This window comes from Pinus tabuliformis, chromosome 5_1, assembly GCF_031772625.1.
Source record: "Pinus tabuliformis cultivar Carrire ecotype Pingquan chromosome 5_1, CPIR1, whole genome shotgun sequence".
NCBI classification, from domain to species: domain Eukaryota; kingdom Viridiplantae; phylum Streptophyta; class Pinopsida; order Pinales; family Pinaceae; genus Pinus; species Pinus tabuliformis.
In genome coordinates, this window is record NC_142305.1 from 397,111,798 (window position 1) to 397,183,886 (window position 72,089).

Genomic DNA, 72,089 nt, shown 5'->3' on the forward strand with positions numbered 1-72,089 from the left:
ATGATACATCTACATTGCTCCAAATCGGCCTTCACAAGTGATAAACTTTTGAATGATTAACAGTAAGCTGGCCCACTCTTCTTTTAATGCATGAACATGAATTCCTTTTGTGAATATAGTAACATCCATACCTGGGTTACATAATATAATTCTCCATGCCTGCTCGTCCAAACTTTTGTTTTTAAACCAACGCTCACCTTCCTGGGGCAAGTCTGTGGCAGCTGCTATTGATGCTTCAGTGACCTTGAACGTAAGGTCTCCAATCTCCACCACCTAGCCATTGAAAGACCTTGCAAAGGCTTTTGTTACCTCCTTATTGTGGCCCTTAAATTTTTGAATGAAGCGTAGCCATTTAGCCTTCTTCAGCAAATCTTTTACTTGAGGGTATCCTTAAAAGAACTTAGGCCCTTCCGGTTCTGCCCTCAATAATTGTCCCATCCTTTCCTCTGTTTGAAATTCAACTGAAATTCAACTGCGTGTGAGGGTTTAGCAGAGGTAAGATGGCTAGGTTGCAGGGTTTATGGAAAAACAGTGGCTGAAAATGGAAGATGGATAACAGGTAATGGGAGTGTTCAGGAACTGTAAGCGGAAACAGGGGATGAGCAGCCGAAGTGAGTTCATGAAATGGAGTGGAGACGTATATGAACGAGGTGTGGCTTTAACAAAATGGTAGGGTAGTGAGGTGGAGTCAGAATTTTTAAACTGAACGGCTGCGTAAGAGATGTTACACGTTGATGGAATGGCTGCGAAAAGTACGGTGGAGAGGAGCCATAATTAAATGGGTCACATCTCATGAGTACAAGTGGAGTATGAAAGTGCAGTCAACTACGAGTTAGACCTGAAAATTAATCATGACACCGTTTAGGGAATAAATGCATCGTTCATGGAGGGATGTCGTGGAATGGTAATGGAGCTATCGTGGTAATCATTGCATATAGTGGAGCTTTAAGGTTTAATAACTATGTAAAATTGTGCCTTTGATTGCTATTTGAAAGAAATTTTTACTCATACCTTGGAATCCTTGTCATTTGTTGTCCATTAGCCCTTAATCAACTGCTCCTTATTGATGTCTGTAGATGCTCCATGTCTTCATAACATATGCTCAGTCATACCTGCATTTTCATGATTATTGCACTAACATTTTGACTGTAAATTTGAAAAACAGAGTGGTGACTGCGGAAACTGCTTCTGGCTGCAGAAACTGATTCCAGCTGTGAAAACTGACACAGAAACCACTTGGCTGAATAAAGATAGTTAGATAATAACTATCTGATTGGAAATGGTCATGAAAAAGACTTTTATTGATGAAATGGAGTGAGATGAAGTGGAGTGGAGTGAAATGAAAATGAAATGGAGATGGAGTGGGATGGAAATGAAGTGAAGTGAAAATGGGAAAGAAAGAGAGATTTTTTTTTGAAAATATAGAGTGTCAGGTGTCCCTGATTTTCACTCTACATTTTCTGTATAAGACTGCCAATCAGTGATTGGTTTTCAGGCTTATACAATTTTTTTTATTTTTTTTATTTTATTTTTAACAGAAATGAACAAAGGCTAGGTTGGTGGGGAAGAAGGATTCTTCTTCACTAGCCTTATTGTAGAATTCTCTTGAACCATTTTGACAAATTCCTCTTTTGAGAGTGGCTTATGATAAATCTTTAATCTGTGGCCATTCACAATAAGAGGAGTTTGAAATTCATCAATGGTCTTGATTCTCACCGCTCTATTGCTAAAGACTTGGTCAATCTCATATGGCCCAAGCCAATGGGTCTGAAATTTACCTTTGAAGTCTTTAAACTTGGAATCAAATAGTAATGCCCAATCTCCCTCTTGAAACTTTTTCTCTTTGATGTATCTGTCATGCCACTTAGCTCTTTGATGTTGAACTAGATCAATTCTTAGGATTGCTTCTTGTCTGATCTCATCTAGCTCATTCAACTGCTCCATTCTGTGCTTTTGGGCTTCTGATAGATCCATCCCCAACTGAACTGCCATCTTGAAAGTTTTGACTTGAAACTCAATGGGGAGCAGGACTTCTCATATGCCAATCTAGTTGTCCTGCCTGTTGCTGACTAAGAAAATGTCTCTCTAACACTCTGGAAAATATTCCTGACCTATGGAACTAAGAACAAGCTCCTTTTCAATTGGATTGAATTTCTCTTCTGAAGCAAATGTGCAGTCCCTGCATTGCTTCCTGGAGAAAATCTCAACTTCCTCTTTCTAACTCTCTAGAACTAGAAAAATTCCTTCGGACTCACTATCTATGCCCCTCCCCACTTCCCTTCTTTGGCTCGAACTCTTCCCGCAATTTCTACAGATCTCTGGAAAATCAAACTGCCCAAGGAAATTGATCTCAAGTGTGTTACTCCATCTACCCATCGACTTGTTCTTATAATCTCACTGTGGGACTCCAACGACCAAGATTAAATCTTATAAATGGCTAAGATTATTTCCTAGTCGATCCGTATGAGTTTCTAGATAATTCTCACCTTTCTCAATTAACATTAATTAATTAACTAGTTTTCCTAAGTTTAGACTTAAGAAAAATTTACAAATTGATTAATAATCTAATTGAGACACTTCTAGGTGGAATTTCCATAAACGATTATGCGTTTTTTATCTCTTTCGTTTTAGCCTCTCCACAAAGTTTCGAGACTAGAACACCTCCGATGCTATAAAAACTAACACTCCTTCTTAGCGAGGAAGGTATTCTAGTGCTGCATTACTACTACAACACCCTGTTTCTACATCACCCTTTGTACACGTTGTTGATGTCTGGATACTGCCCACCAACCACTACGCAACTCTGATGTTACATTTGTGTTGCTGCTGACATTGCTATATTGTTGCCAACTCTACATCTGCACTGCAAATCCCTCTCATCTATTATTGTTGCTACTGCAACTACTACAACTGAGAAGCATTCAAAATACTAAATCATTTGTGTTTTTGTGTTGCATTTGTCTCTTGAGCATCTAATTGTTACTAGCCACTGCACTGTCTACTGAAGAATTTGCATTGTTGTTGACTCTACCTCTGAGCCTCCTGCTCTGTTGTCAACACTTCTCTGCGCTTCTCAACAATTGACTGCAACTAGTCTGCAATTTTCACTATGGAATCTGATTTCATCAACTAACATTGATCCATCCTTCTATTGAATATTGTGGGCCCTCGTAGCAAGGTAATGATCCATGAGGAAGACACTTTAGTGGACCCTACGCATCCTCTACAACTTTGGGACTATAACGCCATATCACCCCACCTCACTCCTGGAGGTATAGCTACAAACATGGTGAAATATTCCTCCATATTAGAGGACAACTTGTCTATCTTTGTGGATGTTGCCACCTGGTTTTGCTTCTCTTGCTTTTCATTCTTCCTGAGAGGACACTAGGTACTGTAGTGGCCAAACTCGCAACAAATGAAGCACTTGACCTTATATAGGTCCTTTTTCTTCTTCTTCTTCTCCCCTTGTCCCTAGCTGGAATCCTTTGATGCAAGGGCCACATTTTCCTCTTTCTTCTCACCCTTCAAACCCTTACCGTTGATTCCACTGAAGGAGCTCTTAACTAAAGCTTGCCTAATCTCCTCTTGCTGTAGGTCTGAACACATCTTGTCCCACTCTAGTAATGTGTCTTGTCCCAAGATACTTTTGACAAAGACTTGCCATTCCTCTTAGACACTATTTAGGGCCAAATGCACAAGCTCTATAGGTTGAGGCACCTCCGCAATGACTGCAAGTTGATCCCGAATTTCTTGAATTCTGCTGAGGAAGGGATCTATGCCTGCACCCTTCTGCATCCTAATGTTTCTCAACTTATCTTGTAGGAACATATTCCACTGCTCAGAAGGATTCTGATGTAGCTGAGTGAGAGCATCCCACATCTTCTTGGCAGTGTTCTTGCTAGATATATGTGAGACTATATGGTCCCGAATGCCATCCAAGATCATCTACTTTGCCTTTGCCATATCTTTCATGTACTCTCAGAGCTTATCTACATATTTTAGTACTGCCACCACGTTCTTTGCATAGGTATTCAATCCAAATTCATCTAGTAGGAAGGAAATCCTAGCCTTTCAAATGACATAGTTGGAGGCTCCCTCCAACCTCTCCTGATCTCAAAGCCTAGTTGCGGCCATCTCTGCTTCTGAATCGAAAAAGTCCCTCTTTCACTTGCCCGACTTTTGAATCTGTTATGCACACTCCCTTCTAGAGTGAGAAAATATGCTTGCAACTACTACTGACTGCAACTGGAAATTTGGATTTCTAGGCTAGAAACCCTCTCACATATTTTCCTCTGTGTGTGCACTTTCTCTTCCACCCGACGTTGCTTCTACTCTAGCAAATGCTACAAAACCCTTCTGTGCCCAAACAAGGAATCTGTCCAGTGAAAATATTGGACTGTTGCTCCCTTTGCCTACTAGAATAACTCAATCTAGTAAGCTGGATTTTTTTGCAACCATGCACTGAAAAATCAGACTGCCCAACAATTCGTACTACTTGGCTTAGGCTTTGCACAACCCCTAGAAATTTGTTTTGTTGCTTCTTCTAAACAACTAATTTCTTCCTCCATTTCTGATCTTCCCCGTCTAATCAAAATCGCTTTCATACCATGTGAAAATTTCACAATTGAAATTCTATTGCAGCAACTGGAATTAATTCTTCTAACTGATAAATTAATTTTCAATTTATTTGCTAGGAAAATATAAAATAAATCACACTGCAATATTCAAAAATAAAAATACATCAGAAGATAAAATGGAAACTAAAAAAACACTGGCACACACACACAAAATATATGAAATCATTTTTTCGGACAAAAGTCCCCGGAAAAACCCAACTTGGGAAAATTGATGTAGCGGTTGAGGGTTTTTATTATTAAGCAACAGTGAGAAATCTATGCCAAAATGGAAAATCTATCCAAGAGAAATACTGGAAAAAATTCTCTAAGGGAAATCCTTTCTCTGAGCAATCCCGGCACTTGACTGCCTTTGAAAAGCTAGTTGTCAAACTAGCTCTATGCGGGCCCTACGTCACCCTAGAGCAGTTCCCCAAACATTCTGCCTAAATCATCTGCCAATCTAGCCATCCTGCCTATTGTTGACTAAGAAACTGTCTCTTCGGCACTCTGGAAAATGTTCTTGGCCTATGGAAATGAGAAGGAGCTCCTCTTCAACTGGATCAAATTGCTCTTTTGAAGCAACTATGCAGTGCCTGCACTGCTTCTTGGAGAAAATATCGACCTCCTCTTTCTAACTCTCTAGAACTAGAAAACTTCCTTCGGACTCACTATCTATGCCCCTCTCCGCTTCCCTTCTATAGCTCGAACTCTTTCGACAACTGTTTCTGCTCTCTGAAAAATCAAACTGCCCAAGGAAATTGATCTCAAGTGTGTTACTCCATCTACCCATCGACTTGTTCTTATAATATCACTATGGGACTCCAAAGACCAAGATTAAAACTTAATCAATGGCTGAGATCATTTCCTTGTCGATACGTGTGAGTTTCTAGAGAATGCTCACCTTTCTCAATTAATATTGATTAATTAACCAATTTTCCTAAGTTTAGACTTAGGAAATATTTAAAAATTGGTTAATAATCAAATTGAGACACTTCTAGGTGGAATTTCCAAAGATGATTTGTGGGTTTTGGAGAACTCCTGTGTTTTAGCCTCTCCACAAAGTTTCGAGACTATAACACCTTTGATGCTACAAAAACTAACATGGAGGAGTCATGTCACTATGTTTTTATTAGGTATTAGGTTGTGTGAGTGGATTTTAGACACCATAGGAGCTTGTTTGTCTTTGTGGACCCATAGCCCTAGCTTAGGGGTGATTTGTTGTTGAGAAAATTGGAGTAGAAAATTCCATGGTTGGGTGGAACATCTGACACTTGCAACCAATTATGTAAATGTCATAAAAATAACCATTTGCTCACTATTAATTTTATAGTTTTAAGGCTATGCTAAAATGCTTGAATATTATGCTTATTTCATTAGATATGTATTTAAATGTTGTTGTGTATGTTTAATTAATTTGCACTCACTTTATTAAGAATTATGCTATTTACACATGCATATATATGTTATGTTGCACATTTGTCTGCTTCTTTGATTGATATTAGAACAAACTGATAGTAACATTGCCCAATAACACAACTGGGTATGCTACATTTCTTTTTTAGGAGATGTATATCAATGTTTCACCCATTCCTTGAGGGCTAGTTTAAAAAATTTGAGTTTTCACCCCCATATGTAGATTGGAGATGCAATTACCCATTTGTTCCATTTTTTTGAGATTATCTCCCAGGCCCCAAGATCTTACAACCATAATAGATTGAACCTCAAAGGAAGAGGCTCAAAGTTTGGGGTTTCAAGGACTTGCAGATCAATTGGTTTATGATTAGAAATGGCCAATGGGATGACCCTTGAAGATATAATATCGTCATGCAACATAATAACACTTTGAATGAGGAACCTGTCCATCCTTGCTATGATGTGGCCTAGTCCAAGCCTCTTATTGATCCAAGTATATTTTCCTTTCAACAATTTGACATCCACTAAGTATCAATCAATCATAAGATTTTTTTTGTTTTTTTCACAATGGGTCTCTAACTATGATTCCCCCTCTTTTTTCTTTACCATTTAAAATCACATTAAAGTCCCCAACTATGATGCTATTATGAGAAAATTCAGTCTTTCAGAAATTGAAGAGAGAGCCAACAATGGTCTTTTTTCTTTGTAAGTTGTAGGCGTATAAACATTTAGAATGTTGTAATTCTTACCTGATTACTGATGGTGATACAAATTAAGACCCAATATTGAGTTTGATGTGAATATTCTAAGCAGATAGATGAGTTTCCCAAGGGTGAAAATGCCTCATAAATATCCTTTGGAACTGACCATTGTTCCTGATTCTCTTCTTTTCCAATTCACTTTACATACTCTCAACATTTTTTATGCCTCTAACTTAGTTTCCTCCATGGAGGATATATGGTTTTTCAAATTTTAATAAATCTCTCATTGCTTCTTCTTTTAACTAGCTACCTAAACTTCTACAATTGAAGGAGACCAAATTCATTGCCTAATAGAGGAGGGTTTGTGGCTTCCACCATGTGATGGAGCATTGATTCTAAGACCCTTTGCACTTTTAGATCCAACCCCTAGATACTTTTCTATAGTCATTTGAATACCCATGTTTTTCTCCTTCGTTCACTACTTCTTCCTTTTTTTCCTTTAGTTTTCTTCTTTCCTTCTTGCCTTCCTTCTCCGAAGGTATCTCCTATATTCATCCTCCTCTTTGTCTTCTTCTTCTTACTGTTATTGTGTTTTTGTTTAAGATAACTCATGGGTATTGTTGTTTGTTTGGAGCATGGTTGATTTCTTTTTTGCTTGTCCAAAGTAGTATCTCCATTAACTGTAGGGGTGTAACTTCCTAGGCTCCAAAGTGAATAGGGAATTTGGAAGGGAATACCAAAATGGGGGCTATGGAAAGTTGTGCTATGAATTTAGTTAACTAAATTGGATCTTCTTGGGAAAGGCCTTCAAAATTGTTGGTTGGTGAGCATGTGCTTCCTCCTTTAATACAACCTGGAGACTAAGCTAAACTTCCACAATTTTGACTTAAAATATTTTTTTTAGGCAATGCTTAATCTTCTTGAGATTGAAGAGCCAATTTCTTTGATCTAGAGGGGTTTGAAGAACTCAAGGTTAATGGGGCTGATTTTAGAATTCTTACAACTAATAGGTATTTGGAGCTCATATTTTTATTGACAACTTGTTATTGCTCTTCATTTTTTGGAGTAGGTTGATATGGAGGGAGGGTTTTCTTGCACTCCTTTGCAAAGAAATTGTATTTGTGCCAAGTATTGCATTTAAAGGGCAATTTCTTATAGTCCAAAGGCTGTACATGCATCCAATTATCGAGAGTTAAGAGGATTTCTTTTGGAAGCCTTTTTTTAGATCTATGTCCAAATAGATCTTGGTGTATGTGAACATGCCATCATTGGGCTCAAATTTATCAATGTAATGCTCTAGAGAATTTTCGATGCTACACAACGAGCCTTCATTCCATTGATGAAAAGGTAGATGTGAAAGATGAACCTAGACTAGGTCCGTCAAAGGAACATCAATCTCATGGTTGAAATCTAGGGTCCATTTGTTTAGATACATTCCTTTGGTGCCAAATAAGTATGGACCATTCCTAATGATGAGGTGCCTATCTTGTTTGGCTTAAAAGAGGAAGGTGTAAAAACCCCTACTACAAAAGCAACGAGTTAGCTTACCTTTAATTAAAACCTACCAATTTCTCTAAACCTAGGTGACCGTTGATTAAAGGGTAGGCCAATTTCCTATAAACTAGACAATAAAACCATGTTAAGCTAAAGCGAGAGCCACATGTTTGGAAATGGAGGCTCAAAGGGGAACCTCAAGAATATTGTCAAGTTTTATTATGAATTGAGAAGGTTGGGATTTCAAAACTTTCCCTGGGGCAAAGATGAGTGCTTCAAAATAAAGAACTTTGTTGTCTCGAGTTGTGGGGTGTGGTGGGGTGGCGCAACAACCCCCTCTAGGATTATATTTCATGGTGTAACAACAAGAACCCTATAGTGGTGGCCCTAGTAGTAGCAACAAACCCTCTTCTCTTCCTCAATCTCCTTATTAACACTATCTACTAGAATTCTCATATCCCTTAATTTTCAAAGGTGATTGATATTGATAATTATTCACTTCCTCATGTTCCTTCTATTGCTAACAACATACAAGTATACTTATCTTGATCTACACATAAATTACTGAGATATTCCCATACCAAGTGTTAAGATAAGATAGATCCACATAACTTTGTTGAGATGAATAACTCCAATAAATTATTATTGAAATCATCAACTTAAAGGAAACATATATTCTCAATCATTAACTTAAATTGTGACTTCAACTATACATTAAATAATTTGGATTAAGCTCTACAACATAAAGCAATTCAAAAGCTTAGTGTCCATAGCTCGGGGGTTGGGTAGATTGTTTGTTTTCCTTTCCACCTAAGTTTAATTATGAGAAGTGACATATTGATTTGTTGTGATAAGGTTAGAAATACCTCGGGATAGAGATAAGTGATAGCAAGTAAATTTAATCCCAAACCTAACTTAGATTACTCCAATAAACCTAAGGAGAAATCCACATGCCTATAATCACGTGTGTGAGGTTGGTACAAGAGTCACCTTAGCTAGTTATTGAAGCATGAAGGTAGGTACACACAATTAAGAGGTGGGTGAAAGTGTTAGCTCACTTAGTTATGATAACATGCATTGAGTAAAATCATCTTTGAGAAGTGTGAGATTCAAACAAGCATGGAGGAAAAGGAGAAGAAATATGATTAGAGAAATGTGTAGTTTTACAAAGAGGAAGAAGGAAATAATTACAGAGTTTTGGTGTGCTACAAGAGGTTGCAACCATATTCTATGTTGAAAAGTAGTTTTTAGAGCTTGAGTTTACGTTGAGGACTAGGCTAGTATGCCTATGAGAAGTCTTCACTGAAAATTATCCAAGATCCTATGTAAACATTGCTGTGAGCACTCCTATAATAACTAGATTTCCTAAAGCCATCATTTTCAAAATTCCTGGGCATTTTTGTGTTGGAGCTTTGGAGGGGATGGAGATTGTCTAAGGAATACTTGTGCAGAGAAGGAAATTTCATCCCTTGGGCTGTGCACACTAATGGGGAATGGAGTTGGGTTTTTGGAATTGTTTCAGGAGTCATGTCACTATGCTTTTATTGGTTATTTGGTTGTGTGAGTGGATTTTAGACACCATAGGAGCTTGCTCATCTTTGTGGAATCACAGCCCTAGCTCATGGGTGATTTGTTGTTGAGAAAATTAGAGCAACATAGTCCATGGTTGGGTGGAACATCCAACACCTGCAACCAATTATGTAAATGTCATAAAACTAACCATTTTCTCACTTTTAATTTTATAGTTTTAATGTTATGATAAAATTCTTGAATATTGTGTAATTCATGAGTTATGTATTTAAATGTTATTGTGCATGTTTAATTAATTTTCATTCACTTTTTAACAATTATGTTATCTACATGCATATATGTGTTACGTCGCACATTTTTCTTCTTTTTTGATTGGTATCAGAACAATTTAATAGTACTATGGTCCAATAAGGCAAATGGGTATGTTGCATTTCTTTATTATGAGAGATATATCGATGTTTCACCCATTCCTCGAGGGCTAGTTTAACAAATTTGAGTTTATGCTCCCTTTCGTAGATTGGAGATGCAATTATCCATTTGTTCCATTAAATCTAAAAGGAAGAGGCCCAAAGTTTGGGGTTTCAAGGACTTGGGGAGAAATTGGTTTATGATTAGAAATGGCCAATGGGCTGACCCTAGAAGATATAACATTTTCATGCAACAAAAGATTACTCTGAATGAGGAATCTCTCCATCCTTGCTATGATGTGGCCTATTCCAAGTGTCTTATTGATCCAAGCATATTTTCCTTTCAATTATTTGACATCCACTGAGTCTCAATCCATCATAAGATCTTTGTTTCTTTTTTTTTCACAATAGGCCTCCAACTATCTTTACCATTTAAAATCACATTGAAGTCCCCAACAATGATGTTATTTTGAAAAAAATTAGTCTTTTAGAACTTGAAGAGAGAGCCAACCGTATTATTTTTTCTTTGTAAGTTGTAGGCATATAAACATTAAAAATGTTGTGATGCTTACCTGATTACTGATGGTGATACAAATTAAGATGCAATATCGAGTTTGATGTGAAAATTCATGAAAAATTCCAAGCATATAAATGAGTATCCCAAAGGGTGCAGATTCCTCCTGAATCCCATTTGGAGCTGGCCATTGTTCTTGATTCTCTTCTTTTCCAATGCACTTTACATACTACCAACATTTTTTATGCCTCTAATTTAGTTTCCTCTAAGGAAAATGGATGGTTTTTCAAATTATAATAAATATCTCATTGCTTCTTCTTTTAATAAGCTACCCAAACCTCTACAATTCAAGGAAACCAAATCCATTGCCTAATAGAGGAGGGTTTGTGACTTCCACTATGTGATGGAGCATAAATTCTAAGACTCTTTGCACTTTGGGATCCAACCCCTAAAGATTTTACTATTGTTGTCTAAATACCCAAATTTTTCTTCTTTGTTTATTGCTTTTTTTTTTTTTTTTTTTTTCTTTTAGTTTGCTTCTTGCCTTCTTGTTTTCCTTCTTCAAAAGTCTTTCCTATATTTTGTCCTTCTCTTTGTCTTTCTCTTCTAACTATTATTCTTTTTTTTTTAAGATACCTTATGGGTACCGTTGTTCGTTTGGAACATGGTTGATTTCCTTTTGCTTGTCCAAAGTAGTACCTCCATTAGTTGTAAGCGGTGTAACTTCCTAAGCTTTTATTGTCACTGCTACAACACCCTCCAAACTTTCACTACATTTGAATTTTGAATCCTACTATCACTGAGTCACTTCGATCAACAAATATTGTTTCATGTTATTCTATGTGTTTCAAGTGTCTTTGAATGGTCTCAAGCGTCGTCACATTGATCAGAACATATTTTGGTGCATTTCATGATCATAACATCTTTGTTGTCATAAAAAAACACTTTTTGGTCACATATTCGTCATTTGTCAAGTGGCGTTTTGACGTATATTCATCCTTTTTCAAGTTCGTCTAAGATTTCTTGACGAGTTGGTATGTTTCGCACATGGTTCTATGTCTCAACTCATCTTGTTCACCCCCCCGCCTCATATTCCCGACTTAGACAAATTTTCGGTTTCAAAGAAAACCCCTTAAGGCCAAGAGTGCATGAGCGCACTCTGAAGCCTTGATAGGGAATCCTTCGTTGTTTGGAAGTTCACCATGCACCCTCTAGGGGCACAAGTCACACTCCTTAACCCTCTTCCCCCTTCCTTACTCTGAACTGCGCCCTCTTAGAGACCAAGTCTTCCTTGAGTGTACTCCTTCGACTCGAAGAAGTGCGCCCTCCTTGAGTGCATGTGTGCACCCTGAAGTCCTGAAACCTACACCCTTCAGCCTTTAGAAGTGCGCCCTATGCCCTCCATCTCTCCCTTGGGCACACAACACACTTGGGAAGCTCGAAGCCTTCCCCTTCGTCCTTCAGACTTGCGCCATGCACCCTGCCTTGATTGTCCCCTTCTTTTGAGCACATGAGCACATGCTGAAGCCCCGAAGCCTTCCCTCTTCATCCCTTCATCCTTTTAAAGTGCGCCCATGCACCCTGAAGCCCCTTTTATCCCTCTTGAGTGCACCGGAAAGGCATGAATAGAAAATATGCATGAAACATGGTATAATAGGAGACTTTAAGCTAAAGGTTGCTCGTCATGAGTGATTTGTAGATACAGGTATTTCAAAAACATCATGGCAAGCACACATGAGGAAGATCAGACAAGGAGAACAAACAAAGGAATCTTAGAAAGAATGAAGAACACGCTTGAATCTTGATGATCAAAGCACCCCAAAGACTCCATTTGATCAAAGACCCTTTGGAGGGTAGAGGACATCAACAATTGAAGCTGCATAAAGAATGAAGATACAGTTGACAACCATGTCACCACTGGAGAAAGTCCATGTCATCAGTCACTATTAGTCCCAGTCACTACATGTCAAGTCTCATCACACGATGATGTGGAAGTCGTGATGTACTATTGTAATCTTTCTAAAGACAAATAAGTGGAAGACCAAGAGTCATGTATGAACTAAAGAGTCATGGAAGTCCAAAAGACATGTATTACCAAAAGTCACATGTAATTCCAAAATTCATTTGGAATTCCAAAGGTTGTGGAGTCCAAAGGTCACTAGAAGTTAGAAAGTCAAAAGTCACGAGGATGTGAAAGGTCATGCCTCAAGTTATAAATACATCCTCATTTCTCATGTAAGGGGCTTTTAACCTTGGCTTCTCCCACAAGGCATTAGAGAGACAAACTTAGTACTTTTGGGGAGCAAGTAGTGACTCTAACGCTCCACTATTGGAGCTTGTGGTGTTCATTGTATTTATGTATATTGGGACTTTTGATTGATATTGAAGCCTTCCATGCCAACACATTTTCACACATGGATTGTGAATGTTTCTAAGACTATTATTTGAATGTTTATGGTTCATGTTTGCTTTCATTAGTATTGGAGTAATTGAACTATTTCGGTGACTTCAGTGCTTCTTGTTGGAAATGTGTTGTTATGTTTATAATGATTGTCGCATCCTTGTGAACTATTTCGCTTGATGTCAGACGAGCCTTTCTCTTTCACGTGTGTCTCCATTAGGGTAGTACTATTACTTCTCTCTTAGAGGCTCACTTCATTTCCCCTCTGCAATAAGAGAACCTTGATACATCTACAATCGAACATTCACAAGGCACACTAGCTTGCTCATTCAAAAGGACATTTGCACTTCTCTCTCATGCTGACAGCTAAAGCCAAGGCATATCTTTAAGTAAATGACAATCGAGCCGTATTTCGGATGAGACTCCTACACCAAATGGTGAGAGGTCTAGTTTGGACCTTATATCGAGGAGATCCTCTGTATGTTGGCGGTATCTAGCACTACCAAAAACTTCAAAGTGAATAGGAAATTTGGAAGGGAATATCGAAGTGGGGGTTGTGATTTATTGTGATGAATTTAGTAAACTAAATTGGATCTTCTTGGGAAAGGCCTTCAAACTTGGTGGTTGGTGAGCTTGTGCTTCCTCCCTTAATAAAACCTGGAGACCAAGCTACATTTCCACAATTTCGACTTAAAATATTTTTTAGGCAAGGCCTGAGCTTCTTGAGATTGAGGAGTCAATTGCTTTGATTCGAAGGAGGTTGAAGGACTTAAGGTTAATGGGGTTGAATTTAAAATTCTTACAATTACTAGGTGTTTGAAGCTCATATTTTTTTAACAACTTGCTATTGCTCTTCCTTTTTTCTAGTAGGTTGGGATGGAGGGAGTATTTTCTTGCAATCCTTTACAAACTGTTTATATTTGTTACAAGTATTGCATTTAAAGGGAAATTGCTTATAGTCCAATGGCTCAACATGCTTCCAATTATCGAGAGTTAAGAGGATTTCTTTTGGAAGTCTTTTATTTTAGATCTAAATCCACGAAGATCTTGGTGTATGTGAACATGCCATCCTTAGGTTCAAATTTATCACTGTAATTCCCTAGAGAATTTTCGATGCTACATAATGAGTCTTCATTTCACTGATGAAAAGGTAGATGTAGAAGATGAACCACGACTAGGATCGTCAAAGGAAGATCAATCTCATGGTTGAAAATATAGGGTCCATTTTTTCATATACATTCCTTTGGTGCCAAAGAAGTATGGACCATTCCTAATGATGAGATCCCTATCTTATTTGGCTTGAAAGAGGAAGGTGTAAAAACCCCTACTACAAAGCAACGAGTTAGCTTACCTTTAATTAAAACCTATCCATTTCTCTAAACTGAGGTGGCTATTGATCAAAGGGCAGGCCAATTTCCTATAAACTAGACAATCAAACCATGTTAAGCAAGAGCAAGAGCCACATATATGTAAATGGAGGCTCAAAGGGGAACCTCAAGAATATTGTCAAGTTTTATTATGAACTGAGAAGGTTGTGATTCCAAAACTTTCCCTAGGGCAAATATGAGTGCTTGAAAATAAAGAACTTCATTGTCCAGAGTTGTGGGGTGTGGTGGGGTGGCGCGACAACCCCTTGTAGGATTAGATTCCACAATGCAACAACAAGAACCCTATAGTGGTAGCCCAAGTAGTAGCAACAAACCCTCCTCTTGCTTAATCTCCTTATTAACACTACCTACTAGCATCTCATATCCCTCAATTTCAAAGGTGATTGCTATTGCTAATTGTTCATCTCCTCACGCTCCTTCTATTACTAACAACATACAAATGTAATGATCTTGATTTACACAAATTATTGAGATATGTCCATACCAAGTGTTAAGATAAGATGGATCCACATAACTTTATTGAGATGAATAACTCCAATAACTTATTATTGAAATCATCAACTTATAGGAAACATATCATCTCAATCATTAATTTAAACTATGACTTCAAATATACATAAATAATTTAGACTAAGCTCTACAACACATAGCAGTTTAGTAGAGCAGTTTAAAAGTTTAGGGAAGATTGTTTGTTTTCCTTTCCACCTGTTTTTAGTAAGTCTTAAAAAATGACATTTTGATTTGTCGTGATAGAGCTCAAAGTCCCTTAGAATATAGATTTTGGTTGCAGATAAATTTAATCCCAAACCTAACTCAGATTTCCCCATTAAATTACCCATTCCCTTACTTTTTCTTAAAGGACCAAAAAGGCAAAACAGCAGCATAAAAAGACTAAGCTTTTTTGAAAGATCCCTCAATCCTGGAAATCACATCACATAAACCACTCAAAATTCAAATACGCCAGTTCTGGTCCAAAACAACCATCAAAACGGCCCAGTTAATCATATCAAGCAACACTCCTCACTCTTGTTCGAGGGACTTCGGGCTCTGCCAAATCCTGCATTGACACGAAAGGTTTGGAAGTTTTAATCCATTTTACAATTTATTAGTTTTTAGTCATCTGCAAAAACGCAGATGCGCCTCATGAGCCATACCTACTTTTTTGAATTATATACAGCATCTCTGAAGTTTTTTGAAACCCAACTTCACGGTCGTGGTGAAAATGGAGGACTACGAACAAAATCGTTTGGAAAAATTCATTGTAGGGTCTTTGCCCACAATTGCGTACATTCCGGATTTCATCACAGAGGCTGAACAAAACCATCTATTGCAGCAGGTTCAATGCTCTTTTTTTTCTCGTTTGTTTCCTAGCATTTCAGAAACTAAAATTTGGTGTTGAATTCGTTGCAACTTGTTTGTTTGTAAAACGGTAAACAACATTTCCTTATCATACAGCTTGATAAACTGAATTGTATCATGAATTATCAGATAAATTCAGCCCCGATGTCAAAGTGGAAATCCTTGAAAAACCGGAGGCTCCAAAACTGGGGTAGGAGTGTTATTACTGTTTTTTATAGTTTTTGTTTTGAGCTTTCTCAGGCATTGTAGCAGATATTTAGGGCATTTAGATGAATGCACGTTAAATTCCACATAGCCTGTCAAAGGAACTGTCTTATCGATGTTTGTTTTGCCTATAAATTGAACTGCGATAGTAGCCTACTTAGTCCTTTTGTATTTATATTGTATGATCAACGATGTATGCCATTAGCTTCCTTAGTTCATTATTTTTCAGTTGTTAATAGATGCTGAAAAGAATCGCTATTGGTGTCCCATGATGGTGTTGGTCTACAGGAGGTGTGGTGCATGAGAAGGGTCTTCTGCCTCAAGCCTGTAAGTATAAACTTTCTGTAATAGAAATTGCTAAAGTTATTAAAAAGACTTTATGTGATAACAATTTATTTGAGGCTAATTCTAAGAGTTGGCTTCGATTACAATGGTGGTCACTGTCACTGGAAATATAAAAACAGAAAAAAACAGGGATGAGTGCAGCGTACTGATTTGTTCTATAAAGGCTACATAATGGTTTATTATTTGTTATAGAGACACAGTCAACTTATCTCCATGTTTTGAGCAGTTAGTTAGCATTATTGAGTGGGTCATTCGGCTATAAATAATAAAGCAAAACAGCCAGACATCATAAGTGTCTTTTGGCCAATCTCCTTATTAGCTTCTTTACTCAACTAATTGTCATTGGTAGACTGTATCATTCGGTATCAGAGTTGGTTTGCTTCTGGCCTCGGGTCTAGCCCTTCTCGAGGGATATTGCCCTTGCTAGATCTCTTACAAGGCTGGCAAGAGAAGGCACTCATGATCTCATACAGGGTAAATGCAAGTCTTCAACCTCTATAACGATATATTTTTCCCTATTTTCCCAATTCTGTCAGTGTTCCATTTGCGACTCTTGCAGCCTCTCCTTCCATGTTCTGGATCAGGGCAATCATCCTCTTTTTTGTGACTGACAACTCCAGACCTCCACAGTTTGCAGTATTGTACTATTGATTGGCCCAGTCCATCCATCCCTGGCACACCAAGGAAAAGCCTGCCATTTCTGAACAGGCTTCCAACAATCCTAGCGTGGATACAACCCTTGCATGTACAATTTCTTCAAATACTTTGCCTACTTTGTCTTGATGCACAACCACCCAACACCTCCTTTGCAATAATCCCATCTTCGCCAAACACTTGTATCATGTTTATGCTTTATGGAGATCTTCTGCAGCGGACATTATTGTTGGAAATAGTACCAAGGAGAGATGTTGGTAACATTAATGACTTTTTTATATTAATTTCATGGGTGGAAAAGGTATTAAAAGTGTTGTACCATGTACTTTTTCTAATATTAAAATCACTTATACTTTATAAAGTGATTTTATGTTTAAAGTACTAAGTGTACTTTTCTAATATTAAAGTGGAGTGAAAAATCACTTTATGAGAAAAATAGAAAAATGTAAATGTACTAGGAGGCTTTTAAGTAATGGGGCCAATGTGTGAGGGGTGTCAATTGGGAGAGTTAATCTCAACCACACATCTTGAGATTTGAAGATTAAATCTCATCCATTGGATCCTAGGTTTAGGGATTCAATCTTTCTAAGAGACAAAAGGAGAAAATGGATGCTTATTCTTCACTTTACACTTGAGAGAGCATGAGGAGAAGAGCAGATGAGAAACTTCAAGGAGAGAAGAAGAAATTGTAGAGGAGAAATTGCAGCCAAGGAGGGAGCACGAATTCCAAGGCATTGATTGTACATGCAACACGAAAATCGAGGAGCAGTGGCACAATTTTCTAGGAGAGGGGCTGCATGAATTTTGAGGAGATTGGCAGTGCAAAAATTGAGGCAGCAGGCTTGAAAATCAAGGAGCAGAACAAAACGCAGTTCAAGGAGGAACAACAACAGTCTGTCCTGAAATTCGAGGCATGAATTTCAGGACTGTCACCTACAGGCAGCACATTTTTCGAGGCAGATTTCAGCAACAGTATGACACAAATTTCGAGGAGGTACAGTCAGCCATTTGCACAAAATTTGATGCACCTTCCAGCACAGAAATTGAGGCTGATTTTGGGCACATTTTCCTAGGAGTTGAGCTGTGAGAAAATGCAGAAATTCTGGGCTTCAAAATTTGCTGAAAAATCTAAATTGTTCAGTGGGCACAAATTTCCAGAAATTGCATTTAATGCTTGCGCTGAAGGGAGATAAGTACTATGTTTAATTTTATGTATTTAGACTAATTTCTCAAGCAATAAAATCCTCCTTTGAAGACCGGTTTTCCTCAAGAGGCTGTGGGGCTTGACAAAAAATATGTGTCTCACATGCTTGAATGATGCTTAAATTTTGTATTAATTTCAGCTGATAGGAAAAGTGAAAAATAGTAGAAGTACTTTTTGAATGTTTATAATTAATGCATTCTGAAATTTATATCAGCGTGACAAAACATGTGGGTCGGGCCAAATAAACACATGCAAACTTGTAAATTGGGGTAAGGGTGCAGATCATTAATTTTCTACATGGTATCAGAGCAAAGTTGAGCTAAGTTAAGGCTCAAATCTCAAATTTCAGTCCGCTGATAAAGAGGGCAGAAATCTATCAAAGCCTTTAAACAGTGAACCGTACCTTTGAAATTTTGCTAGAAACCCAAAGACTTCAACAGTTCAGAGGGAGAGAGGTTCTAGCTTCTAGATTTGCTTCATTTTGTTGGTTGTGGGGTCATGGCTACTGGGTTGAGAGTAGAGGACAGATTGATGGGGGCTGAAAAGTTTGGCCCATGGAAGGGGAGGATCATGCTTTTACTGGAGGAGGTGGAAGTGTGGGATGATGTTGAAGTAGCTGTGCAAGCACCCACTGATTCAGCTTAGTTGGTCGAGTTCAACAAGAAGAATGCGAAGGCGAAGAGGATCCTTCTAGATGCCATCAAGGACCATTTATTTCCTCATGTTTTTGGGATGAAATATGCATATCAAATGTGGGAGTCCTTGGTCTCTTTGCACCAGAGTTCTAATGAAAGCAGGAAGATGGTGTTGAGACAAAAACTACGCAACACCAAGATGACCAAGACTGACAGTGTGTCATCTTTCCTTACCAAAGTCTCACAGGTGAAGGATGAGTTAGCTTCTATTGGAGAGATTGTTCTAGAGGAGCAGTTGGTTTGGATTGCTTTAGAGGGGTTCACCGAGAAGTGGTATAGTTTTATCCACAGCTTGATGGCCAGAGAACACTATCCTGGTTGGACGATGTGGGATGATTTCCTCCAGAAGGAGATCAAGAGGAGTATGAAAGGTGGCAGCAAGAGTGGTGGGGGAGGTGAAGAGGAGAATGTTGCTCTTGTGGCAAAGGGAAAGAAGGGAAAGAAGATCAAGAAGGGGTCTTCTAGTGGAGCAAAGTAGGATAAGGGGAACCAAAAGGCTAAGGAGAAGGACATGAACAAAGTGAAATGCTTTGCTTGTGAGAAGATGGGTCATTATCTTGTTTAGTGTCCCAACATGAAGGGTAAGAAGAAACAAGGAGTTGCAACTTCGACAAATGTGGATGATTTTGCACTATGTTTGATTCAGAGTGTGCTTTGGTGGTGAGTTTAGCCACTCATGTCACTTCTTCCCGTGCATGGTTCATAGATAGTGGAGCATCCTACCATATGACCGGAGTTAGAGAGCACTTCACAAGCCTTTTGGAGGATGACATTGACTTGGAGGTTGTGCTTGGCGACAACTCCAAAGTCAAGGCGACAGGTATGGGGACAGTTTCATTTTAGAGGGAGTCATCACCTCCTCTAAAAGTGACAGATGTTCTTTATGTTCCAAGGTTGAAGAAGAGTTTGATATCAGTTTCCAGCTTGGAGGACAAGGGGTATGAGGTACTGTTCTGGAAGGGACAAGTGTTGATATATCCTAGAGGATCCAGTATCGAGTCTGCTCGTGTGATTGGAGCTCGCAGTGGGAGACTATACAGACTCATGTTTCAACCTCTTCGAGCTATGGTAGCGCAAACCAGTAGCAGTGATTTATGTGAGTTGTGGCACAGGAGGATGGCCCACTTGCACCATGGAGCTTTTAGGATGTTGAGGGAGATGGTTACCGGGTTGCCAGATTTTAGCACTGAGCATCATGATGTGTGCAGGGGGTGTGCTTTGGGAAAGTGCACCGAGTCATCTTTCCAGAGCAGTGACAGTAGAGTTGCAGGTATCCTTGATTTGATTCATTTTGATGTATGTGGTCCTATGTCCCATGTCTCATTGAGTGGATATGAGTACTATGTGACATTCATTGATGACCACTCCAGGAGGACCTGGATTTACTTCTTGAAGACTAAGGATGAGGTCTTCCGGTAATTCCAAGAGTTTAAGGCTCTTGTGGAGAACTAGACAGGGAGGAAGATCAGGGTGTTGAGATCAGACAATGGGGGTGAGTACACTTCAGTAGAGATGAGAGATTTTTGTGGGAGTGTTGGCATCAAGAGGGAGCTCATTGTGCCTTATAACCCTCAACAGAATGGGGTGGCAAAGAGGAAGAACAGGACCATTGTGGGTGCAACTAGAGCGATGCTGCATGATCAAAGTTTACCTTTCTTCTTGTGGGCCGAGGCGTGTAACACTGCTGCTTATTTGCGGAACATGAACCCACACAGAGTCTTGGGGAGCAAGACCCGTGAGGAGATATATATGGCAAGAAGTCGGAAGTTGGGCACATCAAGATATTTGGGTGCCTTACATATTCACACGTCCTTGAGGAGAAGATGACGAAGCTGGAACCCACAACAGAGAGGGGTATCCTAATGGCTTACAACGAGACCATCAGAGCCTACTGTATATATCTTCCTGCATAGAGGAAGATTGTCCTAAGGAGGGATGTGATATTTGAGGAGGAGAGGGGGGCACACCACAGGTTTCAGGTACTCCTATGATCACCAACTGAAGGAGCTGCATGATGTTGATTTCGAGTTGGTGGATCGGTTCATTGATGTATTTAGTCAACACTAGACCAAATATTTATTTTGCAGTTAGCTCAATGAGTCAATTTATGATGGAGCCCAGGAGAGTACACTGGGTGGTTGCAAAACATGTGTTGAGGTACTTACAGGGCACAATGGATTATGGGTTGGACTATGTCAGATGTGATGGGGTCAGATTGATTGGTTGCATAAACTCAGATTGGGATGGTAGTGTCAGTGACCGGAAGAGCACTTCCGAATGTTGTTTCTCATTGGGCTTGACAATTGTGTCATGGTTCAGCAGGAAACAAAAGTCAGTGGCATTGAGCAGTGCAAAGGCAGAGTACATGGCAGCTAGTTAGGCAGGGTGCGAGGCATTATGGCTTCACAAGATGCTTCATGGTCTATTTGGTTAGATGCTGAGACCAACTACGATTTATTGTGACAATTAGAGTTGTATTAAAATCTCTTAGAATCCATTATTTCACGATTGGTCAAAGCATATAAAGATCAGATACCACTTCATCAGAGACTGGGTTCAGCGAGGGGCAGTGAAGCTTGAGTATATGTCCATTGATGAGCAAGTGGCAAACATTCTCACCATCTTTGCCAAGAGGCAAGCATGTTTTTTTAGAGGCAAATGGGAGCAGTGAGCAACACCTTCCTCGGTAAGAGGGAGTGTTGGAAATAATACCAAGGAGAAGTGTTATTAGGCATTTATCCCTTTTAGCCTAGTAGACATATTAATGGCTTTTGTCTTGGTGACATTTATGAGTTATATTAATGTCATGTGTGGAAAAAGTACTTAAAAGTGTTGTTCCATGTACTTTTTCTAATATTAAAGTCACTTGTACTTTATAAAGTGACTTTATGTGTAAAGTACTAAGTGTACTTTTCTAATGTTAAAGTGAGGTGAAAAATCACTTTATGAGAAAAATAGAAAAATGTACACAACTTGAAAAAAGTACTAGGAGGCTTTTAAGTAATAGGGCCAATGTGTGAGGGGGGTCAATTGGGAGAGTTAATCTCAACCACACATCTTGAAATTTGAAGATTAAATCTCATAGGAGAAATTGCAGCCAAGGAGGGAGCACGAATTCCAAGGCATTGACTGTACATGTAGCATGAAAATCGAGGAGTAGTGGCACAATTTTCTAGGAGAGGGGTTGCATGAATTTCGAGGAGATTGGCAGTGCAGAAATCGAGGCAATATGCTCGAAAACCAAGGAGAAGACTAGCATGCAGTTCGTGGAGGAACAACAATTGCCTGTCCCAAAATTCGAGGCATGAATTTCTAGACTATCACCTACAGGAAGCAAGTTTTTCAAGGCAAATCTCAGCATTAGTTTGACACGAATTTCAAGGAGGTACAGTTAGCTATTTGCACAGAATTTGAGGCACCTTCCAGCACAAAAATCGAGGCTGATTTTGGGCACATTTTCCTAGGAGTTGATGTGAGAAAATGCAGAAATTTCGGGCATGAAAATTTGATGAAAAATCTAAATTGTTCAGTGGGCACAAATTTCCAGAAATTGCATTTAATGCTTCAGCTGAAGGGAGATAAGCACTGTGTTTAATTTTATGTACTTAGACTAATTTCTCAAGCAATCAAATCCTCCTTTGAAGAGTGGTTTTTCCCAAGGGGCTGTGGTGTTTTTCCGGGGTCACCTTGACCAAAAATAAGTGTCTCACATGCTTGAATGCTTGCCTAGATTTTTTATTAATTTCAGTTGATAGGAAAAATGAAAAATAGTAGAAGTACTCTTTGAATGTTTACAATTAATACATTTTGAAATTTATATCAGCATGACAAAATATGTGGGTTGGGCCAAAATTAAATAAACACATGCAATCTTGTAAACTGGGGTAAGGGTGTAGATCATTAATTTTCTACAATTATATGTTTGAAAATATTTGCTTGGAGTATGTTGCAGTCTAGCTAGATTGCATTGCTACAAACTGATGGGCCAATCACCAAGCTCTTGCCATAGTTTCATCAAGCTTATGCATTGAGCTTAATGATAGTGATAAAAAATGAACCTATGTGGGCGTCATAACATAGTGGTCTTAGTGACTGTTCTACTTATTGCCTAGCAACCTAAGAGTAGTGCTATGCCCTCAAGGTGTTGCCATATCTATTAAGCCACTCGTATCAACTTTGCCAGCTTCCCAACTAGAACACCATTTGTCGACTGCTTCAGTTTGACCATCAGTTTGGGGATGACAGGTAGTACTTAGTTGGAGTGGGTGCCTTGTAGCTTGAAAAGTTCTTGCCAAAAGTTACTGGTGAAAGTTGGGTCACGATCAGACACAATGGAAGTGGGCATGCCATGCAGTTTGAAGATCTGGATGAGAGCTTGAGCCACCAGAGTGGGGGTAAATGGGTGGGGTAGAGTGCAAAAATGAGCATATTTAGAAAGTCTGTCCACAACCACCATGATGACTGACTTGATGCTTGACTTTGGAAGACCAGTAATGAAATCCATAGAAACATTCGTCTAGATTGAAGCAGGGATGGGCAATGGTTGTAAGGTGCCTGGTGACTTGACTGTTTCTCCTTTGTGGCATTGGCACACATCACATTCAGCTACAAAAGTAAGAATGTCAGTTTTCATGTCTGTTTAGAAGAAAGAACGACGAGTGCGAGCATAAGTCTTCTGAAAGCCTGCATGGCCTGCAGTGGGAGATGAGTGCAACTCTGCAAAAATGTACATTTTGAGGGTGGATGTCAGCGATATAACTACTCTATCCTTGTAGCGAAGAATCTCATCCTTCCAAGAGTAGCCAATTGAGGAATTAGGATATGCTCTCAAGTTATTAATGAGTTGGGAGAGAGAGGGATGTGAAAACCATTCCTTGCGGGCTTCTTCAATCCAATCTGGTATGGGAAGAGAGATTGATAGCAAGGTGCTTTCATCCTCAAATTGGCATGATAAAGCATCCGCTACTACATTGTCACGCCCTTTCTTGTAAATTATCTCATAATCATATCCCAGCATTTTGGCCAGCCATTTATTTTGCTGGGGCGAGGATAGACGTTGCTCCAAAAAATATTTGAGGCTTTGATGGTCTGTGCGGATTTGGAAACGCTGCCCCAATAAGTATGGTCGCCAGGTATCTACTGCATGTAAGATGGCCATCATCTCCTTCTCATAGGTAGATTGTCCCAGATGTTTCCCACTCAGTTGTTGGCTGGTGAAAGCCAAGGGTCGACCTTCCTGCATTAAGACAACACCAATACCAGTACCTGAAGCATCACATTCAATCACAAAAGATTTGGTGAAGTTGGGTAGTGCCAATACGGGAGTGGAACACATGGCCTGTTTGAGAGCCATAAACACCTGTTGTGCTGCATTAGTCCATAGGAATGAATTTTTCTTGAGAAGGTTAGTGAAGGATCTAGCAATGCGACCATAATTGCGGACAAATTTGCGATAGTAGATGGTGAGACCTAAGAATCCCCTCAAACTCTTCAATGTTTTTGGTTGGGGCCACTCTTGCATTGCCTATATCTTTTTGGGATCCACCCGGACAGCTTCACGACCCACAATGTGGCCCAAATATTCAACTTCTTCCATGCCAATTTAGCACTTGGACAATTTGACAAATAATTTATGATTCTCGAGCAGTTGCAAGAGTAGGTCTACATGCTGAAGATGTTTTTCCCAAGTGAGGCTGTAGATGAGAATGTCATCAAAGAAAACGAGGACAAATTTTCAGAGATATGGTTTCTGCAGGTGATTCATGAGGCTTTGAAAAGTGGATGGGGCATTACAGAGACCAAATGGCATGACCAAGAATTCGTAATGGCCTTCATGAGTTCGAAAAACAGTCTTGGGAATGTCTATTTCTTTTATGGATATTTGGTGATAGCCCGAGCGAAGATCTAGCTTAGTAAAGAATTGAGCACCATGTAGTTCATCCAGTAGATCATCAACAACCGAGATAGGGAATTTGTGTTTGATCGTGAGCTTGTTGAGGGCCCTGAAGTCTGGACACATGAGCCATTCCCCATCTTTCTTGAGCACCATAACCACTGGTGATGAATAAGGACTGATGCTAGGACGAATGACACCGACTTCAAGGAGTTCCTTAATGATTTTTTCAATTTCATTCTTTTGGGCGAAAGGATATCGATATGGCCGCACATTCGGCGGCTGTGCCCCTGGGACCAAAGTGATGCTATGATCATGTTCCCCTCTAGAAGGTGGAAGCTCTTTAGGTTTGTCAAATACCTGCTGGTGTCGATTCAAGACCTGTTGCATGTCAGGATGAATATGAAGAGTAGTGGGCTCGATGGCCTGGATGGAATTAAACTGGGTGATAACTCCATGATGGCCCTTTTTCAACAACTTTTCCATGTGATGCGAGCTGATGATAGAAGGAGCACTTGCCTGGAGTCCACGGAGGGTATGCATGTGGTCATTCTGCTTAAAGCTCATATATAACTCCTGGAAATCCATGGTGATTGGGCCTAGTGTGCGAAGCCATTCAGCCCCCAAGACAATGTCACAACCACCCATGTTAATCGCAAACATGTGGGTCTTGAGGTGGTAGTCTCCCATCTGAAGTTTGATATTTTCGCAACGGCCTTCACATTTCATTGTCCCCCCATCAGTAATCTGGACTTGGAAATTAGAGACTGCCCTAACAAAACAATGAACAACTTCGGCGACTCACTGATGGATAAAGTTATGAGTGCTGCCACTATCAATTAATACGACTACAAGGCGATGTTTAATAAAGCCTCTGATTTTGAGAGTTTGGGGCGCAGAAATGCTCGCCAAAGCATGCAGCGAGATCATTGGTTCCTTTGGCGTAGCTGGGAGTTCATTGTCCTGCTGGGTTTCCTCAACTTCGTCCTCTGGTTTCTCAAAGGGTGGGGCTTCCTCAGATGAGCTGTGATCAGTAACATCAATTTGAAAGAATTTGGGTTCCTTGCATTTATGCCCGGGGGAGTGTTTGTCATCGTAGTAGTAGCATAATCCTTGTTTTCTTCTTTCAGCCATTTCTACTGGAGACACCTTTTGAACCTTAAGTGTTTGGGTAGGGCCCTGAGCCTGGGTGGGGCATCCCTTGGCTATGAAATTTGGACGAGGAGACTGGGCAGCTAAAGCACATTCCACTTTGATAGCCTTGTTGCAAGTGTCTATCCATGTAGGTGGGTGGTGCATCCGGACATGTGCTTGGATGGCTTCTTTGAGACCACTTATAAAACATTCCAAGTAGAATTCATCTCCCAGACCTTCTGTGTGGATGGCCAACGTCTCAAAGGCTGTAATGTATTCTTTTATTGTCCCTGTTTGTCGGAGCTTAGTAAGACGACCCAAAAAATTAGAGTCTCTATCAAAGCAGTCACAAAGAGATTTTGAGAACACTTGTCAAGTTATTTTCCTGGGATAGCATTTTTGATGCCACTGCCACCATTGCCATCTCTCTTGGTCCAAGTAAAGGGCTCCCACACGTAGTTTAGTTGGATCATCTCAGATATCATTCAGAAGGAAATATTGTTCCATTTGTGCTACCCATACTGTCGGATTAGAGCCATCAAATTTATACATGTCCAGCTTGGGTGGCCGAGGGTGGGAATGTTGGTGATTTCCATGGAGGTGAATATGATGGCTAGATTCTCCTTCAAGGTCTTCATTAAGACCATGTGCCTCTGGATGCCACCCCGATGTGCTCACTTGGAAAGTTTCCATGAATTTCTGCATCTGTTCTGCTATGTTCTTGAAAGAAGCCAACTGTTTTTCAAGGCTCTCAATCTTCTCATTGGCCATGGCTTGAGCTTTGGTTTCTACCATACATAGATCTTGGTCACTTGTTGTCACTTTGAAAAAATTTGGGACCGCTCGAAAATTGAAGCTGACAAGTGAATGGTACCACTGTGATCAGCTCATTGTCCTGATTCTTATGGGCTAAGTCTAGTCATGCATGATGTTGGCCTCCTGTTGCACCAGGTTTCATATTTCATGATTGACAGTGGGAGTGCCAAAAATGTTCATCTTTTTTCATACTGCAAAAGTTCCATTTTGAAGATTTCTCAGTTAAAGGAAAGCCAAACAGTTTAAGCTTGGCAGACTAGTAGCTAGGTAGAGAACGAAGGAGCCCAATAGCTTAATCTGGGCCCTTGGAAGAAATAAGGCTAGTTTTAGATAGGAGGGCAGTCTAAAAGAAAAAAAGGGGCAATCAGGGTTTGCAAGTCTAAGTGCACCCTTCCTGAAGTAACAAAAAATGCTAGGTATATTAGGCTGGGTAGGTAGCCCGGGGTTGCAGAAGCAAGATCATCCTCAGTTTTTGGGCATTGACAAAGAAGGCTCATCTCATCAGTGGCAGAGGTATCAAAGCAGTGTTTTTTTGGCAGAATGTTGAAAAGCATATCTAATTTCCCCTCACCTCCTTCTCAAAAGTTCCTTACTAACATCCCCCTAAAGGACCTTGGGATCTGCCCAACAAGTCCTAGTTCTTACTTCATTTTTGTAAAAAACATTAAGTCAAGGTTTTGGATTTCTTCATGAAAAGAAGCCACATTTCTTGTGTAACAATCATGTTTTCATCTTCCACATAATCTCTATGTCTATCTTTACTTCATAGACTTACCATTGTTCTCTTTCCTCTTCCACTCCACCATTATCATATTAACTCCTAATTCTACTATGTAGCTCCCTAATTTCTCCCCTATCCCTATTCACTACTAAAACTATATGAAATTCCCAAAAAAGATACTAAATAACCCCTCCCCTTGGCACTATAGCCATATTTCCTAAGTCCGGGGCATGCTAAGCTCATTTGGGGCCTGGCATTAACCCTTCCGCGTCCTAACCCAGGGTTAATATGACATTTGGTTAAATTAACAACCACCATTCCCTCCCCCACACGTAAACTTTATACTAAGTTCTTCCGCGCATACATTCCCTTTGGAATTAATTTGATATCTGATCAAATTAATAGCCACCCGCGCCCATTTGTAAACCCATTAAACCCGTATAACCCAAAGTTTAAGACCCTGAAGCGCTGAATAAAGATTTAACAGTCGGGCGGGCCCAGTGCGTTAACATCCCGTCAAATCATTGTCCCGTCCACCGTCGGATCGGGCCCTCCCCATCCGACGGCTCTCGGTGATTTCGGAGGCGCCCCGCTGCTCGGTCGTTAGCTTCCGATGGCGGGCGGTTTTTCCGCCGTACCCAAAGACACTTGTCCATTTCCTATTGCATCGGAGGGGCTCTGACGGATTCCGCCCCCGTACAGAAAGCGGTCCGATGAAACCGCTTTCCGCCTTCTGTACGCGCGCCTCATGTAACCTATCCTGTTCTACGTGTCTGCCTCGTCACCATGCCACATCACCTGCACAAACATCGGCCCCTTGCCGAGTCATCCTGCTGACGTCATCCCGCCACGTCACCCTCCGTACCCAGCCCGCCAATGACGTCATGCTGACGTCATAGTTAAAAAGCGCCAAAAGTGTCAAATTATCATAAAAATGCGCAAATCGACCGTTTTATGTCATTTTCACTGCTCAGTTCTGGGAGCTCTCTGCATGCTATTTCACGTTGTTTTTCCGCCTAAGTCCAAAATTCGATCAAACGAGCTGCTGCCGCCCGCCAATTTGTCGCCATTGCTCTCCATTGCACCTGCTCGTTCGTTACCGGCGCCTTAAGTCCAGGCATTGGACAGAAAATGCCAAGAGATGCAAGCTGAGGTGGATGAGTTCAAGGCAAAGATCATGGCATTGCATAGCAGAGGACTGCCAAGTTTGTTAACCAGTGCCGGAAGACTGCTGTCACATGACCTTTATGCTAATAGAGTCAATAATTTTGCTGCCAACCAAATCACAGCTTCCTCCAGCACTTCAGAAGGAACAGGGCCTCCATCAGGACAAAGTGTTTTTAATAAGTTAGAAAATCTATTCTATATTGCACAAGAGATAAATCACCTGTTCGAATTCCAACCCACCTTCCATAGGTACACGGAGGCTGAGGAAACATTGATAAAGATACAGAGGCATCAGCTGCCTACGGAGGACTGGTGGAAGGGAATAAAAGAGATATTGCTCAGGTGATTTGGTTTATTAATTATTTTTTGGTCAAGTTACAGGTCAGCATATAGAAATGGCAAGATACACCTGTCAAAGGTAGATCGACATGGAGCAAAATTGAATTGATGATTACAGCTCATCCAATGCTAAAAAGCCAAACACGCAGGACAAAGACCCAGGCAGCAGCAGGCAACGTACCAACATCAGGGGACACGCGCTAAAATAAATGCACAGCAGGCAGCCCACCCACTCAACCTACAAAGTCAATGGTTTTCTGACAAAAACAGACAGCTAGCAAGCTAACATTAACTGCAGTGTTTAATGTTTCACTTACTCCCTGGCAGGAGTTGGTGATGTAATTTATTGTCTGAAGAGTCATCACCTAGATATTTTGTGACTTCTTTTTGTATATATACGACCTCTTGCACTGTAAAAGGGGTTGGTCGACTGATGTATCCCGGAAAGACTTGCACTGTATTTCTGATATTTTTTCTATAATCAAAGACTGCATACAAGCTTGGAGAATGGACTGTTGATGTGTGATTAATGTTTCTGAAGAGTTAAATGAGGAATTCTTGTGCTGCAATATGATACAATAAGTCTCCCTACCTCTGTTATTTCATTTTCATACATACTCAAGTCACTTAACAAAGGATTGGTATAGAATTTGCTTTGCTGCACTCTATGCCCAGGCTCTGTGGCTTCTTAATGTTTTTCTTCTTGAACTAGACATAAATATGAATTCTGTTATGGCTCATGTTTGATCTATTTTCACATATGAATGACTGTCATCTAGGAATTCTTAGCTGCTCCCAGATAGAGTTCATTCATCTTCTTCCTGCTAACCTGTTTGAGAGATTCTTTGCTGCCTCTCATTCTTTAGCCCTTATTCATCCTTATAAACTTGCAAAATTGTTTCATGAACAGCTACCCTGCTCCTCATCCTTTTCGTGATTAAGAAAGCACACCAACAGTCTTACTCCATGACCCCATGCCCAATGGTTTGAAATTTACCACCATATGCCTTGCCTCTCTACTTGAAACATCATCTTTCCAACCAAAACACAAGCAAAACCCCTGAACTCAATAGCTAGCCTAAAATTATCATCAACAAAGCTATATCATAAAGAGAGAGCCCTCTCTGACTGCAAGTGGGCTAGAACCTGCAGTCCAAAGTTGGTTTGTGGTTACCTCGGCCGTATCCTTTCTGAAGCTTAAGGACAACCTGAGTGATAACACATGACATATAATTTTAGACCTAAACTAGTAAATATAAGACATTCAATGTTTTTTTTACTAAAGTGAATTACAAAGTAGAATTACTTTTTGAAAATATTTTAAACTACTTCTTGCACATTCACACTAAACTTGTGTGAAAGTTCCTGTCCAAGTTATAATTCTCAACACTTGCTCTTAGCGAGTGAGGAAAGTTACATTGAATGCTTCAAACTTCCTGTTTGCTAAGGTCTTGGCCAAAATATTGGCTATTTGTTGGTCCGTGGAATATGTCGGAGCTTTGTTGCTCCTATTTGAATCCTATCTCATATGAAGTGATCTCCCTTCTCTATTGAGGTAAGTGCCATGAAATTCTGCTTCTCGCTGAACTAGGATACCATTGTTGATCCCAAGCTAAAGCAACACCTTGAGGTTTTCTTCTTGTTTGTTGCATTTCTTTCCACTTCACCATCTCCAAGATATCTCAGACTATAATCCATTGCGCGTCACAATGTTTAAGTGAACTATTGAAATTTGGGATCTCCTGACAAAAGTGGATGGGGCTCCTATCTCCCCTCTTCACTTGAAGGCTTCTTTACTGCCCTGGAAATCACTAGTGACTTCGGTTTAACCTTCAAAGCCTCCTGCTCCTCACCTTCTATCACAATTTCTAGAATGTCCCTTCTTGCCGCTTGGAAAAGCAACTTTGGCATGCTTTCCACGCGTGCACCTTTGCATACACCATGTTGCTCAATACTAAACTATAGAATTTTTTTTACTCTCTCCCTTATATAGGCAATGCCCTGTGATGTGGGTGCCCCATCTTCAATGCCATAAGTCACACATGCTGTCATTGTTATGCACCATAGCTTGAATAGGTTCACCTTGCAACCTGTACAAATTATCTTCTCTAACCCCTATTACTTGAGTTTTATTTGGGCTAGAATCCTTTGGCCTGATGAGGACTTGTTGGTTCTTGAACTCTGTTGCAAAGTCTTATCATCCATGGCTGAAATTGAAAACAAATTCTTCTTGAGACCTGGAACAAACAAGGCATCGTCAAAATCTAAAGAATTACCTGAGTTGAGTTGGAAGGGAATAGTACCAACTCTTATTATTGAGTACTTGGCATCATCACCAAGCTCAACCTGAACTCTTGAGTCTTGCTTCTCCAGATTAGAAAACAATTGTTTGGCTGATGTTGAGATGCCCCATTGTCCACATACCACACACCCCTCAGAATCGCGTTGGTAGAAAGGAAAGATATCATAGAGAAATTCTTCTCAAACTTGGCAACAAACTTGTTCATTTGAGTTTATGCAAAGACTGCTGCTTGCTTATGTTGCTTCTTCCCTTTACCCTTCTTCTTCTCTGGGCATTGTGATGCATAATGATCGTGCTTATGAGAAAGGAAGCTCTTGATTTTACTCAAGTCCTCTCTTTTTGGCCGTGAGGTTGACTCCTCAATCTTTCCCTTAACCTTGTTGGGTCCTTCACCCGTGCCCTTATTTAACCAACCAAATAGAGATAGATTCTCATCACCACCATTCTTGCAGGAATTTGACTCCTCCATTTGAGTCTCCTCTTGGACATAGTCATCCTAAAGCCTCTCAAAGGCAGGAAGGTTTTCTTGAGCACAAATACCTTTGACAAATGGTTCCCAAGAAGATGGGAAACCATTTAGTGCCATGTTCACTAGCTCTACATCTCGAAGCTTCTCCCCAACTGTTAAGTTGATAAAAAATTCATATGATCTTCATAAGGTAATTGGTGATTGTGTCTTATCTGGCGATCACTATGGATTTGAGTTTGTTTAGCAATATCATCTTGTTTATTTTCTTGACTATGGAAAAGATTAACTAGGGCATCGAAATCTTCTTCACCAAATTCTGCTCAAATATCGAAGTGATTGGATGGTCCTTTATGGCATCCAAGATCGTCCACATGGCCTTCACTTCTTGTTGTGAGTTGCCAATTGTTGCGGATCTGTGGGTGGAGTCACAATGTCCTTAACAATATCCTAGAGATCATTCTCTTTTAGCAAGAGTTGAATCCTCACTGCCCATGCTAAGAAATTCAAGGCACCATCCAATCTATTCTCAAAGTTGAGGCATGTTGTTGCTATCTTTGAGATCTACTGCACAAACTCCCAAATTTGAAAATAAAACATTGAAATTCTCTTACTACGAGTCCTTCCTTGCAATAGATTTACTACTACAAATGCCCGAGAGTCTCAATTAGAGATCAAGCTTTGATACCATGTGAAAATTTCAAGCCTTATGTGACTAATGTCCATACAATCTCAATCAAACAACTAAATTTTAGACCATAGCATTAATCACACAATAGCTAGAAATTAAATAGCGGAACCATAAAAAATTATTTCACACATACACAAGTAATTACTCCTTCAAAAAACTTACAAGGAAACCTCCACACATTGCCCAAAAAACAACATTACACGGACACCAAAAAACACCTTGAACTAAGTGAAGTGATTGTTGTACGGATGTATGATTTGTTTGTATGAATTGTATGGATCCGTACAAATTTGTTCACATCACTGTATAGATTTGTATGGACCTTCCTGTATGACTACACATAACTGTTTCCAGTAGTATGTACACTATCCGGGACTGCAGACTGTCCATAAATGCCGCTTTCCTGGTTGCTTGTGCTCTACCCCCCCTCTCTATCACTCAACTTGCTCAATTTCTCATGTGTAATGAAAGTCTCTAATTTGCCTTGTCATTATATTTTTAGCGAAGAATCTGTATAAGATTCTCCTACTCTAAGTCATGCATGAGATAAAATTTTAGACTTAACTAACTGCTAAATATATGACTTTCACTTTTTTTTTACTGAAGTGAATTACAAAATAGGATTACTTTTTGAAAATATCTTGAACTACTTCTTGCACATTCACACTGTACCTATGTGGGAGTTCTTGTTCGAGCTTATAATTATCAACAATCTCTATAGAAGTCCAACTTTTGCCATCAACAAGTTGCATGACTAAATTTGATTGGGGTTGTTCAGAGGCAAACATGGACATGCACCTCAGGACTTGTCCAACTCTCGGGGGACACTTAAGCATGAGAATGATGCTTTTGAGTTGCCTATATGCACTTCTAAGCTATTTGAATTCCTTGATACATTGGAGACACCGCTAATTGAAGCACTCCCTAAATCAGTGGCATCTCTTCTTCAGGTTGCATTGTAGATTGGACATGCAACATTGTTTGAACAATGAGATTGACTGAGCAATATTACGTTTTCAATCTACATTGCTTAAAATTGTGATAGGGAGGAGACTGATTGTGGGTTGGTTGAATGTTCACAATTATAGTAGAAGTGTTTTGGAGAACAACGTTGGGGATAAAGTTGGACAAATGCTTGTCCACACGAAGGATAGGTTTGCAATTGTTTCTAGTCATGATAATGAATCCATGCTGAATGTTTGGACTAGGAACATATATATGTGCATTATTCGTGTGAATATATTTGGAATGATCAATAGATAACGTGGAGGACAAAGTGCATCATCACTCTCGAGTCTCAAGCGCTTCTTGGGTACTTATAGGCTCCAAAAAAGTCACTTGACATCGTAGTGAAATCATGGAACTATTGTCATGGAGTTTGAACATTAGGGTATTTATTGAGTATTGGTCGCTCAAGGTTAAGTTTTAACATTCTGCACATTCTTTGGTTCTGTAGGTCAAGATGTAGCTCCTTGACACCTTAAGTATTCTTTTGATCAACAAATTCGTTTACCCATGTAGCATATGGATTGAATCCTCACATCAATGTTGATACCTTTTGAAGAACCTACACCAACATAATTGCCCCTAAAGTGAAACATCAAGATTGGTTTTATAGCAACATTTTCCATTTTCACATCGCCCACTCCTTTCACCAACAATGCATTTTCATCAAATACAACATCCCTACTCTTGAAAAGCTCTTTATTCACTAGATCATAGAGTCTACATATACCTAAATAACCATCATAACTAACCATGACTCACTTCATTCTTTTTCATTGAGTTTCTTCTACTTTTCATCTTGTGCATTGAGATAAGCAAGGCACTTGAACGCCTTCAAAAGCCTGCTAGAGAGTCATTAATTGTAACGTTGCAATGGGAAGTCAGTCTTGAACATATGTTGCTATTGTCGCTGCCTCAGGCTAGAATGCATACATCAAGCCAACAGTTTTCAACATGCATCGATCACTCTTGAATAGTGACCTATTCTTGCTCTCTGCAACAACATTTTGTTGTGAGGTGTCTGGCATGACATGTTTAATCATAATGCCATTTTGTTCATAGAATGCCTTGAATGCTTTAGAGGCATATTCACCACTATTTTCACACCTCAACTGTTTCAATGGATTACTTGTGTCTTTCTCAACAAAGGCACTAAAAAAATTAAAAATTTCTATTGCTTTTGATTTTGATTCCAAGACATAAATAAAATATTTTCTTGAAAAATCCGTAATAAAGGTTACAAAATATTTGGCTCCATTGTGTGACAAGGTGTGCATTGTTCCACAAATATTAGTGTGGACAAGGTCCAAACATTCTTGAGCTTTTTGGGCACTTCCCTTTGTGAAAGGAAATAAATGCTGCTTCCCAAAAATGCAGCCTTCGCAAATGTGAAAGGACACAAAGAAGTGCATGTTCAAGTCTTCAACCAACTTTCCTTTGTTAACACGTCTATTGTCTATTCACCAACATGCCCAAGTCAGTGATGCCAAATTATTGCATTATCAACTTTTACAATAACCTTCAAAGCCACTTCCTGCACATTTGCATATGACTTGTACAAGTTACCTTCACCCACCGCTTTTGCAATCACCTTTCAATTGCAGTATTCAATATTGCAACCAATTGCATCATACTTCACATACAAACCAACATCTATAACTTCACTCACAACCAACAAATTCTTAATGATTCTAGGAACGAACAAGACATTATGAATTTCTTTGTTGGCACCATATGCTGTTATCACCAAGAAACACCCTGCCTACAGCTTCATATTCTTCACACCTCTAAAGATCATCATTCTCCCAATAGGAACCAATTCATATTGCAGATAACAAGTCTGATTGAAACTCATATGCTATGTGACACTCGGGTCCAAATACCAAATGTCGAGAAGAAACTCCTGCTACCATTGACACTGCAAAAAAACAATTGATCCAAAGGGAGATTAACTAGATCACTCTTCATTTTCAAATTTCTTTTCAGCAATAAGTTTGGGACAATTCTTTTTAATATGTCCTTCTTCATGATAGCGAATCGTTCCTGCCTTTGGAATCTTCATTTGAGGAGTTTGATTTTCAATTTTTGCTACTGCCCTTTTCAATGCACACTCGGGAAAATGAACACTGAATAACAATCAATCCCTTTCCACAAACAATATTTGATGTTAATTAAAATGCTTGATTGACCCTCCTAAAATTGATGGAAGTCAGTGAGAAATTCCTTTCCTCTCATTTCCTAATAGCTACAAAATAAAAACTCATAAAATTGGATTTGACCCTCTTATAGGCCAATTTTTAAATGCTTGATGTTTTTTCAGCTTATTTCAAAAGTATTTATACCATGTTTGGGGTTGCTTCATGAGAGTTGGGGTACATGGTGTATGTTCAGCCTTGGATGGTCCTGAGATGGGTTGTAGCATGAGAGTTGGTCCATGATGGATCTGCACAATTGAGATTGCTTGCTTAGTGGATGCTTGACCTCAGTTGATTGCAAGCTTGGTGTTCTTCCCTTGCGCATTGGGGATCTTTTGGTAGTTTGGTGGAAACCCTTCATTGAGGCCTTATGTAGGATCCACTTGTTAGAGAGTGCTTTATAGTGGATGCAGAGTGTTGTGCATCATGAAGGAGGGCTTCAAGCCCTAGTTGACATGTGCTAACTTTGTTTCATGTTCAGAGGATTGGAGATGGCTCAAGGATGCCCAGGGCTTCGACAATGTTCTTGCAAGGGGTGGTTGACCCAGCGGAGAACATTGCTTTGGAGGATAGATGGAGATGGTGGAGGCTTGTGATGGAGTGGTGTGGGCCTTCCTTGTGTAGTTGCATCATCTTGCAGCCATTATTGTACACGACATCTTCATTGGAGCATGACACTTGTACACTAGAGTGGATGTCTCACTTGTCTGGCCTATAAGGGCTCATATGTAGGCTGCTTGTAAGGGCTTAGGCCCACATTGTATAGTTGGCCTCTATTACCTCTCATATAAATGGAGGAAGGATAGAGTCTTTGCATGAATAATCATCATTTGTGTCTTTCTCTTTGTATTTTTCTTCTTGGAGAGATTCTTAGGTTTCAAAAGTTCATGAGGATACCTTAGGAGAAGCTATGGAAGAGAGAGGATGTCTTGGTTTTGAGTTTTCTCTAGTTTTCTCTTGTGATTAGGGTTTGCTCTTGTGGAAGAGACATTGGAGATGATGATAAAATATATTCATTCACTCATGTGGATTCACTATTGTGATGAGATGTGACTAAGAGAAGAGAGTATGTGCTTCCTTTCTCTCACTCTCTCAAGTCTTCCTTTGTACTTGCATTCACTCTCACTCTCTCGGTGTTGGGTTTCTTGGTCTTCTTGGAGTTTCTTGGAGCACCTTGGAGTTATAGGGTTAGTGTTTATCCCTTAGAGATTGGAGATTAGGGTTTTGAGGAAAATCCTAGGATGGATATTTGAAGAAGAAGAGAAGAGGATGATGTCTTGCCTTAGATGTTTTGTTGGGGAGATTCTTGCACTTGGATCTTCTTGGTTGAGCTAGGGTTTGATGATTTACCCTAGCTAGGGCTTTTTGGTTAGTTGGATTTTTGTACTAGCCTTGAGAGAAGGGAATAATATGCACATGTACTCTATCTCGAGTTTATATATGAAGTTTTCAACTGTCCATCTTGTGTCATTTTCAGATTTGAATTTCAGCTATATATGTTCTTTATGCTTTAAGGCTGAAAATTCTAGGTCTAAGATCTGGGAAACCTTCTAGGAAGAAGGTGAAATTTCAATTTTGTATTATTTGCCCCAATGCATGAAGGACACTCCATTGGGTCTTATGGGCTCATATGGGATAGTTGAGCTAAGTGTTTTAAAACTACCAAGCTGATTTGGGCTCTCTCAACTCGGTGAATTTGACCCCTAGGTGCTTTGACTCAGCCAGCTACTCAGTTCAGGGGGCTCATTTGGTACTAAACTGGTTGAGTCAAGGCATGACTTGGCTAGTTCAATACCAAACCGCTCCAACTTGTCCATACCTACTCATCCAAGTCAGTGCTGGATTCCGCCACAACAGACTATACATTGAAAGTCAATTTAAAAGAAAACCTAAAAGCTAATTTCTAGCAACCTAAACCCTACCAAAAAACTATAAAGAGACTCCCCTCCCTGTTTGCCTCACAACTGCAGTTGCAAATGTCCCTAAGGAGTTCTAGGAGTCTAAAGTGTGAAAATTCGAGAATCCCACCCGAATCACCTACTGCAGCAACTCATTAAACTCCTCCTATATGTTAAATACTGAAACAAATTATTCACTGTTTCCTACAACAAATTGTTGGAAATACTGGGGGGGTGAATTAGTATTCCTTTCAATTAGTATTATTATTAATCTTTCAGAGCATTAGTTAATCTTCAATTATTATCAGTGTTTGTACAATGATAGCAGTAAACAAAAGGAACACAAATGCACACAATTTTTAAGGTGGAAACCCCCTCTGGGACAAAAACCACCTGAACGCTTTTCTAATAATTCTTTAATCTTCAACTCCAATTGAAAAGAAAGCTCCAACTTCCTAGAATCTAGAAAAGCATTCTTCTCCAGCTCCCACTGGATGGATGCTCCAACGCCCGAGATTCTTCAGTAGTCAACTGAATGGATGCCCCAACACCCAATGAGCTACAACTCACCCTAGCACCACCCTACCACCCTAAAGTTTTCACAGGCTTGAACCTGTTGGTGACTTCATGCACCAGCCTAGCACCACCCTACCACCCTATAGAAGAATAAAAGAAGAATGGACTCCCGTACTAGGGAAAATGGTCCACTTTACAATGATATAGAATGATGTAGAAGAAGAAGACACACTAGACCATAACCCCAACTATGACACAACCACCTAATGATGATCCTAGACCTCCCGACACTGCCTCTTCAACTCTTGGCAGATAGACATGTGTACAACTTTTACAATGATGCTTTTACAAAGACTTTGTACAATGATACTGTTACAATGTCTGTATATAGTGCTGCCCACTTGAAGACTTCATGTGGTGAACTTCTTGTTACTGTTCAGCACCTTGATTGCTGCTCTTGTCATGCTACCCTTTCTCACTCTTCAGAATAGTAGATTATGTATTGAGTCTTCTCTTGATGAATATATAATACCTGCAAAAAGTCTTCAAGGAAATACCCATGACATGATAATAGCAAAACTTACCTCATCCTACAGATGATATGTTAGTGTTAAACAAAACAACAAATTAGAATACAAAGAACCTAATGCAATTAAGAGATGAACATGCATATACTGAAGATACTTACCTGGAGCTTACCTTTGTTGCATCATTTTGCTGCACCTTGCTCTTTGCTGCCCTAGAAAGTCTGGTCCTTTGCACCCCTTAACAACACTTGATCTAGTTTTTTTTTCTTGCCTTCTAGGAGCATGATATTGAATCTGATGTATCTCTATGATTTTAGATCCCCAATATGTGATCTTCGGTCCTGTAGTAGCCCTCTGAGTCTTCTTTCCAATGCCATGGGTCTGACTCGATTTGGATTCTTCAAGGCAAAGTTATGCCCAATCTCTCACAATGATCTAATTATCAACTAGTTTAGTAGAGCGAACTTGTACGGTGTTCCATGTGTCACCGTTTCCTCCTTGGGCTCTGAAATTGATAGACGGAAAACTACAGCCCGTGCACTATCTGCCACTTATTACAGAATTCCAATCCGCTTCTCAGAGAGAGAGTTATGACGATTTTCCCAAGGTCACCTCTTTGAGATGAAATTCGGGAGCCTGCAAAAACCCTAACTTCTACATATCATATCTCCAAAAATATAGCGAACCAAGATCTGAAATTCGGTCACAATGTTCATTAGAATTTCGGCTTAAATGGGTTTTAATTTCAGCATCTAAGACTTCGCTGAAATAAAGTTATAGCGAAAATTCCACGATCACTACTTTTGGAGGATATATGAGATTTCTTTTTATGGAGTTGAGAGGGGCTTCTATAGAGAATGTTCGAGGGATTTTAGGAGCTTAAAAAATTATTAATTATTGACTATTCAATGACCAAAATCAATGATAAATTTCATGCCACAACCCCATGGGTTTTAGCCCACTAATTGGGGTTACTAACTTCAATCTTGAATAACTTACAAACCGTGAGGAATTACGAGGAGAGCTATATACCGATAGAAAGATATTTTTGAGTAGAGTACTCCTATAATGGTTATGAGACAAGAAACCATGTATGATGATGCCCAATGTGCCATGGAAGTTCAGGGTCATCCTTGGTGTTGCTTGGGTTTACATTAATGACAACCTCAGATCATCTTTAGATCAACACAAATATTTAAGCTAACACACTGCAGACCTCACTTAATTAATTAATTTGCCGAAAACAAGAACTTAACAAATAGAGAAAGATGCACAAGTGACATAGTATTTTTTGTACAAATGTCCCCGGAAAAACCCAATGCGGGAAAACTGGTGCAACAACTCTGAGGGTGTTATATTATTAAGCAATAGTTTCTGAATACAACTCTGGATGCCCTTTTGTCAATCCAGTTACAGTGAAAATAAAATGGTAGAAAAACTTAGTGAGATTACCTCACTCTACCTTGCAATTCCAGCTGTTCCGACAGCTAAACCAACTATCCCCAGCTATCTCTGCGTTGGCCTTGTGTAGGGCCTGCGTCAGCCCAACTGGGAAACGTCTGCTCTTTGGAGAAGTTTCCAGCCCTCTTGACTCAGAAATCTCAGCTCCCCGACAGATTTCAGATTTCTGCACTGGAAGACTGCGCTGCTTTTGTGTGAGCCAGTCCGGCTCTGCGTCAGCTCTGCATGGGCCCTTCTGGCCGAGCGTCAAACCCTCCTGGGTCTGTGCTGCCTCCTCCTGGTGTCTCTTTGCCTCTCTACTGCTGATCTTGGGTCCTGGAGAAGATACTCCAACCCAACTATCCCTGCCCCTCATTGCAAAAGCTCACTATCGAAATTCTCTCGGCAGCTTCAAAAGTTCGAACTTCTGAACTCTCTCTTTGTGTTCTCGAAGTGCCCATCAAGCTTCCTCTTATAATCCTCTCGTTGTTCAATCGACGACCCAAATTAGATCCTAATCAATGACTAGGATCATATTGACTCGATCTCCGCCTTCTAGAAATTTCACCCACAATTTACATTAGTACCCTTTAATTATTTTAATTTCCTAAGTTTAGACTTAGGGTCCCATTAAAAATAATTAATTATTTTAATAAAACTGTCTACGGGTGGAATTTCCCAAAACGATTTCTGGGTATTGGAGAATGCATGTGTTTAGGCCTCCTTGCAAAATTTGAGACTTGAGACTTAGAGCACATCCGATGCTACCAGAAATCAACACTCCCTCTTAGCAAAGAATGTGCTCTAGCAATGCTTCCCACTGAAGCATCATCTTGACTTCCTAACTTCATCCTCTGCGCTGCTGATGTCTGACATGCTGTCCACCAACTACTGTGCCGCTGCTGCAACTGTATTGCCGCTGACACTGCCACTGTCAACACTGCATCCATACTACAACTCCCTCTCAAGTGCTGCATCTGTGCTGTTGCTAGCACTGCCATTGCCAACTGCCACTGCACTGAAACTGTTGCTGCTACTCCACCAACAACGGAAAAACATCCCAAATTACTAAACTAACTGTGTTTAGTATGATACCACGTGAATGCTGCTAGTCTCTGCACTAACCCTTTGAATCTACTGTGTTGCTGCTGACCTCTGCTCTGTGCCATCTGCACTGCTGCCAACTCTGCTCTGCGCTGTTCAGTCTCTGGCGCTCCTAGCCACTGCAACTGTCTCTCTGACACTCCTCGGCACCATCCGACACTAGTCCATCCTGCTACTTCTGATTTGGGCTCTCGTAGCAAGGAATTGATCCAAGAGGTGGGCTCCTCAAGGATCCTGCCCATCTGTAGCTCTTTCGAACTACAACTCCAAATCAACCCACCTCCCTCCTGGAGGTATCTCGGCTGTCATGGTGAACTCCTCTTCCTCGATCTTCACAGGTGCAGCCTTCGGATCGTGCTTCTCATCTTTGTCCTTCTTTCTGAGAGGACATTGAGTTGCATAGTGACCCATCTCACCACACCTGAAGCACTTTATCTTCGAGACGTCCTTCTTATGTCTCTGCTGCTCCTGATGTCCCTTCGATGTGAGGGCTGCATTATCCTCCTCCTCCTTGGGCTTCGACCTACTGCTACTGCTTCTGTCAAGTTCAACCTTAACTAAGTCTCTCCTCATCTCATCTTGTTTTAGAGCTGCCCACATCTCATCCCAATTCGGCAATGCTGCTCTGCCTAGGATACTTTGGACAAAGACTTGCCACTCATCTGAGACAAAATTGAGGGCCAGTCTAACCAACTCTGAATCTTGAGGTGTATGCCCCACAACAAACAATTCATCACGGGTCTCCTGAAGCTTCGTGAGGAATGGATCCACACGCTCCCCTTTCTGCATCTGAGCAGATCTCAACTTCTGTTCAAGGTACATCTTCCATTGCTCGAAAGATCCCTGATATAACATAGACAAAGCATCCCACATCTCCTTAGCAGTCCCTCTACTAGCGATGTGACAGACCACATGATCCTTCACTCCATCGAGGATCATTCTTTTCGCCTTCACCATCTCAGCCTTGTATTTCTTCAACGGATCTGCATCTGCAGGGACAACCACCATGTTGTCGACGTATGTCTTGAGGGCATGCTCATCTAGAAGGAACGACATTCTTGCCTTCCAGATGACGTAGTTGGATGCCCCATCCAACCTGTCCTGATCCCTCAAGCCATTGGTTGCCATTTCTGCCACAAATGTCGAAAATATCCTCTCTCCTCTGTGCTGCTGTTGGGCTAGCCTACGCACTCCCTGCTGGAGCTAGTAAAACTGTTGCCCCTTGCTGCTGCTCAGCTCTAGAGAATTCGAATTCCTTGGCTAGGAATTCTCTGAGGAAGAAATTCCCTCAACCGTGCTCCTTCCTTCTCCTCTGACGTCTTTCTGCCCAATAAAACGACCTACAGAAAAGACTGCATCCCACCAGCTCTCCTCATGCTAAGTCTTCTGTGCTGCTCCCTTTGCCCCGGTAAACACTCGATTTGGAAGCCCTTCTCTTCGTCAACTCACTTACAGAGAGATTGCCTCGAAATTTCAGTCCTCTGGCTAGAACTGCGCAAACCCTCTGGGGTTTCGAACTGCTACCTCTTGCAGCTTTTTCGATCTCCCTCTTCTGCTCAGCGCTGGGTTCTCTGACACTGTTCTTTCTTGCTTCACCTGCAATGCTCTGATACCATCTGAAAATCCAAGAATCCCACTCGAATCACCTACTGGAACAACTGATTAAAATCCTCCTATCTGTTAAATACTGAAACAAATTATTTACTGTTTCCTACAACAAATATTGAAGCTAACACACTGCAATCCTCACTTAATTAATTAATTCGCCCAAAATAAGAATAGAACAAATAAAGAAAGATGCACAAGTGACAGTAATTTTGGACAAATGTCCCCGGAAAAACCCAATGCAGAAAAACTGGTGTAGTAGCTCTAAGGGTGTTATATTATTAAGCAGTAGTTTCTAAACACAACTTTGGATGCCCTTCCGGCAATCCAGTTATAGCGAAAATAAACTGGCAGAAGAACTTAGTGAGATTACCTCACTCTACCCAGCAATTCCGGCTATTCCGACAGCTGAACCAACTGTCCCCGACTATCTCTGCGCTGGCCTTGTGTAGGCACTGCGTCAGCCTCAACAGGCGCTGCATCAGCCCAACTAGGAAACGTCTGCTCTCTGGAGCAGTTTCTAGCCCTCCTAGCTCATAAATCTCAGCTCCCTGGCAGATTTCGGATTTCTGCACTGGAAGACTGTGCTGCTTTTGTGTGAGCCCTTCTGGCTCTGCATGGGCCCTTCTGGCTCTGCGTGGGCCCTTCTAGCCCAGCATCAACCCCTCCTAGGTATGTGTTGCCGCCTGGTGTCTCTCTACCTCTCTGTTGTTGATCCTGAGTTCTGGAGAAGATACTCCAACCCAACTATCCCTACCCCTCACTGCAAAATCTCACTATCGAAATTCTCTCGGCAGTTGCTCTGCTTCAGAAAATCAAACTTCTGAATTCTCTATGTGTGTTCTGGAAGTGCCCATCAAGCTTCCTCTTATAATGCTCTCGTTGATCAATCAATGACCCAGATTAGATCCTAATCAATGGCTAGGATCATATTGACTTGATCTCCGCATTCTTCTAGAAGTTTCACCCACAGTTTACATTAATACCCTTTAATTATTTTAATTTTCTAATTTTAGACTTAGGGTCCCATTAAAAATAATTAATTATTTTAATAAAATTATCTCTGGGTAGAATTTCCCAAAACGTTTTTTGGGTATTGGAGAATGCATGTGTCTAAGCCTCCCTGCAAAATTTGAGACTTAGAGCACATTCGATGCTACCAGAAATCAACAAGTTTGAGCCAGGGGATGGTTTTGTAGCTCCTGCTAAGGATGATCTGTAATCGAGGGACATATAGCCCACTCACTTTACCAACATGGATACTTTGTGGAATTTAAGTTGCAGTCTCTACCTCAATCTTGTAGAGAGAATTTTTACAGTAAGGCCACTAGGCCTCTATTTGTAGGCCCTATATAAGAATCTTTGTCATGATGTCTGCAAGGCTTAAATTATCTGTGCAACCTTTGCTCTAGAAGGATTATCTTTCTCCTTTCTCTGTGTAACCTGCACACGAGATAGATGACAATGGAATGGGAATTCTTCTGTCCTCACTAAGCCAACCAATGACGGATCTCTAAGTGTCATTGAGAACCCTGCATAACATGTTATTTAGTTGCATGTAACACTACTCATAAATTGGTTACTAGACCCATGTTCCCTATTGTAATTCTCCTCCAAGGAAAGTGTTTAACACTCAATTTACAAGTAACAACGGGTTCTCACTTCCAAACTTCTATCTGCAGATGTTATTTAAACCAACAAGAAGTTATGTGATGGTGGACTCTGTCTTTTAACAGAACTTTCTCTCATAGATATGCAATGCCTTGAATTGGATAGTGCTTCAGCTTGGGAATCAAGTCACCTATGAGTTTCATTCTATTCTCTATTATGATGGGATTAATCTCTTCATTGATAGTCGATTTGATGAAATCACTCACAAAGATGAACAAATATGATCATGGTCTGACTTTTCTTCATTCCATGATACTTGATTGCCATAAGTCTAATGCTCTTCCAATTTCCTACATATAGCTGTCCTTAATTAAAACTTCAGACCTATATATTGCCAATTCCAATGCTCTTCAATTTTCCTCCAGGTACATATGAGTCTATGACCTTGTCTGGTGCCCATGGCCTCTTGAACAGTCATTGATGGCCTCAAATTCACCCCAGAAAGTAAAAATATTACTGAAGGGAGAGGGGTACAACCCCAGTGAAGAGAAATTCACCCAGCAACATCTAAAAACACCCAGGCAAGGAAACGTTGACCAAGTAACTAAGAGAAATCAGCCAGGGAGTAAAATAAGTCGAACAGACAGTAATTAATTAATTTGAGCGACCGTATGGTACATGTATGGATTATACAGCATGTGGGCTAAGTAACTTGACATGGTATCATTCAATTTTTAGTCTGGAGAGTCTGTATGATGCACAGATAGGTGCAGTTTGCCCATATACTGTTAAAATTGCCACCCAGGGGAATGTACGATTTGTTGTGTAGGTGGGACGTTCAACAAGCAATGAAGGGGCACCCATGAAGGAACACGGGGAATGAGAAAACCAACCAGCAAAGTTAATCTAGCTTGGGGAGTGATATAGGTGTGATGCTCGACAAGCAATGAAGGGGCGCCCTGGAAAGAATGAACGGTCTGTGGGAGTGAGAAAACCAACCAGCAAAGGAAATCTAGCTTGGGGACTGAGATGGAATCCTCCAGGTGAGAGAAATACAAAAACCAATTTAGCAACTTCCAAACTAATAGAAATAGCTCCGGAATGGGAGCCGTTGATATTCCATCTTCAAATCACACAACAGTGGAGGACAGAGAGCTGTTGGGATGGGTATTGGCCATCAAAACACTGTAATACAAAGGCAAGCTTCCACACCACAGTTAGCTTAGTTCTAAGCTTTATGACTAAGACAACAGCCATTAATATATGACAGCAGACATTAAAATACAAACAACAGGTTCAATAAACCACCAATGCCAATTAACACAGCAACATACTCAACGCATAGATCAAAATCAATTTACTTGGAGACATTATTGACCTTGGAAAACCAGCTTTGAATGGGGGCTTAGTCTATTTCATTTTGGCAAATGTCTGGTTACAACGCTATTCTTGCTCTTAGTGCTTCCTCTCCTTCGCCAAAAGAGTCTACAGATAATCTAGACACAATTTTCTATCTTTCAATATTATATCATCATATAGGCATCATGTTTCATTTATCTACCAGTAACTGTATCATACCAGCTGCCAAAAGGTGTTTAAGAATGCTCGAATGCTGAATAATTTACTGAATGATGGATTCTGCTTCAATTGGATCTGTCTTCAAGCTTGTCAGGGTTTAATTATGCAGGTTGTTTTTGGAGCAGAAAACTGGACGCTCAGCACAATAAAAAGAAGAAACTTGGGACTTCAACTGCAGACGGATCAGAAAGAATAGCACAAGGGTACCAGGATAAGGGACAATCAGCTTCAAGAGCACCAGAAAAATGTGGAATCTGACAAATTTTACTTCTGTTTGTGTTGTGGCTCTACTTTTCATTTGGACTTAAGTCACTGCCCATCAGAATGCTAATTGCTGCCTCTAACTGCTAAAAATATGTGGACTACCTTCAATAAATGTCCAAAATTCTGCCCAAAAGTAGGTCTAAAGCGAAATCCAGAGGGAGCTCCCTTCCAGAGGGAAAGCTCAGCAAATATAGGCCTGAAACCATCAATAGTGATGATTATCAATGGAATTGTTACCTCTAAGAAGCAAGTTGCCTCAGTCAAAACTTAAGCAAACATAAATTATTAAATACTTTTCAATGAGGGATATGGAGACTGGAGAAGTTAGAACATTGAATTGAGAAACTGTGTGAAAATGACGGTTGTTGACGGGTTACACGCTCCCCAGGTAGCCAAAAGCTTTCCAGCTCAACCCACATGTACTCTGTCCAATCGTATCTTGACCTCTATGGTGGGGCTGGAGGATCTCAATCTTGCCCATACAGTGGTTGGCTTGTTTTCATAGGATGCCTTCCGACCTTAATATTTTGTCTTGTCCCCTTAATTAAACTATCAATAGTGTTGAAATGTCACAGTTCTCTCAATTATTTAATCTTCTCTTAATAACTTGAAATTAGTGCTACAACATTTTGATCCAAGGGCTGAAAGTAATTGGCATCTTCAGAATGCTGTGAGACTCGGATGATGAATTATGTTTTCCCAATGATGAATCGAGAAACCAGCTATATACATAGCAGGAAAGAAAGTGGAAATTGATGATTAAAATGAAAAGTTGAGTTTTATTTGTGACCCCTTTTTGGTTTTTGATAACTGTATGAATAGTCAGGCCACATATTTCTTCTGTCTACTGCTCTCCACTTTTTAGAAAATGAAATGTTCAGGAATCAGAATATCTTACTCTCTATAAATTATGATTATTTTCTTGGAGAGGATTGGATTTAAATCTAATTAGTTTCTTGCGGAAGATTGGATTTAAATCTAACATTTGAATTGACTGTCTTTTGCTTGCAGTACCATCTTGGCTTTCTACAAGCACACAAAAGATTTGCGATTGGACAGGGTTGTTTCCGTCACCAATCAATCACGTGCTAATCAATGAATATCTACCAGGCCAGGGCATTATGGTATGTAAAACATCATAGATCGAGCTTGGTAAAATTGATAGTTATACATTCCTTTGGGTTTTGAGTTCACATTTTATGATTTGTATAGGTTTGAGTTTTGGAAGCAAAATTGATTTTTATTTATTCTTAGAGTTTGATTATTACACGTTGTGACTTAAAATAAATATGGTTATAATTAATTCTTTGAATTTCAGTTCAAAAATTTTGAGTAATTCTTACTTTCATATTCTGCAGCCCCACCAAGATGGTCCTGCATATTTTCCAGTTGTTGCTATTTTATCACTCGGGTCACCTGCAGTGATGACATTTACTCCTCATCCAAAGTTGATAACATTGCAACATAATGGAAACAATGAAATTTTTCAAACGAAATCAGATGGCTCTCAGGAAGATATCGGACACAAGGATAATTATATGTCACTTTCGGCTGTATTATTACCCAGAAGCTTACTGATCTTCAAAGATTCTGCATATGAAGGTGGTTCTATTTACTTCAAAGTTTACTTCCTATTTTTGTTGTGATGCTATCTTATTTTCAAGGCATCAGAAAATCAGTGTTGCTGGTCTCCCTGGAGTTCATTTTTTTCTTGTTGCAATGAAAGATTATCTTCATGGCATTACAAATATCATTGTTGATGGCCTCCCTGGAATTTATTTTTATCTTTTTGCGATGCTAGATTATCTTCATGGCATAGAGGACTGTACTGTACATCAGTTTGATGAGGTGAGCACTGAGTAGATAGTTTTTGATTCTTTCTTCTTGCATCTCTTGTCATTTATCAATGTCCTTGAGATATTTGACTTGAGATCTCTGCTTGATTCTATCCTTTTCACCAAGTTTCTTTGTTTTGAATTGTGTTGGTTGTAATAATATGCACTATGCAGGCTATAAATATAGATGCAGTTTCTGGGGATACCTCGAACAGTACATGCGTCGCAGACTTTACCACAAATGATGACATAGATATAGAAGCACCCGCCAAAAATAGGAGTACCATAAGTCGCACTGGGACACGAATTTCACTAACTTGCCGATTAGTGCCAAAAGTTTTAAAAAACCTCATCAAGCTTTAGTTTGGTTTGTGGTGGATGTTATTTTAAGTTTGATTATTTGTGACCCAAAATTTGTTTTAATGGTTCACTAAACAATGTATTATAAATATGACCTGCAGACTGTTTTCTCTGTCGTTCTGTCAATGGGTGGGTGTGAGACGTGGAGCTTTATTCACTTAGATGGTGCATTTATCTCAGGATTCAGTGGGTTGTTTTCTTTTTTCAGAAGAACCTTAGAATATTATTAATGGAAAAATCCTATACTCGGCTTTAAGTTATTACTAGCAATTTCAGAAAAATCTTGATAATAAACTAATAAACCACAGTAGGTGGTTCCCAATTCTTCAACCAAATAATACAACACATTAGATGGTTCCAAATAATACAGCACATTAGATGGTTCCAGACGCATCAACCAAATAAATATAAGCTATATTTTGATTTTACAGGAAAAATTGTTTTTTTCATGTCTATTTATTTTGCCACATTGATGTGAATATTTTGTAATCCTTAAGCATGGATATGCTGTAAGGAATTTGAATTAGAGCAAGGATATGCATAATCCAAAGACCTCCACATTCACATGATTTTATAAAATGAAAATGAATCAGAGCAAGGATATGCATAATCCAAAGACCGGTTCACATTCACATGATTTTATAAAATGAATTAGAGCAAGGATATGCATAATCCAAAGACCACTTTACATTCACATAGACCACCTCACATTCACATGATTTTATAATTTTATATTAAGTTTTTTTTTAGTTGTCCCAGCTATACTATTGGCTGGAAATTACTGAAGGACGCAGACTTTGCAGTACTTCTTGGAAGCTCAAAATGCACAAGTCTCCAGGGATGTTAGCTTATCTACGTAGTAACATACAACTTTAGAATATGAAAATAAGGCGGTGCATTGCTCGTAAAGTTTTAGGACGAAACATATATTCTCCATTATGTTAGCGTCTACACATTGGATATTGAGAACACTTATTTGTGATGCAGCTCAAGCTCCTTTAAGTATGGGTTGTGTAGTGCTTAGGCTTATTACAAGCTGTTTTTAGGTTATATTCAAAACGTGATTTTATAATATTGTGTAGCATAATCCTATTAAAGGTGGGTGATATATGTTATTAATTTTTTATATTAATATATGTGTGAATAGTTTATATATTAATAAATTATAATATTATTATATATTAATATTAATATAATATTTTGAATTTATAGACGCTGAGGGGTTGAGTTTTTGTAGTGATTAAGGTTTTCTTAGTTATCGGTACATTTCTTCTGTGTTTTGGTATAGACAACTGTTGACACGTGTCTTTGTTTGTTTTGATAATGGATATTGAGGCCTGTTCAAGAGATTTTTTTTCCAAAATTTCATTGGTTTTCATGGGCATTATGCTAAGGTTGAGCATTGCTGTGCACTTTGGGTGTTGTCTGTGTTACCCACCAAAAAGTGGGTAACCATAAGAGGGATTTTTTTTTCCTTCTCCTTGGATAACTAGCCAACCAACCGACAACCCTATTTGATTAGTACATAACATGATGTCATGATCCCCCACTTCTTACTCTAGTTGGATTTCTCTTTCCCATTCGACATTAGTTCTTGGAGGAAGGTGGGTCATCCATCGGCAAGTACTTTAACCATTTTACAATCATGTGCTATCACTTAATGTTATGGGCATACTAATATGTACCAAGGGCCAAATTGGATTATTGACTGATCTTGATTGTATTCTTGTTCCCTCACTTCGCCTGGGAGATTAGTCTTTGACTCTAGTCCAATGGGATCTCCTCTAAGGCCTTAGGGTTTTAGGAAATACACTACTAGGGAGGCTTTGATTGAAGTAGCATGTCCATGATATTCCATGCTTACCACTTTCTTTTGTTCCCATTATTTCATATCCATTCTTCATGCTGGTGGTCATTGATAACGAAAAGTGGAATCATTTCATCCTCATCCTTGAGTTTGAGCTAGAAAACTTTGCGCTGGAGGTTGGTGCAACTAAAGAAAGTTAAAAACATAAGAAATCCACGATGAAATAAAAGGATAAAATGCAAAAGATGGTTGGGACATTTGATTAGTGCGTGGGAAAAAGGTTGACATGAGCTCTACCCCCCCATTAGCCATCACCTAGTTCCTTAAGCACATGGTGCTTCATCTATAAAAGGAACTATTGTATTGTCCCAACCCAATGATCAATAAATTGACTCATTCTTAAATGGCAAGAATGAAAAATATCAAAAGCAAGCTTGGGCTCCTGAGCTATGCACCCAAATCAAAGCAAATCATAAAAAGTAAAAGGTGCACTTGAGGGTTGGAAAAAGAAGGCAGAGGAAAAGGGTAACTCATGCCTCCACGAGTGCTTCCTGCTTATGTCTGTACACTAAGGATCTTGGACCTCCATTAGATGGTCACATGGCTATGGCGCCTTACCCTAAAGACGTTCCCACTCCGCAACCACCATTCTCACACACACTTATGGATTACGGGGCTAACTTGGGACATGTCGCTTCCCCTTGGGGTTTGGAAACACCTTATAGAGTTATCCATCTAACCATCGGTAACATAAGGAGGACTTGATCTAGTTAGACATTTGAAGGTGAGCTTTGTGTGAAGAATTATTATGCTGCCAACATTAGATATGGTCCACTATGTTGTATTTATGGTTAGTGTCCCTAATGATTGGTGATTTCACTTGGTTTTGAATAAAGTTTTGTCAGGTGGTAATGTCACAACAACAGAGGCCTTAGGAGACATGATTATCCTCCTTAGCAACATTCCATATATTTTTTACACATTCCAAATAGTCATGACCTTGTTGATGCAACATTACCCACAAAAAGCAGAGTGTTGGGCAACTTGATGATTCCATGGTGCTTGCCACTCAGAGGTACCCCCAAATGCTAAAATGCTAAGCCTATGAAGCTTGGTGTTGGAGATATTGATGATGTGCCCGGTGGACCCAAGATGTTCCCAGGTTGACCTTGACATTTTTTGATGGCTATTGCTTGTTCCGAAGCCCCAATGATGATGGTCATCCTTGAGATGTCAGGGAAGGGATTTTACATCACTTTTTGGCTCCAATGCTTGAGTCAATAAGTGCCACGTCACCCCCATTCCCCTTTAGAGGGTGACATAGGGCATTATGGTGATGACGTCTTGGTATGGAGGCACTTTGGAGGCATGCCTATGATCCTAGAGCTATTTCTTGGGGAATGGATCACTCATTAGCCCAGTTGACACTTATGGAATTTAAATGTCATTTGGAGGATCACTTCTTGGCATCACTTATGTTTTTGAGCTATGAGGTTGCCTTGTTACCTCCCTATTGTGGAACACTCAAAGTAACCTTGTAATTAGGGCTTTTTACTTGTATTTTTGTAAAAAATGAGGGATTTAGGTCTCACATAAACAGAGACTACCTTATTTCATTTCACGATCACACATTCTTTACTATCTTCTAAGAGTGAAAATTAGTCTTTTTCGCTACATTGGGCAAGATGTGTTTTTTCTATGGTGCAAGCTTTTTGTGGAGATAATCTTTTGCATGGAGATGTTGTTCTGGGATTGAGAGAAGTGATTCTTTGGAGAATTTTGTAAGTTTATTGCTTTATCTTTGATATTTTGCATATTGTATCTATGAAGTAGAGTTTCTAATTATGCAATGACTAAATGCTTAACTTACGCTGAAATATCATGCCATTATTGCATGCAAAATTGTTCTCTTGGAAGCATATGAAGAAACTCCAATAATGCATTCCTTATATTTAATTTCTCCCCTCACAAGGAAAATAGTTAGGGTTTTGAAAGTGGATGCTCTAGTTATCTCCCCTTACTCAATTAGAGTCTCTTCCATGAAACTTAGCCATAGAAGACTCCATTAATCCCTTGTAGGATAAGGCAGTGAACTTTGTCATGTTGATCACCTGAAATTTTATTGAATTTCTTCCTCTTTCCTTTGTTCCCAGATGTCTAGGGTCAGTCGCTAGGGTTTTTAGGGCAATTTTTTTACATAAAAGAGAATTTGTGTTGGTTGTTTGTGGTTCATAATTTAGGAATTGCATTTATAAAATATATAAAGGAAAAATCTAGCATAGTGCCTGCTCAATCCCTCATATTTAGGGTTGATGTCACATTTGTATGTCGTTTATGCATACATTTCAACCATACAAATCATCTTCCTAGCCTTAATCCTAGTGTCTATTGGAAGACCTTAGTTCCTCTTTATTGATTTTCATTGGAAGTGCAAAATTTTTGATAGAAATTGCAACTGCTCAAGATTTCAACCTGAAAACAAGAGACACAATTTTACTCTATTGATCTGCGGAATGAAAATGACAATTTAGAACAACATGCATAGACGTGCATTAAGCAAAACCACAAATACACAATGATTTCTAGGGGAATCCAACTGGGAAAAACCCCTCAGGCCTTTTTTCATTAATAAATTGAATAAAGAAACTATTACAATTGCTAGCTCCAGCTTTGAGCTCAACCTGCAAAAGAATATCAGTTTTCTCTGCTCAATGAGAAACTTTGGCCAACACTTAATCAATTATTTATCCACCAAGCCTCCCATTTCCTTGCGCAAATCCTGAGGAAATTAACCCCTGAAAATTAGGAATTTCCTCCAAATTGATTGCACAATTCCCAAGGATTGATCACAGATGGCATGCAACACCTATACACTCAAAATTAGTTTACGACTGATGTTACATTGCCTTGTTATCTCCACTTCAGCTGAAGAATTCGAATTCATTGCATGCACTAGCTATTTTGGGCTGATTGATCAGTTAATTGACAAATCTATGAGTTAGACTGTTGTCTCATTGCACCACAAACCTTCAACTGATTCTATCCATAGTTAGAGGTCATTTAACTGAATACAACTGGAAATAACCGAACTGGATTACTAAAATTTAGCAATCACACTTGCATCACTGAATTCCAAGCCCTCTAACTCGAATTACTAAGCTAACTGAGTGACAAGATCCATGTCACACTAGTTAACTGCCTATTGTCTTGCTGATGAGGAAATTTGATTTACTCAATTTGACTAAAGCTAAATTCAAATTGAGCCTTTCTTGCTACATTTTTTCAACACTCCCTCTTAGCAAGAAAGGGATTTTTCACCACTCCTATCCTGCACCTGTGGAATTCAAATTTACTTCTTGACAAAGCTTTTGTCAAGATGTCATCATCTTGCTCAGTTGGAATGTATTCTAGCAACATAATTCTCTTGTGCACACAATCCCGCAAATGATGATACCAAATATCAATGTGCTTAGACCTGTCATGAAATACCGGATTCTCAGAGAGATTAATGCAACTATGAGTCTCACAATATATCACTATCAGATCCATCTCCTGACTGAATAGTCCCACAAGCATTTTCCTTATCCAGATTGCTTCACATGCTGCTTGGGTTACAACCATGTATTCAACCTCTAGTGAGTTGAGTGCCATAGACCTCTGCTTCCCGCTGTACTAGGAAATAACTGCTGACCCAACATTGAAGATAGCACGTGATGTACTTTTCCTGCCAGATGGACTACCTGCCCAATCTGCATCGGTGAAGCCTTGCAGCTTCACTCCTTCTATTCGTCTGTACCATAATCCACACTAGGTAGTGCCTCTGAGGTACCGTAACACATGCTTTGTTGCCTTCCAATATAATTTGGTAGGCCTCACCATAGCTTGGCTAAGCTGGTTGATTGCATAACACATGTCGGGTCATGTGTTCACAAGATACATTAGTGAACCCACAGGCTGCTTGTAAATAGTAGCATCAACTTCCTCACCTAAAGAAGCATACTCCTTCGTCTAATTTGTAGCTAGAGGGGTGTCCATGGGCTTACAATTCTCCATGTGAAATATTTGAAGTATCTCAGTAGCATACTTTCCTCGAGACAAACAATTCACCATCAACCTGCCATACTTCCAGCCTGAGGAAGTAACACATGAGGCCCATGTCTTTCATTTCGAATTCCCTTACAAGATCCTCTTTGAAAGAGAGGATCAACTACTCATCACCTGTCAATATTAAATCATTGACATACAAAACAAGAATAAGAAACTTACCATATACCACAATGTGATAGAGGTTCATATCTGCTTTACTTTTGGTGAAGCGCAATCTAATGAAATAAATGTCGATCCGAGTGTACCATGCTCGGGGCCCCTGTTTGAGACCATACAATTCTCTCTTGAGTCTGCACATATGCGACTCTCGATCATATGTCTCAAATCCTTCTCGCTGCTCTACGTAAATTTCCTCCTCAACAACACCATTGAGAAAGGCAGTCTTCACATCCATTTGGTGGATTCCACCCCATCTGCGCGGCCAATGCTAGAATGGATTTGATTGAGGAATATCTTGCAATTGGTGCAAAAGTTTCTTCATAGTCCACTCCCTCTATCTAGGAGAATTCTTTGGCCACAAATCTGGCCTTTTACTTCTTGATGCTCCTGTTAGTTGTATGCTTCACTTTGTAGATCCATCTCGAACCAACCACCGATTTCCCTTCTGGTCTCTGTTGAGAAGTGTAGCAAGAAAGTCTCAATTTGACTTTGCCTTGGTCAAAGTGAGAAAATTTGAATTTCCACATTCGCAGACAACTTGGAGGTAGTTAATTGAGGTGACATTGCTCTTGTCACTCAGTTAGATCAGTAAATTCGAGTTAGAGGGCTTGGAGTTCTATGCATGTGTGATTGTTAATTTGTAGCAATCTAGTTCAATTGTTTCCAATTGTATTTAGTTAAACTAGTTATAATTGTTGAGAACTAGTTGGAGGTCAATTGTGCAGTGGTGGGACAACAATCTAACTAAGTGATCATCTAGTTAATTGATCGACCAACCAAAAATAGCTAGTGCATGCAGAGAATTCGAGTTCCCCAATTGTGGTGGAGATTCCAAGGCAATGTAACATCAGTTGTAGACTAGTCTTGAGTGTACAGGTGTTGCATGCAGTCAAAGATCCAACCTTGGGAATTGTGCAATCAATTGGAGGAAAATTCCTAAAAAATAGGGGCCTAATTCCTCAGGATTTGCACAAGGAAATAAGGGCTCAAGTAGAGGCAAAAATTGACTAAGTTTGGGTCAGAGCTTCTCATTGAGCAGAGAGAAAGGTTATTCACTTGTAGGTTGAGCTCAAAGCGAGCAAGCAATTGTAATACATTCTCTATTCATCTGATTAATGCAAGCAGGCTTAAGGGTTTTTTACCAGTTGGTTTCCCCTAGATAAATTTGTGTACTTGTGTATGTGATTGATGCATGTTTGTGAATGTTGTTCTAAATTGTGAATTAATTTCCGCAGAGCAGTAGAGTAGAATTGTGTCTCTTGATTTAGATTAAATTTCTTGAGCAGTTGCAATTCTATCACCATATTTTTACATGGTATCAGAGCAGGATTCACATTAGAACAAAAAATTTCTAAGTTGTTCCTCAGGAGGTTCGAATTTGCAGCTTCAGTGTAGTAGGATTTCTTTAGAGTTGGGAGAATGAACTTCAATGCACTGAGATTAGAATATGCCTTGGAAGACAACTCGAATTTCATTGTCTGGAAGGATCACATGGAGGCAGTGCTTGATGACAATGGATTGCTGGAATATGTCAAGACAAAAATTCCAAAACTAGGATCCACTGATGCCAAAAATCGACCCCAATGTAAGAAAGATGTAGCCAAGGTGAGGAGAATAATCTTGAGGGAGTGCAAGACCACATTGACTCAAATATCCATGGCAAAGAAACTCCTTTCGCAATGTGGAAGACATTGACAAAGCTATTTGAGAATAGAAGTGACCATAGGAAATTGACCCTCAAAGACAAACTTCGAAACATTAAGATGCATAAGAATGATACTATTCTGCAGTATCTCACCATATTTACACAAGTTTGGGATGAGCTTGGAGGGATTGGTGTGAATGTTGCAAAATATGACCTGGTGATCTTAACTCTTCTAGGCCTTCCCAAAAGCTGGAATAGCTACTAGGACTCGGTGAACAAGAGGGAGAAATTATCGAATTGGGAATGCTTATGGTCCGATTTGGTACAAGAAGAGATTAGGGAAAATACCAGAGATGGAAGTTCATCCAAGGGAGAGGATGAAGAAAATTTTGCATTGGTTGGAAAGGGAAAGAAGGGCAAAGGGAAGAAATCTCAAACCAAACCAGAATCCAGCCAAAGGGGGCAAGAAGAAAGACCTATCCAAAATAAAATTTTTCAATTGCCATGAATTCATGCCCTATGCTACAAAGTGTCCACACAAAAAGTCTAGCAAGAAAAACTCAGGAGGAGTGGTAGGTGAAGCATTGGCTTCACAGGTCAAGCTAGACTTCACCCTTATCACATCAATGTGATGGGGAATGTGTGGTACTTGGACTTAGGTGCCTCGTTCCACATGACAGGGTGTAGAGAGTTTTCCAGTGCCCTGGAGGAGAAAGATCTCCTGATGCATATTGAGCCTGGGGACGATGAAAAGTACAGTGCTACTGGGATTGGTTCAGTAACCTTTAAGAGGGAGTCAGGGTCCCCTCTTCGCCTCAAAGATGTCATGTTTGTACCAGGCTTGAAGAAGAGCCTCATCTCTGTAGCAATTTTGGAAGACCATGGCTATAATGTGATCTTTAGTAAAGGTAAAGCCTTTCTGAGACACATAGATACTGGGCAGGTGAAGTAGTCAGGGATCGTGTGAAGAACCTGTATAAAATTGATGTGGAAGATTGTGCTGCATTAAGTAGTAAGGTAGAGAAAGTGCAGAGTTGTGATGTCAATGAACTCTGGCATAGGAGATTGGGCCATTTGCATCATGGCACCTTAAAAATTATGCAACAAATAACCACTGGCCTCCCTAAAGGATCACTTGAGCAACAAGATGTTTGCAAGGGTTGTACCTTGGGGAAGTATGTGAAATCCACATTCCATGACCAAGACAACAAAGCACATGTAGTCTTGGAGAGAGTCCACTCTGATGTTTGTGGACCCTTCTCGACAACCTCCACTGCTAGACATAAGTACTATGTTATTTTTATTGATGATTTCTCAAGAAAGTGCTAGATCTTCTTCATGTGGAAGAAGGATGAGACATTCTCAAAATTTGTAGAATTCAAGGCACTAGTTGAGAAAGAGAGACCGACAAGGTGAAGGCTTTCAGGAATGAAAAATGGAGGCAAGTATGTTTCGAATGACTTCAAGCACTTTTGTGCCAAAGAAGGATTTCGAAGAGAGCTCAAAAAACTCCACAACCCACAATAGAATGGGGTAGCTGAGAGGAAGAACTAGAGCATTGTGGGAGCTGCGAGAGCTATGCTACATGACCAAGACCTACCACTGCATTTGTGGGCAGAGGCATGTAACACAACAATTTACTTGCATAAACGAAGTCCCCATTGGATTCTTGGTATGATTACACTGGAGGAGGCTTTCTCGGGGAGAAAGTCGAATGTGTCTCAGTTCAGAATTTTTGGAGCCTCTATTTAATGCCATTTCTCCAAAGATTTGAGGAAGAAACTTGAGCCGACAAAAGAGTTGGGAGTTTTTGTGGGTTACACCGAAACTCCACACAACTACCGGGTGTACTTACCTTCCCTCATAATGAAAGTTGTGCGAAGAGATGTAAATTTTGATGAGGAGAAAGTAATGAGATGCTCTCTTGAGAGGGAGCTTCAAATCCCACCAGAAGAGGAGCCTCAGGAAAGGAGGTCACCTGAGAGGTACACTAGCTACATGGCTCTAATGACTGAGCTTGTAGACACTGAACCATCCTCTTTTGAGGAAGTAGTTGAGCAACTTGTTCAGGTTGATGCAATGGTGGAAGAATACGGATCCATCGTGAAGAATAATGTTTGGGAAGTAGTCAAAAGACTAACATATAAATTAGTTGCGAGTCCGAGATGGATCTTCAAGGTTTAGCATGTAGTAGACAGAAGCATAGAGAAGTATAAGGCCATATTTGTGGCCAAAGAATTCTTTCAGGTTGAGGGAATTGACTATGAGGAAACCTTTTCTCTTGTAGCAAGGTATTCATCCATTAAATCAATTCTTGGACTAGCTGCGCAAATGGGGTGTAAGATCCACTAAATGGATGTAAAAACAACATTTCTCAATGTTGTTATTGAGGAGGAAGTGTACATAGAGAAACCAGAAGGTTTTGAGACATTTGATTAGGAGTCTCATGTGTGCAGACTTAGGCGAGCATTGTACGGTCTCAAACAGGCACCCCGAGCTTGGTACACTCGGATTGACAGTTATCTCACTAGATTGGGCTTCACCAAAAGTGAAGTAGATGTGAACCTCTATCATATTTTGGTAGAAGGTAAATTTCTTATCATTGTTTTATATGTTGATGATTTAATATTGATAGGTGATGAGCAGCTAATCAACTCTTGCAAGGGAATTTGAGAGCAAAGACATTGGTCTCATGCACTACTTCCTCAAGCTGGAAGTATGGCAAGGTGATGGGGAATTGTTTGTGTCTAAAGGCAAGTATGCCATTGAGATATTGCAAAGATTTCACATGGAGAGTTGTAAGCCCATGGAGACACCTCTAGAGACCAACTGGAGGAAGGAGAATTCCACTTCAGATGAAGGGGTTGATGCTACCATTTACCAACAACTAGTGGGTCCATTGATGTATTTTGTGAACACACGACCATATATGTGCTATGCAGTCAACCAACTGAGCCAAGATATGGTTAGTCCAATCAAATTGTATTGGAAGACAACTAAACATGTCTTACGATACCTAAGAGGCACTACCTAGTATGGATTATGGTACAAACATACAGAGGGAGTGAAGTTGTGTGGCTTCACAGATGCAAATTGGGTAGGGAGTCCATCCAAACAAAAGAGTACATTAGGTGGAATTTTCAGTGTTGGGTCCGCAACAATTTCTTGGTACAGTAGGAAGCAGAGGTCTGTGGTGCTCAGCTCGACAAAAGCTGAATACATGGCTACAAGTCAAGCAACATGTGAAGCGATTTGGATGAGAAAGATACTCGTGGTACTGTTTTGTCAGGAGATGGATCCAACTGTGATCTATTGTGATAATAAGAATTTCATTAAAATCTTTGAGAATCTGGTATTTCACGATTGATCCAAGCATATAGATATCCAATATCATCATTTACGAGACTGTGTGCAGAGGAGAATAATGTTGCTACAATACATTCCAATTGAGGAACAAGATGCTAACATCTTGACTAAGTCTTTGTCAAGAGGGAAGTTAGAATTCCATAGGTGCGGGGTAGGGGTGGTTGAAAATCCCTTTCTTGCTAAGAGGGAGTGTTGAGAAGTGTAGCAAGAAAGTCTCAATTTGACTTTGCCTTGGTCAAATTGATAAAATTCGAATTTCTTCATCAGCAGACAACTTGGAGGTAGTTAACTAAGGTGACATGGCTCTTGTCACTAAGTTAGCTTAGTAAATTCAAGTTAGAGGGATTAGAGTTCATTTATGCATATGCGATTGCTAATTTGTAGCAATCCAGTTTAGTTATTTCCTGTTGTATTCAGTTAAACTAGTTCTAACTGTTGATAGAACTAATTGGAGGTCAGTTGTGCAGTGGGATAGTAGTCTAACTCAGTGATCATCTAGTTAACTGATCAATAAGCCAAAAATAACTAGTGCATGCAGAGAATTCGAGTTCCCCAGCTGTGGTGGAGATTCCAAGGCAACGTAACATCAATTGTAGACTAGTCTTGAGTGTATAGGTGTTGCATGAAGTCAAAGATCCAACCTTGGGAATTGTGCAATCAATTGGAGGAAAATTACCAAAAATAGGGGCCTAATTCCTCAAGATTTGCACAAGAAAATAGAGGCTCAAGCAGAGGTAAAACTTGACCAAGTTTCGGTCAGAAATTCTCATTGAGCAAAGAGAAAGGTTATTCACTTGTAGTTTCAGCTCAGAGTGAGAAAACAATTGTAATAAATTCTCTATTCTTCTAATTAATGCAAGCAGGCGTAAGTGGTTTTTACCATTTGGTTTCCCCTAGATAAATCTGTGTACTTGTGTATGTGATTGATGCATGTTTGCTAATTTTGTTCTAAATTGTGAATTAATTTCTGTAGAGTAGTAGAGTATAATTGTGTCTCTTGATTTAGATTAAATTTCTTGAGCAGTTGCAATTCTATCACCATATTTCTATAGTCTCGGCACCACCTCTCATACACTATTCTTCATGATGGATTCATATTCTTACACCATGGCATCAACCCAAACAGGTTGAGAAACTACTTCCTCAAATGAGGAAGACTCTGTCTCAATGAGCTCTATCATGAGAGCCATGTAACCATTGTACCTATCAGGTGACCTCCTCTGCCTGCGTTGTGATGTGGGGGCTTCCACATTCTCCCTAGCATCTAACAACAATCTATCTGCTTCTGTGGTTCTCTTTCTCCCTTCTCTGGAATATTCTGGTTGAGTGGGTGCATCCACTCTGCCTCCTTCCCGCTCCTTTGCATGTGGCTGCTCTACAACCTCCTGAAGCTCATCCCGAGGCTCCTCCTTTGGAGCTAGAAGCTCCTACTCTGGTGGGATACTCAACTCTCATTCCACATAGCATCTCATAGCCTAATCCTCATCGAACTTGACATCTCTCCTTACAACTATCATCCTTAGTGAAGGAAACTACACCTGTTAAATGCGTGGAGTTTCGGTGTATCCTACAAAAACTCCCAACTCTGTTGTAGGCTCAAGTTTATTCCTCGAATCCTTGGAGACATGACAATAAACTGAAGCTCCAGTTTTTTTTTAATGAGACACATCATACTTTTTCCCAGATAACTCTTCTTCCGGTGTGATCATACCAAGTATTCTATGAGGACTCTGATTCTACAGGTAGACTATTGTGTTGCATGCTTCTGTCCATAGATGCAATGGTAGCCCCTAATCATGCAACATAGCCATTGCTGCTCCCACTATGCTCTTATTTTCCCTCTAGTCTACCCCATTTTGCTGTGGGTTATGGGGTGTTGTCATCTCTCTTCAAATACCTTTTTTTGCATAGAAATACTTGAAGGCATGTGAAACAAATTCACCTCCATTGTCGCTCTTGAGAGACTTCATCTTCTTCCTAGTCTCCTCCACCAGTGCCTTAAATTCAACAATTTTTGAGTAAAATTCATCCTTCTTCCACATGAAGAAGATCCAACATTTTCTAAAGAAATCATCAATAAAAATAACATAGTATTTATGTTTCACTATGGAGGTTGTAGAAAAGGGTCCACAAACATGAGAGTGGAGTCACTCCAAAATTACATATGCTCTGCTATGTCGGCCATTAAAAGTGGATTTTACATATTTCCCCAATGTGCAGCCCTTGCAAACATCCTGCTGGTCAAGGGAGTCTTTAGGGAGAGCGGTGCTAATTTGCTGTTTGATTTTTAAGGCAGCATGGTGTAGATGACCCAATCTCTTGTGCCAGAGTCCTCCAACATCTTGACTCTGCATTTTTTATACCTTGTTGGTCAATGCAACACAATCTCCCACCTCAAGTTTGTATATGTTCTTGACTCAAACTCCAATCTGCTTCACTTGCCCAGTAGCTATGTGTCTTAGAAAGGATTTACCTTTACTGAAAATAACATCATAGCCATGATCCTCCAAAACTGTTACAAAGATTAGGTTCTTCTTCAGCCCAGGTACAAACATAACATCTTTGAGGTGAAGAGGAGAGGCTTTCTCCCTCTCAAAGGTGACAGTACCAATTCTTGTAGCACTGTACCTCCCATCATCCCCCAATTCGATATGCATATGGAGATCCTTCTCCTCCAAGCTACTGAAAAAATCCTTGCACCCTATCATATGGAATGAGGCACTGAAATCAAGGTACCACACACTCCCCATAACTGTGCTGGCCATGTGTGCTATTAGTGTGAAGTATAATTGGAATTGTGAAGCTAGTGCTTCACCTGCTGCTCCATCTGAAGGCTTCTTGTTAGACTTTTTGTGTAGACATTTTGTTACATAGTTCCCATATTCGTGGCAGTGGAAGCATTTTTATCTTGCTCAAGTATTTCTTCTTGCCATCATTTTGGCTGCATTCAAGTTTTCTTTGGGTCTTCTTTCCTTTTCCATTCTTCCCCTTTCCAACCAATGCAAAATTCTCTTCATCCTCAGCTTTGGATGATGTCCCATCTTTTTTATTTATCATAAACTCTTCTTAAACCAAATCAAACCCCAACCTTTCCCAATTCGGTAATTTTTTCCTTCCATTCACAAAGTACTAGTAGTTGTGCCAGGATTTTGAAAGGTTTAGAAGAGCTAGGTTCACCAGGTCATCCTTTGCTACTTTCACCCTCACCCCTCCAATCTCATCTCGAACTTGTGTAAACCTGGAGAGATACTGTAAAATAGTGTCATTTTTATGCATCCTGATGTTTTGATGTTTGTCTTTTAGGGCCAATTTTCTATGGTCGCTGCTATTTTCGAATAACTTAGTCAATGTCTTACACATAGAAAATGGTGTCTCTTTGCCATGAATATTTGAGTATCTCACACCTTCCGGAATAATTCTTCTCACCTTTGCAACATCCTTCTTCCACTGGCTTAACTGCTGTGCATCCGACTGTGGAGGTTTTTCAATATCATTTTTCACATATTCTAACACACCATTGTCATCGAGCACTACTTCCATTTGATCCTTCCAGACTATGAAATTTGAGCTACCCTCTAGGGCATACTCCAATCTCATACCATTGAAATACATTCTCCCAATCCTTAAGAAAAACTGCTGCCTTCAAAATTCTTGAGAGACAAGTTCGAAACACTGGTTCTAATGTGATTTCAAGGCTCTGATACCATGTAGATTTTTTTTATAGAAATTGCAATTGCTCAAGGTTTCAACCTAAAGACAAGAGACACGATTCTACTCTACTGATCCGCGGAATGAAAATCACAATTTAGAACAACATGCAATAAACAAAACCACAAATACACAATGATTTCTAGGGGAACCCAACTGGGAAAAACCCCTCAAGCCTTTTTGCATTAATTAGTTGAATAGAGAAACTATTACAGTTGCTAGCTCTAGCTCTGAGCGCAACTTGCAAAAGAATAACTGTTCTATATGCTTAATGAGAAACTTTGGCCAACACTTAGCCAATTATTTTCCCACCAAACCTCCTATTTCCTTGCGCAAATCCCGAGGAAATTATCCCTTAAAAATTAGGAATTTCCTCCAAAATGATTATGCAATTCCCAAGGATTGATCACTGATTGCATGCAACAACTATACACTCAAAACTAGTTTACAATTGATGTTACACTACCTTGTCATTTTCACTATAGATGAGGAATTTGAATTCCTTGTATGCGCTAGCTATTTTGGGCTAATTGATTAGTTAACTAACAGATCTTTGAGTTAGATTTCTGTCCCATTCCACCACTGACCTTCAACTGACTCTATCAATAGTTAGAGGTCAGTTAATTGAAAATAACTAAACTGGATTACTAAAATTTAGCAATCACACATGCATAACTGAACTCCAAGCCCTCTAACTCGAATTTACTGAGCTAACTTAGTGACAAGATCCATGTCACAATAGTTAACTGCGTCCAAGTTGTCCTGCTAATGTGCAAACTCGATTTACTCAATTTGACTAAGGCTAAAGTCAAATTGAGCCTTTCTTGCTAAATTTTTTTAGCAGGAAGGCCTTTTCTTTAGGTTGATATATGACATCGTGCGCCTTATTGTTGCATATAAATCAAACCCTAACTTATGTCAACGTTATCTTTGGTCTAGGAATAGGGTATTTGAACCTTGGTATAGAACTTTATAGGCCTATCTAGCTTTTTTTGGTACTTTTAGGCCTATCACCTTGAGCCATAGCATTAGAATATCCTTTAGGTGATTTAGGGAATCCTCCCTTGTGGATTAATGCCACTAATGACCAAAGAAAAAGGTTGCGGAGCTGACATTGGCAACCTTTTCTCTTGTTGCTATATTGGCCTCACCCAGTGAGGCTTTGCATTGGCCCTGCTAGATTTTGCAGCAACATTTTTGGCACCATTGTTGGGAGGAGTTGAGTCCATTTCATCGTGATTCGAAGTCTATGCTTCAATAATTTTGATGAGAACATCCTAAAGATTTTGTTAGAATTTCTCATATGGTTGTTGTAGGGAAAAGTATCCGATTCGGATGACCCTATCCCACTCTAAGGGTGATAGTACCTCAGCAACAACTGTAAACAAAACTATTTAAGGTTTACTTCTTTATGAAAGCAAGAGAGAATGAAGAAATGCATTAACCGTTGCCTTGCGCTTAATATTTGCTCCAATCTCTTCTCTTTGCTGCTTGCTCCTAGCTCTTTGCTCTTTTGCTGGCCCAGCTACAATGAGATCCTGCAAAATAACAAAGAAGGAAACTACAAGAAGCATGCATTCATAACTGATTCAAGGATTAGCATAAATCAAATATACAATCATCACAATACATCATTGAAACAAATGCATATAGAAGAACCTCAATAGCTTTTATTAATGGAAGAAGTAAAGTTCTGAGAAGGTTACAACCATTGAAGGCCCCAATCCAGCAACACCTCCCAGCAGAAAGAATTTCTCCTCTTCACCTCCTTCAAGCGATCACCCAATAGTTCTATAGTGAAACCAACAACATATCATTACTTTGCACAAAATTCCAGCCTCCTGAGCTCATAGGAGAGAGCTCAATATATAGATGAATTGAGAAAGGATGAGTCAGCTTGTAACTGATGTGTAGCTGCCTTGTGTCCTCTCTCTCTTCAGTTGATCTTCAGTTCTTGAGTCCACTTGGAGAACCTTGCTTCCACTTGGAGAAACAGAGCCTCTGACTCATCACAAGGCGAAATCCCTGATCCAAGTGTCATTTTTGGAAGATTCCAGAGCAATGACTCAGTGTGCCACTTGTCCCATCTCGCTCAGCGCAGGTGGCCTTTGTCCTACCTGCTTTGCAACGCAGGTACACCATGGAGGAGTTGAGTTTCAGCGCAGAAGCCTAGTGGAGCACCTGCTTTGATTTCAGGATTGCTTGTTTTTGAGTGTTTTCAGGTGGAGAACTGATCTGAGAGCTGTTGGTTTGCTGACCTTGTTCCTCTAGGGGTAGGAACATCATGTTTAGGGACTTTGGATCCCTTGGATTATTGACAATTCATGCCTGATGCTGCAAGGCACAAAATTGTCTATAACAGATGCCCCCTAAAGTATGAGGTCGTTTATCGGGTGAAATGCTTTATTAGGAGGATCCGAAGTTCATTCAATCTGCTGAGAAGTGTCCTGTAATAAGATACAATACAATACATTACTTTTCATACTTTTTCATGATCTAGCTGAGGCGGGTATTCCCATGCTCAGCTTTATAAATTCATTTTGGTACATAGAACAGACGATCGTCTGACGGTAGACTGATAATTCTCTGCTGAAATTATCATCCTTTGAGAAGGATGATCATCTGCTGCAATGATGTACATATCAAATGTCTTTATATCCTGAATATATATCGCAGCCCGGATGGATGAAACTAGATCCGGGGTCTTCAATCTCTTCCGATCTTCACTCGATGTACAAGTCGATCCATGTGAGAGTTTCTTGAAGTCGAACATGGAAAGACATCGCTTGATTACCGGTCAATGATGTAAACCGTTAACAAGCGCGAGAGGAATCACCGATAAGGATGATGACCCTCAAGGTACAGCAGTACAATTCACATGGTGGGAATAAGGGACTTGGCGTCGACCACCATGCAAAATCTTCTGGTCGAAGGTCATTGATGCATACCTGTCGCCGGAAGTGAGAAACTTGCCATTAAGGCATGCAAGCTTCAAAGTACTGAAGGGGTTGTTCCTAGATCAACTCCTTGGATAATGAGCTGATGTCGACAAGGAGCGATCCGTCAAAGGAGGGCCTTAATGAATCCCACATCAGTGACACGGAACGGAGCTAGTGATTGTGATGAGGTGAAAACAAACTGTGATGTATGATTCAGGGTGGCGGTCATGAAATGGATGAAGGACAATGTATGGCAGTGGATGGGACACGGTTGACTCTTTGCAGAACAACATCTCTTGAACATATAACGACACTGATGTGATGGATCGGTAGCATTACCCCAAATGTGGATGGTGTGGCGAGGACCATGGTGATGAGACCGGTGAATGAAACAACCCAACCCGATGTGATACGGAGGACAAAGTGTCATGTTCAAGAGCGACTTGCTACCATTCAAGCTGTGAGGTTCTCCCAATTTTTCCCCAGTCATTGCTGACCAGTACCTCTTTATTTTTGTCAAGCTTGAGGAGGATAACATATGCTTGTTCTATAACCTGCCCTTCGGGCAAGCCCATCGCTATGTTTTAACGAGCCTAGCGATAGGGAAACTCGTTCTCGTCTAAAGACAAGTTTGTCGCTATTTAATGAATTTAACGAGTCTAACGACAAGGATAACTCGGTCCTTTTCATTTTTAGAGAGTCTGAAAAGGTACATAAAGTCAACTCCAAAATTCCTTTTTCGTCATCTAATCCCTTAAGTCCGAAAAAGTATAAAACAATACAGAAGGGATGAATTTTCGATTGCTTTAACGAGCCGAACAAAACAAGCGCTCGATCTTTTTGTGCAATAATCCCTCAGGTCCAAAAAGATTAAGATCTAGAGGAGGGATAGCTCTTCCGGTTGCTTTAACGAGCTGGAAGGCCAAAACTCGGCAAACTTTTCATATTTTACGAGTCAGGAGAAAAGAGCTCAAAGAAGACTCGTCTTTTGAGGAACGAGTGATAAACAGGGATAGCAGCAGATTCCAGGTGCAGGTTGGAATTTTCCAATCACGGCAGTGTCACAAGGATGGCTAAGTGAAATCACTCTTCGCAGCTGTTCCTCAAAATGGGTAAACAAACATATGGAGATGAACGATTGGCCAAATGAACGGATGGAGGTGAGACTGCAAGAACACGACCAAGGGCTTTAATATGGCTGCCAAAGGTTACATTTACCAAGGTTATTTACCGGTTCATTTTTTCTGGGTGAGCTTGAACTCTAGGGGAAGATTGCTCACAACTTATGTTTATTTTTTAACGAGCATGAACTATGTGCTAAAACTGCTCGGATCTTGCGTTTATTTTTTAACGAGCATGAACTGTGTGCTAAAACTGCTCGATTATACCAGTCTTAATACAAGGAACGCCTCAGGTGAGGTAGTCATATTTAAGGAGCTATACCTCACTAGTTACTCCAATTTGGCAAGTTTTAACTTTTGCCCCACATCCTTTCTTTATGCAAGCTGGAAACGGCTAATCCTACGAGTTTAACGGGTTAGACCTATAGGTTTAAAGGGAGGACCTAAAAATTTAAAAAAATAAATAGTCGTCCTGTGCTTACACTCCAAAAGGTTTGCATGCCCCCAGGTATAAAGTATAATTTCAAGGTTACCCCTCCTCTGTCCCACCTCTGTTTTTCTACTTGTCGTCTTGCTATATTTTTAACGATACTTGTCTTCTCGTTATTTTTCGGTGCCGACGGTACTTGTCTTCCCATCAGTTCACTTTTTGATTTTTGCAAGATCGCAACAGATAAAACATTGGCGTTACAGAGGGAGGTTTGCCTCTTACTTATTATCCGAAAAATGGTTTTGTTCGCTGCCGCAAACTAAACTCTTTTTTCCGGCGATGTCTATTACTAGGTTACTAAAGATGGTGACCACTTGTTGCAGCAATTTCATCTCTTTCTTTGGAGGCTGCCCCTACTTATCCTTCAAAACATATGTTTTAATGGGTGAGGCTTGCCTTCAAAGATGGTGGCTACTTGCCGCCACAAATGGATCTCCTCCCTCGGCATCCTACTTACCTAGACAAGGGGAGCGAGAAGCTGATTATCTCACTCACATAACTTTGACAAAAGAACTTTATCCTAGAACAACCCTCTCTTCCATGCCGGACGGGGTACGGACTAGTCATATTCTTCTGCGGAAATTAACTTTATACCCAAGGTTTTCTCTGCCCAAGGCAGGCCAGGGTGCATGCCCCCTGGGTCCCAGTTCTTTCTCCCGAATCACTCGCATTCATCGGGAAGTAGAACCGGGGGTGGAGGCATTCCTTGAGTGAATAAACCGTTAAGGGATGGTATTTGACTATTTGCGATGCGTGATCCTGGAAATGAAAGTTGGTCTACGAGCTTGACCATTCTTCCTTCGTGCAGAAAACACATAACTCTGAAGAGTGAGGACACTATCGCCTCCATGCAATATATATAGTCTCGTCCGAGGAGTAAGTTATACACCAAGGGTCCCTGGACGACCATGACGTTCATATGAACTGTCTTCCCCTTCAATGTAACGGGAACATTGGGGAGAATCCCTAACGGGCGACTGGTTCCTTTATCAAAACCTGATAGATTTCTCATCTCAGGTAAAAGCGCCGGGGAACCCAGTGCTTTCCAAGCAATAGAGGAAAGGATACTCACAGATGCCCCTTCATCAATGATAGTTCCAGCCATCACCATTCTGTGGATTTGGACGATGATTCTGAATGGGATACTGGCTGGTAACCGGGGTCTGCCTAGTTGATTCCAATCAAAGGACACAACCAGGTTGCTTGGTGGTGGGACCGAATACACGGCCGGATACGACCCTGACGATGTTCCTTCCTGCGATAAAGGAATGGGCGCGTTGCCCTGATGCTCATCAGAGTCTGTGTTGATGAAAAGAATCTGGATGGTGTCATCCTTGTTCTCTTCAGTGAGGGTGTCATTTGAAGATGAATCTTCAACGACGGTGTCATTTGAGGATGAAACCTCTGAAGGAAGAACCGGGTCAACTGCCGTTTCGACCTTTAGACTTTCGTCTGGTCTGGATTCAGTAGGTTCATTCTCAATGACCGACACTTCAGCTGACCACTTGATCGGGCCAGCTGGATTTTCAACTATCGAGGGACTTGGCACGAGTTTTTGGTATCCAGGAGGAAGTCGTAACGGTGAAACCGGACGATCTTCCAAAACTCTCTTCGCCTCATCTAAGAATGGACAACGGTGGATGGCGTGATCGCCTTCACACAGTCTGCAGGGTGATCTTGGTCTCCCTCTTTGTCCTTCACTCTCGCTAGTTGACGGAATGCAATCAACATGTCTATCAGAGGTTGATGCTACCGAATTGTGCAACCTGGGGGACCAGTCCCTTAGTATCCGGGGAATACAAGGACAGTCACGGTGGAAGTGGGTCCCTTTGCAAATGACACATGGCGATTTAGGCCCGGTCGGTGCAGTGTGTGGATTTTTGTCAGATGTCTTTTGCTTGCCCCCAGTCGCCTTCGCCTTAGGCTCCTTCTGCTTCTTTTCTTTCTTCTTCTTCTCCTTCTTCTCCATGGGAGGCTGACTTTTGCCGGCTCTACCTTGCGAAGATGAAGGATCAGAGGAAGAATTGTAAGAAGTGGAAGGCTGGAGGGTAGCTCTAGACTGGTCTGACTGTTGATTCGACTGCTCAGGATTAGTGGTGATCTGAACTACATTAGTTGAAAAGAGCCATACAGGTAGGCCAATTGTCAATCCTGGAAGTGACAATGTGGCCATATGAGGCGCACCAACATCTCCCCAAGAGGAGAAGGGATTGGGACTTCCACCAAGGTGACTTCCTTGGTTGGTGGGCTCCATACTTTTCAACTGAAAGATCAACGCGGGAATAACAGGTGATTATGTTCCGATTAAAATAAATTTTATTAACGACGCTTTAGACACAACTTTGCTTTTTCATGTTTTAAGAGTCGAGAAAAAGCTAAAGATGACTCTAGTCTCCTTCGATGTTTTAACGAGCCCGAAGTGACAAATGCTCGGATGGACTTTTTCAGTTATAGAGTTTGAAAAAGGCCAAAAGAAACTACTCTGGAGTTCTAGGCAGAGGGTGTGCCAAACTTTTCGCGAAACCACAGAATACGTTTTACGGTACGGGTGGTCGATCTTCGTGAATGCTGTGTTCACTGCATCGCGATCAGTAGGGCGGCCGACACGGCTTCCTATGGATAAAGGCTTTGTTCCTATAGGGGTCTCCCAATATATACGCGACGGTACGTGGGAGCACAAGTCCGTATTAGTGCCACCGACTCTCAGGAGGAATCACCCACCTTCGTAGAGATCGACAGTCACTATGTTTAACGACGCCGGAACACGTCTCTACCTAGACCTCTATGTGTTTGCGTTATGTTACAAAGCGTTGTTATGTAAATTGAATTTATTTTAATGTTGATCTTGTTTAGCAGTTTGCCTTTAAGGATCACCACGAGATGTATGTAACAAATTCCTGAATGCAGTCTAAGATGAGAAGCAAACTTTTCAATCTTTCAACTTTGAAAAATCTTAACTACTGAGGAGAAGAAAGGCAAATCTTTTCACACAGATCATAGAGCACACACTAATGCAAAATTTCCTAAATCAGCATGCAAACAGTCAAATGCAAAATGCACAATGCATGTATTTTCTTTTCCCTTTCTTAATGTTGATGTATTACAAAAAGAAAGTTGTTATTTAACTTTGATTTCGATTTAAAGCGAAAACAAACAAGCTTGTCCAAAATCAAAAGACACCTTAAGATTTACTTGTTTAATCACTAGAAATACATGAAATCAAACCATAATGACGAAAGTAAAAAGACTAATCAGCTATGGACAGCAAACAAGCTAACTCTTTAGACCAGCAAAATGCCTAACACAGGTTCAGATCTAAGAGGCCAAATCAAGACTAGTTTACTCTTCGTTATGGGAAATTGTAAATGATGTAAGAAATACAAAAGAACAAGTACAATTTCGTTATATAACAGAGGCGGAATGATGGCAAGTAAGGTTGGTTTCAGAACAGGTACAAGACTGGTAACTGGCTGCAAAATCTATAGTGAAAACAGGCAAGAAAAAGGGAGGAAACCCCAAATGCACAAGGCAAAATTGGGCCAACGCAGGTGCTGCACAGCCAGTCTGGCTCTCAGCGCAGGTAGCCCCTTCGGGACCTGCGTTGCAAAGCAGGTAGCCTGTGTACTACCTGCTTTGGAAAACGAAAGTTGCGTTTTCTCAGTTTCCGGGTCACAATTTTCTCAAAAATTCACAGTTTTTGCTCAAATCAGAAGCTATCAGTCAAGCACACACTAAGGGATGACAAGGAAGATGAAAAGCTATCACTAAGAGCTTACAAGGATCCTTGTAGATCAGCTCTTCAAATCATGAACATGCTCAGAAATGAGCTAGAGTAGCTGCCCTCTACTTCGCTTTTGATATAGTCAAAAGCTTTTCGATTTGGTACTCTTTTGTTCAGGAAATGAATAGCAAAATACTACAAACAATCAAATAGATACGATCCCCAGCGGAGTCGCCAGTTTGTTGTAGGGAAAAGTATCCGATTCGGATGACCCTATCCCACTCTAAGGGTGATAGTACCTCAGCAACAACTGTAAACAAAACTATTTAAGGTTTACTTCTTTATGAAAGCAAGAGAGAATGAAGAAATGCACTAACCGTTGCCTTGCGCTTAATATTTGCTCCAATCTCTTCTCTTTGCTGCTTGCTCCTAGCTCTTTGCTCTTTTGCTGGCCCAGCTACAATGAGATCCTGCAAAATAACAAAGAAGGAAACTACAAGAAGCATGCATTCATAACTGATTCAAGGATTAGCATAAATCAAATATACAATCATCACAATACATCATTGAAACAAATGCATATAGAAGAACCTCAATAGCTTTTATTAATGGAAGAAGTAAAGTTCTGAGA

General features: G+C 40.1%; 1 protein-coding gene across 3 annotated transcripts; it reads left to right on the forward strand.

The window, feature by feature from the left end:
- Positions 1–15,292: 15,292 nt before the first annotated feature.
- LOC149165129 (oxidoreductase) lies at positions 15,293–48,658 on the forward strand. 3 transcript variants are annotated; one of them, XM_089432247.1, is made up of 8 exons: positions 15,308–15,541; positions 15,645–15,803; positions 15,956–16,016; positions 16,319–16,357; positions 47,212–47,324; positions 47,559–47,802; positions 47,927–48,048; positions 48,210–48,658. In XM_089432247.1, the coding sequence occupies exons 2-8, from the start codon at positions 15,690–15,692 to the stop codon at positions 48,396–48,398; spliced, it is 882 nt and encodes a 293-aa protein (XP_089288373.1). In that variant the 5' UTR covers positions 15,308–15,541; positions 15,645–15,689; the 3' UTR covers positions 48,399–48,658. The 3 variants fall into 3 exon arrangements, with proteins under 3 accessions (XP_089288374.1, XP_089288373.1, XP_089288375.1); XM_089432249.1 differs by having other exon boundaries at positions 15,321–15,541; positions 48,002–48,048; XM_089432248.1 differs by lacking the exon at positions 16,319–16,357 and having other exon boundaries at positions 15,293–15,541.
- Positions 48,659–72,089: the final 23,431 nt, after the last annotated feature.

Coding starts and splice junctions, on each gene's coding strand:
- LOC149165129 (XM_089432247.1), top strand. CDS start 15,690: ATGGAGGACTACGAACAAAATCGTTTGGAAAAATTCATTGTAGGGTCT. Junction 15,804..15,955: donor AAAACCATCTATTGCAGCAG/GTTCAATGCTCT, acceptor ATGAATTATCAG/ATAAATTCAGCCCCGATGTC. Junction 16,358..47,211: donor GGGTCTTCTGCCTCAAGCCT/GTAAGTATAAAC, acceptor TTTTGCTTGCAG/TACCATCTTGGCTTTCTACA.